Source organism: Talpa europaea (genome assembly GCF_964194135.1).
Source record: "Talpa europaea genome assembly, chromosome: 15".
In the NCBI taxonomy this organism is placed as follows: domain Eukaryota; kingdom Metazoa; phylum Chordata; class Mammalia; order Eulipotyphla; family Talpidae; genus Talpa; species Talpa europaea.
Window position 1 is genome coordinate 79,262,075 of NC_140083.1, and position 71,056 is coordinate 79,333,130.

At 51.8% G+C, this 71,056-nt stretch overlaps 2 protein-coding genes and 1 pseudogene across 3 annotated transcripts; 2 read left to right on the plus strand and 1 right to left on the minus strand.

The window, feature by feature from the left end:
* Positions 1-23,112: 23,112 nt before the first annotated feature.
* Positions 23,113-30,233, minus strand: KRT8 (keratin 8; the record flags this gene model as incomplete). The annotated part of the gene is made up of 9 exons (XM_084256139.1): positions 23,113-23,338; positions 23,635-23,690; positions 23,823-24,043; positions 24,579-24,704; positions 24,992-25,156; positions 25,724-25,819; positions 26,321-26,381; positions 27,038-27,246; positions 29,883-30,233. The coding sequence occupies 9 exons, from the start codon at positions 30,231-30,233 to the stop codon at positions 23,157-23,159; spliced, it is 1,467 nt and encodes a 488-aa protein (XP_084112265.1). The 3' UTR covers positions 23,113-23,156.
* Positions 30,234-47,067: 16,834 nt separating this feature from the next.
* On the plus strand, positions 47,068-47,505 carry LOC311184631 (ubiquitin-like FUBI-ribosomal protein eS30 fusion protein; annotated as a pseudogene). The gene has a single exon. The product of its transcript is annotated as a ubiquitin-like FUBI-ribosomal protein eS30 fusion protein (transcript).
* A 7,848-nt stretch (positions 47,506-55,353) lies between these two features.
* KRT18 (keratin 18) lies at positions 55,354-59,275 on the plus strand (the record flags this gene model as incomplete). The annotated part of the gene is made up of 7 exons (XM_084255394.1): positions 55,354-55,767; positions 56,473-56,555; positions 56,846-57,002; positions 57,556-57,720; positions 57,822-57,947; positions 58,241-58,464; positions 59,111-59,275. 7 exons carry the CDS (start codon positions 55,354-55,356, stop codon positions 59,226-59,228), a joined length of 1,287 nt encoding a protein of 428 aa, XP_084111520.1. The 3' UTR covers positions 59,229-59,275.
* Positions 59,276-71,056: the final 11,781 nt, after the last annotated feature.

The window sequence follows — 71,056 nt, forward strand, 5'->3', positions numbered from 1 at the left end:
CTTCTGGCACTACTCTAAGTTGGTCGCTGGAGGAAACCTGGCTTAGGGCGACCTCTGCAGGGTGTTCCCAGAATGGAGGGGGAGGCCCAGGTAGTGAGGGCTCCTCCCCGGATGTGTGGGTGCTTAGTGGCCCAGCCCCTCCCTGTGCCTCCTTGTGCCCTACTGCTGCTCCCACCCCCCTCCAGCTGCTCTCAGAATCTAGAAACACATCCCGCCCGCCAATCACCCGAAGCCAAGGGGGGTCAGGTGGGTTGTAGCAACCACCAAAGCAGGAATGTTGGGGAGCTGGGAGGGGCCAGCAACACCTCTCTAGATACCCCGGATCTGCCCCAGCGCCCACCTGGGAAACCACACCCCCACCCTGAGCCCAGCCACAGAAGGAAAAGATGGGGCCTGTAAGGACAAGACCTTATTTTTGGAAGAAGTTAGGGAATGAAAAGGGTTAAGAAGACATGGGCAGAACCTCCCCCGCACTGTGCTAAAGGTAGCCCAGCTAAGGTCTCCCCCGCCGCTGCGGCGGCCTCTGCCCACAGGGCTGCCTGAGCCCAGCCGGATTGAGGTCAGACCAGAGGAGAATTTCCCACAGTCGTGGAGCGACCTGGGGACCCTGGGAAACACCTCGCTCCTTCCCTTCCGCATCGGGTGTGCCTGCCCGCTCAGCCGGAGGGAAACAGCAGGGGAAATGCAGCGACTGCAACATTTGACTAAGAAAAAAAATGTCAAAAATGCTCTGAGCCTGCAGTTTGCTTGTTGACATCTACCTGTGCTCACCACCCAGGCTTTCCCCATGGGGCTCCCTCCACCCACCACCCCTGCTTGGCTAGGCGTGTGAATGGGGGCAGAGGAGAGGGCAGGGCAGAAGGGTGTGTGTGTGAACAAGTGAAGTCATTCTCTCTGGGTGGCTCCTTTTAATTAGCACCCTGAAAAACTCCCAGCCAGCAAAATTGGGTCTTGCCAACCGGGAGACCCACCCTTCTGGCTCATCCAGGCCTGGGGGCAAAGGGGGGCAGGAAAGGCGAGACCAGGAAAGGAGGGGTGTGTTTGAGAAGAATTTCTGTCCTCTGAGAACTCACTGGTAGGACACAGTACACTGGGGGGCCAGCAGGCCTCTGGGAAGCTTGCACTGGGCTGTGCTGGAGCAGGTGAGATGAACAGGAGGTAGTGGAGCCAGCCCCTTGTCCCCAGGCCCCCAGGGAGACCAGGCCCTGACGGTGACCTGTGTCCCAGCCCTGGAGTTTACACTCTAAAATGTTACACCAGGCACAGGCCTGGCAAGGGATTCCCCCCACCCCCTGCCCCCTTCGGCCATTTCAGTTGTACCCACCGTTCTAAGCAGAGTCCCCTGGTCCCTTGTAGTTAAGCATGAACCAGTCCCCAGAGTAGGAAGCAAGCTTCACTCTCTTCCTTCAAGATCCTTAGCCCACAGTGTGGAGGCTACCCCCCTAGACCATCCATGCCTCCCGAAAACCCTCCTCCAGGCAACTGCCTGACAGACTCCCAGAGTCCATGAGGCCCTCCCAGTCTGGTATGTTCAAACCCCATCCTTGGCATTTGCGTCTCCGGGCCTGACACCTCCCGTCTCCATCAGGCAGGGGTCTGCCCGCGTGCCCTTGCCTGAGTCCAAGACCAGCTCCGAGGAGCAGATGGCTCATGGGAGGGCACAGGCCTGCTCGCTGTGAGAATGGACACAGGTTGGGGCTAGGGGACACTGAGAAGGGGCTTTTCTGGAGACAAGGTAGGAGGCCCTGGCTCCCTCCCACTGCTGCTTCTACAGAATCGCCACTGTGTGCGTGACTCTGGGCCCTGACAGCTCTGACAGCCTATGGCCCTAGGACTGTCAGTGTCCTAATGTGTCCAGTAGGGAGAAGGAAAATGCCAAGAGGAAGACCGGGCTGGTGTGGCCGTGGCGTCTGAGGAAAGGGCTCTCATCCCGGGAGCTGGGGCCGGCTTCTTCCAGTTTTCCCAGCATCCAAAGAAGCATCAGCAATATCCCCATCTCAGGGAGGGTGGGAAGGGGTCAGGCAACAGCTGGGGATGGAGAGCACTCGGCAAAGTAGGAGGCTGCTCAGTTACACAAGACAAGTAAGTTCCAGAGAGTTCCACAACAGTGTGCCTGTGGCTGCCAGTACTGCACTTCACACGTACACATTTGCTCAGAGGGCAGATCTCGTCCTGCGTTCTCACCACGATAAAAATAAAACAAAAGGCAGAAGGAAGCTGCCTGAAACTCTTCCCCAGCCCAGGGGGACCTGAGTCCAGAGGGCATCCTCCCTGGCCGCTTCCAGGGCCCAGCAGCCAAGTTTCCAGCGCATTCCCCTCCAGATCCCACCGGCCTGGAGAAGCACGGGGACGGGACGGCCACCTCTGTCACCCCAAGCCCTCCCGAGCATGTCAGGCTATCCTGCCCCCCCAAACACATCCTTGGAGGCCCCACGCTGGGGCTCAAGCTGTTGGGAGAGGGTGGGGCCCGATTTCAGGTGACAGTGGAGAAAGGATGGGGTGACTGATCTCGGGGGACAGAGAGGAGCGTGTTGGAGGAATGAAAGCGTCCTCTCCCTGCGGCTGAGTGGAGGCAGAGCCTGGCGGGCACCGCCCGACGCCGAGGCCTCCGCCCCTCGCCAGCTGGGCCGGCTGTTCCCATCACACCCTGGGCAGTAAAACTTGCTTTTATGGTTATTGCGGGGGTTGCTGCTTTCTGGGGGGTGCTGTTTGTGTCTGTTTATCTGTGTGCAAACACACCTGGTCCTTGCATATGTATCCATGTCTGCGGCTTGGGGGGCGGTGTGTGTGTGTGTGTGAGTGTGTGTGTGTGTGTGTCCATGAGAGCTTGTGCGGATGTGTCCAGGTGGGCCTGGGCATTCAGAGTTGCCACTTCTTGAGTTATCAGAACACACAGGCACTTCCCAGGTGTTGCTCCCTTCAATCTTCACGACAACGCTAGAAGCAAGGTATTCTAGTTCTTCCCATGTTACAGGGAGAAAAACAATGGGGGAGACTCAATAATCAGCCCAAAGGCAGATAAGTAAGAAGGCACAGTGCGGGGCCGCTGCCTCTCAGGGGACCCTGCTCTGTGGGTGCTGGCAGCGGGAGAGTCTGGGCGTCACACCCGCGTGTCCGAGGGTCTGCCTGGCCTCCACCCGCTGGGCTGTGAGCACCTCTGTGTGTCCAGGCCAAGGCCTTGGCCAGGCCAGGCCCAGCAGCCGGGGTCCCCGGAGGCATATGATCCTCCTGGGAATAGCGACCTTATTTCCTGAAGCAGAAAACAGAGTGTGTGTGCAGCTGACTCTGCACAGACAACTTTTGTCACCAAGACAGGAAATGCCAGAGCGAGGCCAGGGCCGCCCTGCGCCCCGGGAGGAAGGCAGCCTGGCCCCCTGAGGAGGGTCCGGTGTCCTCTGCAGAGGCCACCTGGGATGCGCTCAGGGGCAGCAAGGGGGGACCAGAGCAGGCTACGCCCCAGTCTCAGGGGCACCCCGACCCTCCCGGCAGGGCATGGCAGGCAGGCCCTGGAGAGGATCTGACGCCCAGGCCCGGAGATCTCCCTAGAGAGCCCCGTGCTCGCCTCCCGCCGCTCCCTCCGGAGCAGGGACCCTGCGCTTGTGGGGGCGCGGGTCAGGGGTCGCGGGGCTTGTTGGGCCCTGGGAACCCGAGCCCGGGGCGCGGGCGGGGGCGGGGCCGGGGAGCCCGCGGGGTGGCGGCCGCCGATTGGCCGGGCCGCGCTCCCACGGGCTCCCGGGCCGGGTGGCTCGCCCCGTGACTCACCCGCGCCGCCCTGGCCGCTGGCCCCGCGCCCGCTGCCCACCCGCCCCGCCCCGCTAAGCCGGGCTGGCCTGACTCAGCAGGGAGCCGCCCTTCATGGGCCTCCGGGAGTGGGGGAGCGCGACTGTCTGTCCCCTGGGAGAGCAGCCCTGCGTAGGGGGGAGCAGGCCCGGGTCCGTGCTTTTGGGGGTGCTCTGCCTCCCCCCTGAGCTTCGGGGATCCTGCTGATGGTCCTCAGTCCTCTGGGGTCTCCATATTGTTCCCTTGAGGGTGTCACTCCGTGACCGCCATTTCCAGATGTCTCAGCACCCCACCCTCCCGCCCCTGAGTGCCCCCACGGCGGCTCAGAGATGGACCCGAGGCCTGGGGCTCGGAGAGACGGGCCAGCCTGCAGGGCTTCATGTGGGGAGTTCTGCTTGGGCACCTCCACGCTGCCGGGTGCTGAAGGTCAGGGGAGCTGCCCCGCAGGCTCCTAACCCCCACCTCCGGCGGCCCTTTCTCCAGAGATCTCACAGTGAACTCGGGGTGATCCCTCCGCAGTCCCCCAAAGTGGAAAAGCCCGGTGTCCTGCAGAGGCTCTGCTTGGCAGCCCGACGCCAGCAGCTCGAGGTCACCCCTCATCCACGGCTTCTCACAGAGAACCTGGGGACCGAGGAGTCCAGGGGCGCGCAGGTGTGTGCAAGAGGCTGGATGCGAACACCGGCCTGTCTGACTCTAGAACATCACTCTTGCACCCGGGTGCTGCTCCCTAAGCCCCTGAGCCCTGAGTAGCCCCACAATGCGGACGCCACAGGGAGCCCTTGCTCTCAACTTTACCCAGGGGCTCCATCCCAAGGGGGAGACCAGGGAGGGGAACAGAAGGAAGCGGAGTGTCAGCACACGCGGGCTTGGGCGGAGGCCACAGGGTACGGTGCCAGGCCCTGTGGGAAGAGGACAGGGGAGAGACACTCCATCCCCACGGCGGGGGGCGCGCACGTGCACACACAGCGGCTGGGGCTCCCACACGCACGCACACAAGCCCAGTGTTCTGTGGGAGTCTTAGCACAGAGACTACACACAGTGTGTGTCACACTTACACATACGTGTCTCATGGGCTAGACACATGGTTTATAGGATTGCTGCCAACACAGGCACCAGGGACCGTGGAGTCACGACACACGGACTCACCGTGTTTGTAGATCATCGCAAAGCCACACGGTCAACACCACCGAGGACAGCTGGTGGGGCCTGGGACGAACGTGGGAGTTTGTCTCAGGAACAAACTAGCCCCAGGGCCTGGCCAGTCCCCAACCCGGGAAATCCAACGGTCCCCTCCCCAGACCCACTCACCCTGGGCAACCACAGCCGGCCATTGGCCCTCTGCTCTCATGGCAGTGAGCTGCTCGTGCGTGCACACACACACACACACGCAAACACACAGTCTTGTAACAAGAGAGTTCAACTCACATCAGTGTGTTCCATAAACACGACACTCACACAGGCACACTGACTTCCCACAAACACCGTCCACACGAGAACTTCACATAAACTGGCCCAGGTGCCAGTCACTCACACAAAACCACACAGGCCCCCACATGGGCCAGGGACACGAGCCTGCAACAGTCGGGGAACGCAAGTGCACCTGCAGATCAAACACGTACAAAACAGGGGTAGGTGCACAGACACGCCCCCTCCCCAAGAGGAATCCCCCAGCACAGACTGCTGCCCCTCAACTCGACCAGACAAGGCCCAGGCTTGCCCCATCGGCTCCATCCCTCCCCTGGCTCGAGACAGACCCTGCCCGGCCTGCCCCGGCCTGCCTGGGTGTGGCCCCACCCGCTCCCAGCTCCAGCTGCCAGCTCAGCACAGGGCAGGGCGCCGCTCCAGCATGTCGCCAGCCCCACCCCCTCCTCCCAGGCCTGCCACCTCAGCATCTGGGCCCCAGCCTAGGCTCCACCTAGCCCATTTCTGCAGGCAGTGGGCAGGGTGCCTGATTCCCAGAGAGGGAGCAGGGAGACCCCATTGGTCAGACCCTCGGGAGAAGGGGCAGCCAGCCCAGAGGCACCACCCCTGCCCCTTCTCGCCCCTTCTCCTTCAGATGCACCCCTCCTCTCAAGCAGTGGTGCCCCCCAGAAACAGTGACCTCCTGAACAGAGTCAGCAAACACCCTGAGCTCCAGCTCTGTCGTGTACAGGGCATCTCGCCCACCGGCCCTGGCCCAGACATCTGTCCCTCCACACACGATGGCCCTCCTCGCAGTCCCTCAGTCATCCACACCCAGCCTCTCACCTCACATCCCAGCCCTGCTGGTCACACCAAACCCCACCAGCTCCAGCTTCAGGCGGGCTCCATAAAACATGCGCAGTGGAGACCAGCGCCCCTGCGCGCGTCCAGTCACACAGACTCACACAGCACCTCTAGGTGCTCACAATCGTCCGGTACAGTCAGGCCAGCTGTGCCTGGGACAGCTGGTTGTCGGGGGCAGGTCTTTGTACCTGCTTGTGCTTGCAGTTCCCAGACATGGAGGTGGCCTTTGTTTTATCCTTTTCTGTCCCTATTCTGAAGCTATGATAAGCCTGGCTGGGGCAGGGGCTGGGAGATGTCACCCCAGACACCAGGAACCATAACCTCACGGACCAACCCCCGACTCAGGGACAGAAGCAGACACTGGCCAATAGATGGTCTGAGCACAGGGCCAGGGACTGTGGCCCACGAGGTGGGCTAGGGGAGGGGTGCAGGTCTGGGCCTGCTTTCTGAGGTTGCAAGGGACAATGACAAAATGGTGGCAGTAAAGTTCCCAGAGGCCCAGGCCCTGGAGGGGAGACGGGCAGGTCTGAGGGCCCCCAGACTCTCCTCCCGGGTACCTCTCTCTCTTCCTCTGTTGGCTTAAGAGTCAAGCAAAAGGCATTTTAAAAGCCCCCACTGTGTGCTTGGGGGCAGGTCCTGTTCTGCTCCTTGGGCGGGGGACTGGAGCTGGGGTGAGCTGGCAGGCCCTCCTCCTTATGGATGTTACACTTCTAGGAAAAAAATGTTTTTAACTCCCACACGGGTGCAGAGCCGTGCCTCTCAGGGGCACGCGGATGGCCTCCCTGCCTGTCTGAGCCTGTGCACACACAGCTCCCCACGTGAGCAGCTCCTTGTCTGCCCCTGGGGCCATCTGTGCATGCACTCACCGCACACACCTGCACACGCGCACCCATGGCAGAGCCCACTCAGGCACACCCACTCCCTGCCTGTCCCCCCTCTGTGCTGCCGAGGCTGCAGCTGCCAGGGGTGCGGGTGGTCAGGCCTGCAGCTCATTTCAGCAACAGCTATTTACAGTCGCCTGCTCTGTGCTAGGCTTGGGAAGCCTTCCAGGCAGACTTGGCCCTGGCCGAGCTCACCATCTGCTGGGGAGACTGCAGTGCAATGAAAAAGGCCATGGGGGAGTCCCGGTGGTGCGGGGGGTGCCTCAGAGGGGACACGGACTCCAGGAGACAGAGCATCCTAACTAAGTTAGAAAGATGAAATGTTTACCATGGGCCGGTAAGGAGATGCAGTGCAGGGGGGGAGGGGAGAAAGCACGTGAAGACTGAGGGGTGTGGGGGTGTTCAGCTCCCCCAAGAACCTGCAAGGTGCAGGGGGGTGGTGGGAATTGTGGCTGCACAGATCTTCAGCAGGACAGGCAGGGCCTTGAACACCAAGCTGGACGGCTTGGGTGTCTCCAGGAAGGACTTTGAGCCCGTCTGTGACTTGACCAGAATCAAACTGAGGGAGCACCAGGGAGGCAGGCACACTGCCTGGACACCTAAGTCCCCGCCCTGGCTCTGCCAGCAGCTTATGGACTCCCCTTTCTGAGCCTCCAAAACAGCAGGCCTCTGTGCTGCTGACCCTGGGGCAGCTGCGCTCAGATGGGGCAGGAGTCCCCGCCTCCAGAGCCAGGAACCCCTGGACATCCGCGTGCACAGCTCCAGGGCCCTGCCCACAGCCATGCCCCTCCCCAGGATCCCCTCCCTGTCTTCCTCAGCTGTGGGAGTCCAGAGCCTGCCACCTACCGGAAGGCAGGAGCCAGCAACCAGGCGCCCGACATGTGGCGCCCTCTAGGGGAACCCCTGCCACCTCTCACCTGGTACTCAAACCTCCAGTGCCCCAGCAGAGGACACACACCTGCAGGAGCAGGACTGCCCCCTGCTCCTCAGTGCCCGCAGCCCACACTCCTTACACCCCCTACATATGACAATGACCCAGGGGTGCCAGGCCTGCAGGGCATAGGTGGATGGAACTGCAATGCACCCAGGCTCCACTCGCCAAGCCATAGCCTGACCCCAGGCGGCATCCCCCACGAGGATGGAGCTGCCTCCGATTTGCACAAAAGCACCCTGGGGCTAGTGGAGGAGCAGTCCTGGAGCCTGCCGGGGCTGCTCTGGAAATGGGGAGGAAGCTGGGGCCTGCCGGCTCTGCTCCTAGGAGTGGCTAACGCAGCTTCTTCCCTGCTCCTCTGCTGCCCCCAAGTGGACTCGGCTTGTACTCTCACTCGAGGCCGCGTCACTGGGGACCGCGGGCCAGACAGTGGGCTCTCAGCGGCCCAGACTGGCTGAGCAGCAGGTCACCCCGAAAGAGGAACACTCAGGGCTCACTGTGTCCCGCAGGTCCCCACCACAGCACTGCTCCCGGGGGCCAATGACCGAACTCTCAAATTCTGGCAAATAGAGGCAGGAACTAGTATTGGAAATGTTGCCACCTCTGTCACCTGCCTCCCTCTACCCCCTCCACGCAGGCCTGATGCTGATGTGCAAAGCCAGACCAGCCCGTCTCTCTACTTTGAACCAGAACCCAAAGATATTTTTCCTTTTATTTTTTTTTAATTGTATCAATTTGCCAATCATTTGTATAACTATATTTTGGGGGGTACAATTCACACCCCCATCTGTGCACATGCTTCATTCACCCTCTACCAACACCAGTGCCAATGCCCTCCCCTCCCCTCGCTGCCTCTCCTACCCTCTCATGCCCCCTCCCACCCATGCCCTTTGGTAACCAGTATATTTTCATAGTCTAAGAATTATTTCTGCTGTTTTGCCAGTTTGTTTTCTTAAGCTGTTTATGTTCTACAACTGAATGAGACCGTCCAGTAACTGTCTTTCACTTTCTGATTTCACTAAGATAATCACTTCAATTCTATCCGTTTTGTTCCAAATGCATTATTTCCTCTTTTTCTATAGCTGAGTAGTATTCCACTGAGTATATATTCCACAATTTCTTCATCCACGGGCACTTAGGCCGGTTCCATAACTTGGCTATTGTTGTTAACGCTGCTGTGAACATGGGCATGCAGACACCTTTCCTATTAGAGTTTGCATGTCCTTTGGGTAAGTCCCTGCAGTTGATTGCTGGATCATATGGGATTTCTATTGTATTTTTTAAAAGATTTATTTATTTATGCATACAAGAGCTGGGGTTCAGGCCAGAGGTGCAGGAGTGAGAAGATTCACGGAAGAGAGTGGGGAACAGAACAGGCAGATTGACTGAAAAACACTGTTGAGGGGCGCAGTGGGCGAGACAGGAGAGGTCTGCTCACATGTGGGTTGCTCCCTGGCCAACCGGGGATCGAAATCGTGTTACAATGGCTGTTAGTACTGTCTTTAACCCCTGCGCCACCCAGGAGACCCTCTATTTGTATTTTTTTTTTAAAAATCTCCATACCATTTTCCATGGAGGCCACACCAAGTTACATTCCCCCAATAGTGCTTTTTCTCCACATCCTTGCCAACATTTGTTATTTCCAATCTTTTTGAGATGGGCCATTCTCACAGGGCTGAGGTAGTATCTTATTGTGGTTTTCCCTGAATTCCCCTTATTATGAGTGATGCTGAGTATTTTCTCACATGCCTGTTACCATCTGAATGTTGTCTTTAGAGAAATGTCTACTTAGATCTTTTGCCCATTTTTTTAATTTGGTTGGTTGTTTGTTGCTACTGGGTTGCGTGAGGTCTTTATATATTTTAGAAATGAAACCGTTGTAGGTTATATGATATGCAAATATTTTCCCCCAGGCTGGAGGTTACCTTTTTGTTTTGTGGTGATTTTTTTCAGTACAAAGGCTTTTCAGTTTGATGTATTCCCATTTATTGTTCCTTTTGTTTGCCTTGCTATTAGAGTTGCTTCTCCAAATACATCTGTGATTGATGTCCAGAGTGCATCATCTATGTTTTCTTTTATATGTTTTATGGTTTCAGGTCTCACATCCAAGTTTTTAAACCATTTTGAATTAATTTTTGTGTGTGGAGTTAAATATGGATGTAGTGTCTTTGTTGTTGTTGTTGTTGTTGTGGGACAGCCGGGGAACAAACCAGCGATCGACCCGCTGCGCCACCAGGGGAGGCCCATAGTGTCTTTTTTTTTAATTTGCATGAGGCTATCCAAATTTCCCAACATCATTTGTTAAAGAGACTTTCTCTTTTTGCATTGTGTGTTCATGGCAACCTTGTCAAAGATTCACTGTCTATATTTGTGTAGGTTTATTTCTGGACTCTACTCCATAGGCACTGAGGCCGGTTCCATAACTAGGCTGTTGTTTATAACACTGCTGTGAACATAGGAGTGCAAACACCTTTCGTATCAGAGTTTTAATATCCTTTGGGTAAATCCTATTTCAATTACTTCTGCTCTAATTTGTATTAGTTCCCTCCTTCTGTTGATTTTTTGGTTTCATTTGTCTTTTTCCAGTTCCTCCAAAGATATGTTTGGCTTGGTGATCTGGTTAAGATGGTGTATTTTTTAAACATTTTAACTACCAACATTTAAAAATCAGGAATTCCAGGGCCTCCCCGGTGGCGCAGCGGTTGAGCGCTGGGTTGCGAAGCTGCCCGCGGCCTCTGCGGTGCCGGTTCGATCCCCGGCTGCTCCCCGGCCACCAGAGGAGGGTCCCACATGGCGCGCAGACCTCTCCTGCCGCCCGCCCGCTGCTCCCCTCAGCAGTGTACTTGGGTCCTTCTGCCTGCTCTGCTCCCCGCTCTGACTCTAGTGAATTCTCTCACCCTCCCGCGCTTCTGACTGTACCCAGTGCTTGTATAAACAAAACAAACAAACCAGCAAACAAATAAATAAAAGCATGCCTCTATTAAAAAAAAAAAATTATAAAAAAAAAATAAAAAAATAAAAATCAGGAATTCCAGACTTCAGGTTTCTGTCGCACACATAAGTTCTGAACACTCTGGGACCACATCCTTGCATGTCTTCAGCAGGTAAGTAAAGGGACTGCTGAGGCGGGGCCCCAACATTTGGGGAAGCAGAAAATGGTACGAAAGGACACTCCCAGCTCCCCTGTTCTTCTGACCCCAACTCCACAGCCAATCCATCCCATATTTCCAGGGACCTCCCACATACAAGCCTGTGGACATCCTTACAGCTCTTCCAAGGCTTGTCTATATTAATCCAAAAGATATACAATGTGAGCTACAGATGCAGTTTTTTTTATTTTAAATTTTCTAGTATCCACACTCACAAAGTAAAAAGAAACATATAGGCTTAATGTTTAATGTACATTTATTTAACCCAATACAACGAACCCTTGAACAACACAAGTGGAAATGGTGAAATGATGAGTCAACTTATCAGCAGCTTTTTTTTTTTTTTTTTTTTTTTTTTGGCTATACCCAGGTTTCACACTCATGGATTCAACCAACCACAGTGTTGTAGATACGGAGGGCTGACTATAAGTTATACTGGATTTTCACCTGGAGGGGCTGGGGGGATCAGCCCCTCATTGTTCAAGGACCAGCTATATACCCAAAATATTATTTTAACATAAAATCAATATTTAAAATTTTGATATTTTACATTCTTTTTTCTCATACAGTCTTCAAGTCCCAGTGTCTACTTTATACTTACAGCACACGGCAATTCAGCCACATTTCAAGTCCTCAATAGCTACATGTAGCTAGCAGTTGCCTGGAAGGACAATGCAATTCTAGACATTCCCCAAACAGCCAAATCAACCATCCCCCCAACACACATCCACATGCCCACAGTCAGGACCAGTAGTGCACAGTAGGCGGGACCTGGGGAATCAGCTCGAACAGTTCCTGAAAGCAAGTTCAGGGGTCTGGACAGAACCCAGGAGACACAGGCTCTGCTGGAGAGGCTGGACCTCTTTGGCTCCTTGGACTCCGCACCAGGGTAGAGGAGTATAGTCAGAGGGAATCAGAGTAGGGCCTGCTAAAACAAGAGCCTGTCCTTTAACTGTCAAAAGATTAACAATGGTGCTTCATTTAAAGTGATAATAATAGAATAAATAAAATAAAATAAAGCAAGAGCCCTATGTCAGGAATGCCTCTGGTCCAGGTATTATACAAGTAATTCTAGTTTGCCATACTCCTCACCATGCCCTTTTACTGACCCACAATGAAGGCCTTGTCAGATGCCATTTTCATGCTTGTATGATCTTATGTTAGCAGTTAAATGAAAATTAAACCATCTGTGTGCCCATATTCCAATCTACAGTAGAACAAAGGTCAGCTTGTTTCAAAAGAATGCAGAAAGCGGGCCTCCCCGGTGGCGCAGCGGTTGAGTGCTGCGCGCCCTCTGCGGCACCGGTTCGATCCCCGGCTGCTCCCCGGCCACCAGAGGAGGGTCCCACATGGCGCGCAGACCTCTCCTGCCGCCTGCTGCTCCCCTCAGCAGTGTACTTCTGTCCTGCTGCCTGTTCTGCTCCCCGCTCTGGCTCTGGTGAATTCTCTCACCCTCCCGCGCTTCTGACTGTACCCAGTGCATGTATAAACAAAAAGCAAATAAATAAATAAATAAATAAATAACATGCCTCTATATAAAAAAAAAAAGAATGCAGAAAGCATCATTCTTTGTGAATATGAACATTTTTCATGTGTTTATCCACTTTTTTTACCCTTACTATCTTTTTCCTTAGCTGTCTGGCCCCTTGTAAGGGCAGGAAGGACACAGTGCAGGTTTTCTATCATTCCAGCAGACGGGGTAAGGAGAAGAGAGAGTCCTGGAGACCTCAGTGGCTTTTCAGGCTTTTATTGGGATTTACCAGGTACACGGCTGGCAAAGGGTGCCAGGGGGCCGGGAGACTGGCAGGCCTCCCAGCCCCCAGCAAGTCTTCACTCTGTCTGGGCTCTCTGGCATTCTCTGGCAGTCTCTGCTTCTCTGCTCCTCCATTTGTTCTTCTGGTTCTGCTGGCGTCCCCGTGACGCCACCCTTATAAGCGCAGTATGAGCCCAGGTGAATCCCATCTCCATATGCCCACACCCTACTCCAGGTGCCCGCCATCAGCCATGCATTCAGGACCACAAGGATCCATCATCCATCCTAATGGCGGGAGGGCAGAAAAGCCTGATATCACTACTTACCCTACACCCCTGTTGGCATTTGAATTCTGACCTCCTAAGTCTTCAGTCGCCTGTGTTCTCACCATTCCAACAGGCCAATAGAAGACCAGTAGCTGGATGAAGAGGTGTCAGGGGAAGCTTCCAGGATCAGAGTCCCTGCCCTGGAGAAGGCTTTTGGCAGAGCCTGCCCAGAAAGGCCGCCAGGGGGCACTTGAAGCCCAGAGAAAGTGACCTCTGACCCCAAGGTAAGGAAGTGCTCCTCCCCCCACCCCACCTGCCCACCAGGTGGCCGGCTCCCAGGTTCTCTTCTAGTCCCACAAGTTTCCCTTATGTCCAAAGGAGGGAGGGGCGGGGGGGGGGGGTGCCGGTTGTGAGACAATTGGGGAAAACTCCAAATGTAGAGCCCTTTGTTCAGACCCAAGGCCTGCAGCTGTGAGGGACTGGCTTTCTCCCCAGCCCCAGGCCATGCCCTCACCTGCACAATGAGAACTGAACTTCCTCCCAGGGAACAGCTGAGAATCTCACCAGAGAAGCCTTTGTAAGAACTTTGAAAACTGCGAAACCCTGGGGGGCCTCCCTGGTGGTGCAAGGGGTGGGCAATCCACAGCCTCTGCAGCACAGTTTGATCCCCAGCCAGCCAAGGAGAAACCCACATGGCACAGCAGACCTCTCCTGTCTCGCCCGCTGCTCCCCATCAGCAGGGTACTTCGGTCAGTCTGCCTGTTCTGTCCCTGCTCTGTCTCTGGTGAATCCTCTCATCCCCCTGCATCTCTGGCCTGTGCCCCAGCTCTTGTATGCATAAATAAATAAATCTTAAAAAAGAAAAAAAAAAAGCCTGCAAAACCCTGGACACAAGTGAGGCGTGAAAAAGCTGAGCAGAGGAAAGGAGGGCCACGGGCAGCTGCTTGGGCCCTTTCCAGACTCTTGCTGCTTCCACCTGGGCCTCTAGGGTGTGGTGGGGGAGACTCACGGAAGGGAGTCGGAGAAGAAAAAAGCCTCTATTTACAGTTCACAGGAAACGCTCACACACAATGTCCACCCAAGCTCACAGCCCCTGGGGTGGGGATAAGATGTCCCTACTTCGGGGCCTCCCCGGTGGCGCAGCGGTAGAGCGCTGGGTTGCGAAGCTGCCCGCGGCCTCTGCGGAGCCGGTTCGATCCCCGGCTGCTCCCCGGCCACCAGAGGAGGGTCCCACATGGCGCGCAGACCTCTCCTGCCGCCCGCTGCTCCCCTCAGCAGTGTCCTTCGGTCCTTCTGCCTGCTCTGCTCCCCGCTCTGGCTCTGGTGAATCCTCTCACCCTCCCGCGCCTCTGACTGTACCCAGTGCTTGTATAAACAAAACAAAACAAAACAAAAAACAAACAAACAAGCAAAACAAATAAAGAAAAAAAAAAAAAGATGTCCCCACTTCACTGGCAGCAAACTGAAGTTCAAAGAGGAAAGGCAATGCCCAAGATCACAGGCCTACCAGGGGCAGCACCTGCATGTCCACCCAGGAATTCTGACCTTTACCCAGCGCCCTTCCCATATGACTAACTCTAAGTCACCTGTCCCCATCGGGAGATGCCAGCTTCCTCTTCCCAGAGCACCACTTCGATCAGTCACTTCCTTAACCTCAACCCAAACAATCTCCAGGGGCCTCCCTGGTGGTGCAAGCGGTTAAGACGAAGCACTATGAAGCTACGCGCAGCTACTGCAGCAGAGTTCAATCCCCAGCCAGGGAGGTGACCCATATGATGCAGCAGACCTCTCCTGTCTCGCCCGCTGCTCCCCTCAGCAGTGTGTTTCAGTCAGTCAGTCTGCCTGTTCTGTTCCCTGCTCTGCCTCTGGTGATTCCTCTCATCTCCCCCAACCTCTGGCCTGTACCCCAGTTCTTTATGCATAAATAAATAAATCTTTAAAAAAAAAAAAAACAATAACAACAACAATCTCCAGTGATACCCAGTGCTTCTGAGACCCAGAACAAATTTCTCATATCTGCATTCCAGGCCTCCATGACTCACCAAAATGTCCAAAATATAACATGGCACAGCTAGAAGACATATCAGCAACAACACTGTCCAGCCCTGCTTTGTTCAAGAAGAGGCAGCTGGGGCCTAGAGAGGGGAGGGGTTTCCCTGACACCTCAGAGCAGGTCAAGTGCAGACACAGGACAACGCTTGGAAGCCAGTTTGTTTACCAGCGTCAGTCACTGCTCGTTCCTCCAGCTCATCCGGCAGCTACAGCCCTGAGACACGCTGATGTGGTCACTACATTTGAATCAGCTTTGGTTGCAAGTAACCGAAAAACCCAAAATAAAAGTGGCTCAATTCAGACAGATATTTTTCTTTTCTTTTTTTTTTTTTTAGATTTATTTATTTATGCACACAAGAACTGGAGTGTAAACCAGAGGTGCAGGAGGTGAGAATGTTCACCAGAGGCACAGTGGGGAGCAGAACAAGCAGACTGACTGAAACACACTGCTGAGGGGAGCAGCGGGCGAGACAGGAGAGGTCTGCTGCACCATGTAGGGATTCTGTGTTCAAACCTAAGCCTCTGCTAGGTTCTGAAGAATCAGTAGAGAACCAGGCAGATGTGTCCTTGTCCCCAAGGACCAGATGTAGGACAGTCTAGGGGACTTATAGGCTGACTTTCATAAAATCCCACTGCAGCTAAGGGAATGACTACAGGATACTTACAGAAAACCCCACCTAGCCTATGGCATCTAGAAGGTTTTCCTGGGAAAGCCACATTAAGGCCACACTCTGAAGAATGACCAGAAAGCTTCCAAGTATGCACAGAAAAGGCAGCGTGTTCCAAGCAGAGAGAACAGCGTGTGCACTGGTGCTGCTCCTCGGAAACCGTGAGGTAAGCCAAGCACTGGGAAGCCAGCTCCAGTGAGTCAGAGAGAGAGGAGAGTGAGGCCAGAGCAGGCCCAGCCTGTGGGCCCAGCCAGGACCCAAGGCTTTATCCAAGGGTCAACATTAAGGGAGAGTCAAGCACTCTCACTGAACCTGATTTGTATTTTTTGTTTTTTTTGTTTTTTTGTTTTTAATAGAGGCATGTTTTATTTATTTGTTTGTTTGTTTTTTGTTTATACATGCACTGGGTACAGTCAGAAGCGCGGGAGGGTGAGAGAATTCACCAGAGCCAGAGCTGGGAGCAGAGCAGGCAGAAGGACCGAAGTACACTGCTGAGGGGAGCAGCGGGCGGCAGGAGAGGTCTGCGCGCCATGTGGGACCCTCCTCCAGTGGCCGGGGAGCAGCCGGGGATCGAACCAGCGCCGCAGAGGTCGCCGGCAGCTTCGCAACCCAGCGTTCAACCACTGCGCCACCGGGGAGGCCCCCTGATTTGTATTTTTAAAGGACACTCTGATCCAAGGGAATATCATTATTTGCAGATGATATACCCTTAAAGATCCATGGAAAAATAAATTTAAATAATAAGCCAGTTCAGTAAAGTAGCAGGATACAAAAGTGTCCTGGACACAAAAGCAATACACGAAAGTCAGTTGCCTTCCTATATGCAAACAATTGTTCTGAAGAGGAAGAAATTGAGAGAATCATCCCATTTACAATTGTACCCAAAAAATTAAATACCTGACAGTAAACCTAACAAAGGAAGTGAAGGACCTATACAAGGAAAATTATAAAACATTTTTAAAAGAAATAGAAGACACAAGGAAATAGGAAGATACTCCCTGCTCATGGATTGGAAGAGTCAACATTATCAAAATGGCCATCCTACCCAAAGCAATTTACGGATTCAACGCAATTCCCAAAAAAAAAAAAAAAAAAAAAAAAAAACCTCAGTGGTGTTCTTCAAAACAATGGAGCAAATATTACTGAAATTCATATGGAATCCCAAACCTCTCCTAACTAGAAGGTAGCATAATAGAGGTACTACACTTCCAGACTTCAAACTCTACTACAAAGTCACAATAGTAAAAAATCATGGTACTGGAACAAAAACAGACACACATACCAATGTAATAGAAAGTCCAGAAATAAAATCGCACATACATGGTCAATTAATCTATGACAAAGGAGCAAAGAATATACACTGGAGCCAGACAAGTCTCTTCAACAAATGAGGCTTGGAAACGTGGATTGCCACATACGAAAGAATGAAACTAGACTACTATCTTACATCATGAACAAAAGTCAACTCAAAATGGATAAAAACTTGGATGTAAGACCCAAAACCAAAAAATACATAGAAGAAAACACAGGTAAAACACCCCGTGACATAAACTTCAGAAACACCTTTGAGAACTTGTCTCTAAGAAGCAGGGGAAACAAAGGAGAGTTTGAACAGCGAGCACTGTATCAAACTAAAAAGCCTCTGCACAGCAGAAGAGATAGTAACCAAAATGAAAAGACACCCTACTAAATGAGAGAAAATAGTTGCAGACCCATACATCTGAGAAGGGGCTGATATCGAACATCTACAGAGCTCACACAACTCAACAAAAACAAATCAGAGACCTGATCAAAAAATGGGCAGAAGAGTAAATAGATACTTCTTCAAAGAAGGAATGTACATGTTCAACAGGTAAATGAAAAAAATTTCATCATCACTTTTTATCAGGGAAATGCAAGTCAAAACCACAATGAGGGGCCTCCCTGGTGGCGCAAGGGGTTAAGCACCACACTATGAAGCAATCCGCAGCTTCTGCAGCACGAGTTCAATCCCCGGCCAGCCAAAGAGTACCCCACATGGCGAAGCAGACCTTTCCTGTCTCACCCACTGCTCCCCTCAGCAGAGTATTTCAGTCAGTCTGCCTGTTCTGTTCCCTGCTTTGTCTCTGGTGAATCCTCTCACCCCCTGCATCTCTGGCCTGTACCCCAGCTCTTGTATGCATAAATAAATAAATCTTTTTTTAAAAAATTAAAAAAAAAACACAATGAGACACCACCTTCCACCAGCGAAAATGGCCCACATTTAAAAAGCCAGAAATAACAGGTGCTGGTAAGGATGTGGAGAAAAAGGAACCTCTTACACAGCTGGTGTGGATGTAAACTAGTCAGCCACTAGAGAACAACCTGTGGAGTTTCCTCAAAACACTAGAAATGGATCTGCCATACAACCCAGCTATTCCACTCCAAAGAATCTAACCAAAGAACACAAAACACTAATTCAAAAGGAAACCTGTAACCCTATGTTTATTACAGCACCATTTACAATAGCCAAGATATAGAAACAACCTAAGGGCTCCAAAACAGATGAATGGATCAAGAAGATGCAGCATATATACACAATGGAATACTACACCGTCATCAAAAAAGATAAACTCACACCATTTAGGGCAACATGAATGGAGCTGAAAGGGTTGATACTAAGCAAAATAAGTCAGAAGGGAAAAGATAAACATAGGATGGTATGGTCAATATGTTCAACTGAGCCCCACCCGCTCCTCCCTGAAGTTACTATTCTATCAGATCCTGCACCCAGCTGGTGGGGCAGGGGTGGGGTGCCGCCAAGGGTCACATGAATAGTCTCAAGTCTCCACACCCGGGGTGTTTGCTCAGGGAAGGGCAGGGAACCTCCAAGGAAAATTGCCTTTCTCCCAGCCTTCTTCCTTCCTTTTGAGGTTGGGATGGAATGGTGTAGAAAAACCAACACAGGGTCAGACACAGACCAGCCTTGAAAGCTAACCAGAGATAGGCGCCATCCAGGAGGGGAGTGCGAGAGGGAAGAGGTAGGGAGGAGAAAAAAGTAGGGTGAAGGGGGTGGAGAGCACGGGGAATATGATGAGGGACTATGGGTGCTTTGGTGGTGGGAAAACTACAGTGACCACACCTGAGGGGAGAAATCACATATTATCCAAAAATTAACATCAATGTAAAACAAGGTATTATACTTAAAATGTTTCATTTTCATTTTAATTTAAAAACAATTGTAGGGGGTCTCCCTTGTGGTTCAAGGGGTGAAATATCAGCACTATGAAGCTATCTGCAGCCACTGCAGCACAAAAGTTTGATCCTCGGCCAGGGAGCTACCCACATGGTGCAGCAGACCTCTCCTGATTCGCCTGCTACTCCCCTCAGCAGTGTATTTCAGTAGATTCACCTGTTCTGCTCCCCACTCTGTCTCTGGTGAATCCTCTCACTTCCCACACCTATGGCCTGTACCCCAGCTCTTATATGCATAAATAAATAAATGAAATAAATCTTTAAAAAAATAAAACTGTAACGAAACATTAAAACATAAATAAATACATACACACATACATAAATCAGTGGTGGCCATTGGTGGAGTGGACTCATTTTGCAGATGCAAAAAATGGTGAGGCAGCAACTAACATACATGCTATGGAAGGAACAGATGTTGAGTGAAGGTCAAAGCCAGATACATAACACGATCTACAGCATCATACCCCACTGCCTAGCATTTGCGTATGTGTCACACACGCATGTACAAACTTCCTTAATGCTGGGGATGCATTCTGAGCAATGGGTCCTTAGGCCATTCCATCATTGTGCAGATGCCAGGGTGTCATTACACAGACCTGGAGGGCAGGGCTTGCTGCACCCCTGGCTTTGGGGCCACTGTCATGTGTGCAGTCCACCCCCGACACCACATCTTTTTTTTTTAAAGAATCATTTATTTATGCATACAAGAGCTGGGGTACAGGCCAGAGATATGGGGGGTAAAAGAATTCACCAGAGACAGAGTGGGAAGTAGAAAAGGCAGATTGACCGAAGTGCACTGCTGAGGGGAGCAGCAGGCGAGACAGGAGAGGTCTGCTGCGCCTTGTGGGTAGTTCCCTGGCCGTCAGGGGATCGAACTCGTGCTGCAGAGGCTGCGGGCAGCTTCATGGGTTGCTCTTAACCCCCTGCGCCACCAGGGAGGCCACCCTGACAGCACATCTTTAAACAATACATGTTGGCATGTAAACTCTGCTTGGAATGATTTACAAAAAACAGTTAACGTGGTTTCCTGTGGGAAAGAAGTTGAGTGACAGGTTATACACAACAGTCCCCAAACATAAGAGGTGCACGCTAAAATGGGGTCCTGCCATCCACCGTGTAAAGACAAAGGAAGCAGACTCTTAGTGTGACCGATCTTTGAAAGAATTAGTGTGTACAGAGAGACGAGAAGAAAGGATATTCCTAATAAAACTCTGAAAAGTACCCATCCCCTCATGGGCTAATGCCTAGCCAGAGTTGGCCAGAGGCGGGGCACCGAGGTCTGGAAGCTTGTCACAAGTCTAGAGCACCTTCTGATGGGGAACATGAGGGGTTCATGAAGCAGACCCCAAAGAGCTGGGACAGAAGGAGATATCAGCAAGATAACCGCTGCCCTTGTCAGCCTCCCCACATGCCTCTCACTCACATGACTCTTCCAAGTATCTCTACATCTCCATGAGTCTCCTTCAAAATCCCCCCAAGTCCTTGGGTACAAGTGAGAGCTGGAGAAGCAAGAGCCCCGGAGCCCGCCCACCTTCCCTGTTGTATGTCTTCGCCTGGCTGCTCAGCTCCGCCGCAGGGCCCAGGTGGCTGCGTGTGGGTGGGGCAGGGAACGTGTGAGGAGGGACGACGCCCTTTTGCAATTTAGAATCATATGCAGGATATTTACTACCTACTCAAAAACAAAAACAAGGTTAAAATTCCTTGCGCTCCCTCTCACACGTGTGTAAGATGCAGTCTTGTCAGAGACCTGGCCCAGGGTCAGCTGCCGCTGATGCGGTCCCCTCAGGCATGCGTCACTTATGGGGGGTCTTATGGGGGGGCTCTGCCTGCCTCCCAGCATCTCAGAGGTTGAAATGTCATGAGGCAGATGATGTGCCAGCAAACACAGGCATTTCAGAAAACTTAATTCCCATCCTTCTGTTTCCTCATCTAAATGAGCAGTGGCCGTCCAGCTGTTCTGTTTGTCTAAACACTGAATCATGAAAGGCGTGCGTTTTCTAAATCTGACTGTCCTTGAACACAAAAGAAAAGGCAGAAAGAGAGGCAATTCTCCCTGGACCTGGAGACCTGGAGGTTGCTGCCTTTCCCTGAACAAACACCCAGGGCATGGAAACGTGAAACCACCTGACCTGTGTAGTCCCAGGCTACACACACACACACACACACACACACACACACACACACACAAGCTGGGGCAGGATCTGATAAGAGCATGGCGCCTTCAGGGAGCAGCTGGTGGGGCTCAACTGAAAATACTGACTTGGAGCCTCAATGAACGGGAGGTCCCACCAGGCGCTGCACCTACCTCAGGCTCTAGCACCCCCTCCCCTCCCCTCCCCCCCCACTCCTGGGAACCTGCCACATGTCAACAGAAGGCAGAAGGTTGGTATTTGTTCTATAAAATTTTTGTCTCAGTTATATATACAAATGCTGCAGCTTATAATAAAAATGAATTTCTGACTACGAGCCATCGCCAAAGAGAGCCGCTGAGAAATGGCATTTTTTTTTTTTTTAGATTTATTTATTTATTTATACAAGCACTGGGGACAGTCAGAAGCGCGGGAGGGCGAGAGAATTCACCAGAGCCAGAGCGGGGAGCAGAGCAGGCAGAAGGACCGAAGTACACTGCTGAGGGGAGCAGCGGGCGGCAGGAGAGGTCTGCGCGCCATGTGGGACCCTCCTCCGGTGGCCGGGGAGCAGCAGGGGATCGAACCGGAGCTGAGGAGGCTGCAGGCAGCTTCGCAACCCAGCGCTCAACCGCTGCGCCACCAGGGAGGCCCAGAAATGGCATTTTTAACTTTGTGCTAGAAAAGTGAAGTCCTTCATTGTGAACAGGGGGACGTGGGGTGTGGGGGACGTGGGGTGGCTGCCCGGGCAGTCTAGGAGCAGCTCCGTTGCTGTGGGCGGCGAGGGAGGCAGTGAGAGGTGACCTGGGATGGGTGCCAGGGCCTGGGGCCCCAAGGACCAGGGGCCAAGGAGCCCCGGGAGGCCCCAGCAAGCCATGAGCCTGACCCTCCTGTCCCGGGCTGTCCCCACTGTTGTCCCCTCTGCATGTTTTATTCTCCCTCGGTGTTTCAGAGAGTCTGCAAAAGCCCCACGTCAGTCACGACAAGTAAGGCTTTGTCCACACTCAGTGTTAATCGGCCAGCGTGTCAGCTGGGACTCCGCGGTGGTGGCAGGGGGCTGACGGCACTGACCGCTCCTGCCCTAAACCCTGGAGACAGCGTTTCCCCAAACACGGGCAGATCCCTTTCACACTTCACAGAGCCTGCACACGGCATATACACACAGACACCCTCCATGCGCAAACACAACACACACCCTTCACACACACGCAAACTGCATGCAAGAGGGGAGAAAGAAGTGATGAGAAGCGATGAGGGTGGGTGAGACTGAGTGGAGCAGGGGAGAGAGCACTTATCAGAACCAAAGCCCATGCTACCTTGGCTTCTAGAAGTTGGTGTGTGGCACACCCTAATTCCTGAGAATGAACTCTGGGCCTCGGAAGTGATGGGAAAGCCAGGACGCCTCAGTCCCTGGTTGCAAAGGAATGAAGCTGGTAAAGACGCCCCCGGCACAAGGAAACACTACGCGCCTGGCTGAGAAGGAATGCAGGCCTGAGAACTGGATATTCCTGGGTTCAAATCCCAGATGGGGCACTTTCTAGTTAAGTCAATTACTTGGTCTGCCCAGGCCCAGCTACCCTTACCTGCAAGTAGTCTTGATGCCAACTTCCTGTGAGGCCAATGGGAACTGCCTCCTGATAAAACCGTCTAAAATCTGCTCTGCTTACCTCTTGGAGTTTATTGCCCAGATAAAATGGAACAGGATATCTGAGGGCTCATTAACCAGCATCCATCAGCTGGGAACGGCCTGGAAGAGGCCAGACTTTTCCCCCTAGTGCCCCTACTTCCAGGCCCCCCTTGTTCTGATTCCAGGAAGAAGCCTCCAGACCACCATTCTCCCGCCCCTGGAACAAAGGCTGCACACAGCAAGGTTGGCAGACAGAGCGAGCTGAAATTTTATTTTGGCAAAAAAACTTGGCCAACAATTTTTAGTGGGGAGCATGGGCATGAGGGGGGTACCCCAGACTTCCCAAGGGTGAGCCAACACATCTCCTGTTCCCAACGCTCCCTTCACACATCTTAGACGGCACTGGGGTGAGGCTGGGCGGGCTGGGCGGGCTGGCGGTGGCTGTTCACTTGGACAGAATATCAGATGACTCGGACACCAGCCTTCCATCTCGGGTCTCGGTCGTCTTCACAACCACAGCCTTGGAGGAGCCGATTGTGACGGCCCCCCCAGAGCCAAAGCCGTGCTGGATGGCGTTATAGCCGAAGCCAGGGCTCACGAGGCCCCCATAGGCCACGTTCATCCCACCTGGTCAAGACAGAAGCAGCCACTTGAGCAACAGAATCCATGCACACATCAGGCCCCAGGGCCCGTACTCCCGGCCACTCCCGGCAGGGAAGTGCTCTGGTCACTACTCCAGGATTGTCAAAGAAAACCAGGAGCAGGATGGGACAAAACTTCATTATCAGCAATGTGGACTGGACACTTAATCGGGCACAGTTTCCTCAGCTACATGGGAGGGAAATGAATAGGAGCTATGTAGCAAAGATCCTGCCCTTCTGCCCTCCTGCGCCCTGCCCAGCGCTCCAGGCCAGGACACTCACCTGAGTAGCCGCTGGTCTTGGTATGGATACTCAAGTTCTGCATCGAAGACTCCAGCCTGCACCCAGAGGACACATGCAACATCAGGACCCACTCCTGGCCCTGGTCCCAAGATAATAGGACTCAAGTCGCCCCCCACCCAGGTTACAGGAATGGGGCGGCAGGGCCAATGGGAGACCCCCACACCCACCGGTTCTCCTCGCCCTCCAGCAGCTTGCGGTAGGTGGCGATCTCGATGTCCAGGGCCAGCTTCACGCTCATGAGCTCCTGGTACTCGCGCAGCTGCTGCGCCATGTCCTGCTTGGCCTTCTGCAGGGCCTCCTCCAGCTGCGCCAGCTTGATATTGGCGTCCTTGATGGCCATCTCCCCGCGCTGCTCGGCGTCAGTGATGGCGGTCTCCAGAGAAGCTCTCTGTCGGGGGAGGGAAACAGATAAGTGGACAGAGCAGAGTCTGGTTGCCTTCTCCCCCACACCCACCCTCCCTGTCTAGACCCCCTCCCTGACCCTGACGAACCAACTCCACCAGCTCAAAGAAAACGGTCCCAGTGAGATTCAGAGCAGGGTGGGGAACATGAGCACCTTCCAGGGAGGTGCCCACACAAGCTTCTCACCTGGGACACTAATGGGTCTAGATCTTTGCTTTCTAGACGTCCTTGAAGGGTACAGCCCAAACTGACCCTAACATATGACAAAATAACGCAGACTGGGGAGACCCATCCTGAACCCCAGCCTACTTGCCCCTTGGACCTGTTTCATGGCTCCAGAGGCCTCCTCAGCACCCCTCAACTCCCAGGAGTCTGAGAAGCTGGACAGTAGCTGCCCCTCCAACTCCCCAACTCCGGTCTAGATTTCTTCTCTGACCCTCCGACCCTTCATTCCTTCCTGCATTACCCCCTCTCACCCAAAAGTGCCCCAGGAGCCTCTCCCATCCCGGTGCAGCCCATACCTGGGCTTTGTAGGCCTCAATCTCATTCTGGATTCTGCTGATGCTCCGGTTCATTTCAGTTATCTCTGTCTTCGTGACACGGAGGTCATCCCCGTGCTTCCCGGCCAGAATCTGCAGCTCCTGGTACTGCAGTGCAAAATGAGGAGCAAGGCTTGAGAAAAGACCCCCTGAAATGCCAGTGCCCTCCATCCAAAGGAGGGTGCTCACTGAGCCAGGCCACTAGAACCCACCCCACACACACCGCTGAAGGCCTTCCAGACCCCTGGGCACGGGACATCCAGTCTCCCCAAGCCCCCTGGGAGGACCAGTTCACAGCGGGCGGAGGAGAGTTTGGAACACTGCTTGCCACAATGGACTAGGGCACAGAACTGGCGAGAAAGGGGAGGGGACAGTCTAGTGACCCTGCTCTTCACCTTTCTCTCGTACGTAGCCTCGGCCTCGGCCTTGCTCCTCTGGGCGATGGCCTCATACTGGGCCTGGACATCGGCGATGATGCCATCCAGGTTCAGGGAGCGGTTGTTGTCCATGGACAGCACCACGGACGTGTCCGAGATCTGGGATTGCATCTCACGGATCTCCTGTGTGGGGACAGGGAAGTGGTGAGGAGCCCCCTTTTACAAAAGAGCCTTCCTTAGGGGCCAAGATGGGGGCAAACAATAGAAAGCGGGGGGCGGTTAAGATTGGGGAGAAAGCAAAGTTCCCAAAGAAGGAACACAGGTCAAAGACCTAGAACAAGGAGGGAAGTAAAAATGAAATGAAGCAAAGATAAAAAGGAACTTGGCTTTGGGAGCAGAGCCAGGGGGACAGACCCTTCCACGCTCGGCTACCAGCACTAAGTCCACAGAGGGCTCCGAAGGGACCCAAAAATAGAAACAAAGGCTCTGGGGACAAAGGGGGCCTGAGTTACAGCTGGGCCAGCCCTGTGTCCTCAGTCCTGGACAGGTTATTTCAGTTCTGGGTGCATGTATCATGTGTGAAATGGATGGAAAACACCCCTCATGCAGGGCCAGAACATATAGAATAGTCACACTGAGTTAATATTGGTAGCTGCGATCATTCAGCTACCGGAGGACTCTGATCAGTTGGGTGCTGGGGGCTGGGAGGAGTCACTGGGTCATCTTCTTGCTCCAGCCCCAGGAACTTACTTCTTCATACAGCTGCCTGTAGAAGTTGATCTCATCGGTCAGCCCTTCCAGGCGGGACTCCAGCTCAATCTTGTTCATGTAAGCTTCATCCACATCCTAGGGGTGGAGGATGGGAGAGGATGAGCTGAGTACCCCTACCCAACCCAAACCCACCGAAGTCCACCAGAGTCCCAGAACCTTCTAACTAATCACTTTCCCTACTTCACTCTGGGGTCTGATCCTCCAATCCAGCTTCTACCTCACTCCACCTTCATCCCCAACCCAAACACCTTTACCCAGCTACCTGCAGCACCTGCACACCTCCCTTTACCTCTCCGTAAAGGGTACTCCCTTTACCTCTCCTCCTCCAGGAAGACTTCCAGGACCAGAACTCCAATTCTGCTGCTTCACTTCTTAACCAACCCCCAGCATCAGTGTCCCAGCATTCTGTTCAAATGCATTTAGCTATCTCTCTGTCTTTGTCTATTTCTCTATGCTTTATACCTAGGAGGCACCCAAATTATTTAGAAACACTTAGGGATATAACCCAGAAATCCTTAGTCCAAGTCTCTAAGATCCAGCCTCCAGTGTCTGCTGGGGGTACAGTACTCTCTTTACCTTCTTGAGGAGGACAAAATTATTCTCCATCTCTGTGCGCTTGTTGATCTCCTCCTCATACCTGGTGAAGAAATGTCTTAGAATCAGAGGATAATGGCAAAGGCAAAGCCACCCTGAGTATTTGGGGTAGTGGGCAAGAACATCTAGAAAAGTTAGTTCATGGAGCTACAGGACATGAGATGACTGGGCTGGTTCTTCTGGTCAACCAGCCACTGTCTCCCCGACTCTACGCCATGCCATCATCAGGCAGCAGGGATGAGTGGAGCATGACATCTCTCTCAAAATCTACAAATACACATTGGATTAGGCATATCAGGAGGGTGAGCAGCCAGGAATGACGTGCTACCTCAGGCAGAACACACAGGAGTACACTGGACATCAGGAATAAGGAATAAACAGCCGCCAGGTCTGCAAGAACGCACCAGAGGTCTGGTGGCTGTCTCGCCCATCTTAAGTTTGCTGCATAAACACTGACATATAGTCTGTTGTCCAAATCTGGACAGTTCTGAACTTGAAAGCGGGTGGGTGCTATTAACAACCACACCAGGACAGTGGGCATACACTTAGGCCATCCGAGAAAACCTGGGCAGATGGTCTCACTAACTGCATAGAACTGCTCTGCCCAACAAGCAAATGGCCCTGGGGTCTTGGGCTTTTGGTGCCAAGAGGTGGGGCAGGGCAGGATGAGTGGCTGAGTAGGGAGGGGGGGCCACTCACTTAGCCTTGAAGTCCTCCACCAGCACCTGCATGTTGCCATACTCCGCCTCCAGCTTGACCTTCTCCTGGTCCAGTGTGGCCAGCTGCCGCCGAAGGTTGTTGATGTAGCTCTCAAACATTTGGTCCATGTTGCTCCGGGATGTCTTCTTCTGCTTCAGGAGATTCCATTTGGTCTCCAGCACCTTGTTCTGCTGCTCCAGGGTCTGCACCTACATGAAGGAAGACGGAGCACAAGGGTCAACTCGGGTCAGAGCTCAGAGTCTGAGGAAAGAAAGCCCTGTCTTCCCCTAATCCACTCCCCAACCAGTGGGGTCTCCAGAAACAGGGGCCTGGTTAGCTGCTCTGGGAGCATCCCCTATCACCTGAGAGAGAGGACACAGTGAGTGGGGTAGGGAACCACGTCCCTCTAGTGCTGGGGCTACATGGGGGTGCACAGTTAGTAGGGGATAGATAGGAGAGATATGTTTCCTAAACAAATAGGTCCTATTTATTTAGATTGTACACTGATGATTTTTAATAAGTTTTGATTAACACTTTAATAAGACTGAAAAAGAAAATGTAGATTGTTCGTGTCAAGTCATACTGTCGGGAATTGGAAAGGCTTGAGACTCACACCGTGCAGAGAGAAACTAGTTGTATGGCCTGGAGCGCACTGGCCAGAAGCCCTAGATTTCAAGCGAACACAGCTGCTGCCCTGCGCTGCATAACCTGGAGTTGCTCTCCCTCTCTGAGTCTGGGTCTCCTCAACCCTGTAAAGCTCTAGGGGAGCATGAACGGGCCCTTTCAGGAGCCCCATCTCTGTGTGGAAGTCACTTTTAGCAGGGAAGTGTCTGCAAAGCCACTCACGCTCCCCTGATCTCACCCCAGAATCCACAACCCTGTCCTCCTGAAACACAGAGGTACTGGGTCCCTTAAACTCAAGAAGCCCAGATTTTCGGTTGAAATAAGGCATGTTAGAGGGGAATTTTCAGAAAGACTGATAGACTGGTTCCAAGAAGGGAAATGTCCTTTAACCCCAAAGTTGTAACTTTATTTTCTTTAAATATTTATTTATTTATTTATTTACACATACACGAACTGGGGTGAAGGGGAGGATTCACCAGAGACAGAGCGGGGAGCAGGACAGGCAGACTGATGAAACACACTGCTGAGGGGAGCAGGGGAGAGTCAGGAGAGGTCTGCTGCGCCATGTGGGTAGCTCCTGGCCTTCCAGCTGCAGAGGCTGCAGATAGATTAACCCCTTGCACCACCAGGGAGGCCCCAGCTGTAACTTTTTTTAAACTGGGGGAAGATGGATGATTGTCTTAAGGGTCCACTCTAGATCCCTTTGTTCCCCAAGTCCTTCTGCCCAAAAATTATTTTAACAAATAAGTGATAACGACATTGTGCTTTAATAAACTGCTCAACGGGGCCAAGCACTGCTGGACTCCGCAGGCAAAACCTCTGATTGAGGAATTATCTATCGAGCCCAGTTTACAGCTGCAGGGCTCAGATTTGGCGAGGCAGCCCTTCGGAGGGCGGGCAGAGCCCTGGCCCCGGCAGTTCACCCTCAGAGCCTGTGCGCAGCGGCGGGGTGAGGCCCCAGGCCCACCTCGTCACGCGGAGGGTGCTCAGAAGCCAGCGAGCACCATGAGTCCCCCCCAAACTGGGGAGTGCGATCTCCTGGGAATTCCAAATCCTCAGGGCGCCGATCTGCCCCAGGATTTCTCTCCCTCCTCCCGCGGGAGGCCTCCCCGAGCGGGTCAGCGGGCGGGGCCGCCCTCGCCCGGCCTCCCGGCCGCCGGCCCCCCGAGGCTGTAAAACCCGGCGGGGACACCTCCCCGGAGAGTGAAGCCTGGCGCTTGGGTGGAGCCGGGGAGGGAACGCGGAGAGGGGCCAAGGGCCGCGAGGAGGGGCGTGGGCGGACGGCCGGGTTATCTGAGGCTGTAAACCCGGGGCTCCACGGGACACGCACCCCGGGCGGGGCGTCCACGCCCGCAGACTTTGAATCCTGACGCCCCTGCACCCCCCCGCAGGACCCCACCCCGACACACACCCCCAGCCCCAGCGCCCGGGGCCCCGCACCCCGCGCACCCCGCGGCTCCCCGGGCTGGGCCAAGTCATGACTCATCGCGGCGCCCACACTCCGGCCCCGACGCCACAGGCCGCGATCAATATGTGCCTGTTTGAGTCAAGACACCCGCTTCCCTCCAGAGTCTGATCAAACCCCTCATGTAAAAAGTAAATAAATAAAAATTTAAAAAGGGCCTCCCCGGTGGCGCAGCTGTACGCAGCCTCCGCAGCGCAGGTTCGATCCCCCGCCGGCCAGGGAGAACCCCACATGGCGCGGCAGACCTCTCGGGTCTCGCCCGCTGCTCCCCACTCTGCCTGTTCTGTTCCCCGCTCTGTCTCTGGTGAATCCTCTCACCCTCCCGCGCCTCTGGCCTGTACCCCAGCTCTTGCATAAATAAAAATAAATCTAAAAAAAAAAGGCAGGGCACTCTTGAGGCCTTCGGGGCCGGGCTGGGGGAGAAGGGAGAACCTGGAGGGGGCGCGCCAGCCCCTCCCTACCCCGTGCACCGCTGAGCAGTAGCGACTCCCTAGACCCCGCGCGGGGCAGAGAGGCTCAGGCTGGGGCAGGAGGGAGGGAGGGAGGGAGCCCCTCAGATAGAGAGTGAGAAGTAGCCCAGACCCTCTCCTCACCCCAGCGCCCGCCCAAACCAAAGTGCAGGGAAGGAGAGAGTCACAGGTTGGAAGGGGGAGTGTTGCCAGCCTGGGTGGGGTCCAGGCCCCTGGGGGCTGGAGATGTGCTGGCAAGAGAGGGTCCAGCCTGCCCGGACACAGCCAGGCCCCGGGAAGCCCTCACCTTGTTGATGAAGGACGCAAACTTGTTGTTGAGGGTCTTGATCTGCTCCTTCTCCTGGATGCGAACGGCCTGGATCTCGGGGTCCAGCCCGTGCGGAGCGGGGGTCAGCAGGTTCTGGTTCACCTTGACAGAGGTGATGTCCCCTACAACACCACCGTAGCCGACCAGACCCATGTTGGCGCCCAGCATGTTCCCCCGACCTAAAATGGGGCTGATGAGAGGCCCGTTGGCGAAGCCGCGGCTGCTGTGGCTGCTGTAGCTGCTGTGGCTGCTGAAGCCCCGGGAGGAGCCAATGGCTGGGGTGCCAGTGGTGGACACCGCGTAGGTCTTCTTGATCACCCTGTGGGACATGGTGGAGGCTGAAGTGGGAGTGAATAGGCCGAGCAGACAGAGATTCAAGAAGGAGCCAAGAGCTGCCTCTAATGGGGTACAGCCCCCCAGGGTTGGGCCTTTATAGAGAACCCAGCCCTCCCAAGAGGAGGATGATAGGACTCTTACCTGAGTGGCTAGGTCTCCAGGGGGCAGGGCCCAACCCGACACCTGCCACCTATAGGCGGCATTCTGATGGGGGCAGCAGAGAGCTGCTCCTACCCCGGAGCCCGCTCTACCACCTCCCCAGGAACGGGGCAAGAGCTCCTCAGCAAATGTGAAAGTGGAAAGAGTCCAGCCAGCCCAGCACAGCTGCCTCCAACAAAGAGAGTTGCCAGGGGTCACCCAGCCACTTCAGTCCCGACTCCTGGGTCTTTTCTCCTTCCCTTCTGTGGGAAATAAACTCAAGGACTAGGAAACAGCAGGAGAAATGATCCCTGGTATTTGGGTCTCCTCTGAGCAGTGACACCCCCAAAGCTACCACCACATGTGTTTCTCTCCATGTTATTGCCCAACGGGGCTCTGAGCCTGAAGTCAGCGATGTTGCCTCGTCTCTCTGCAGTCACTGCTGTACCTCAGCACCAACTGGGCGGTGCCTCGAGGGGCTGGGTAAATATTTGTAGACTGGACAAACAGATGCCCTCGGCTGCACACACTGGCCCTCGTCCCTTTGGGTCTGCAGGTGCAAAATAGAGCGAAATCTAACGCGGCACTTTTCCTGGACACCACCTAGTGGCCTCCTCTGCTTGCAGGACACAGGATTGCCCTCCCCATCCCACCCCCAGACTGAACGCTGGCCCTGTTGGAGGCCACAGAGAATGAAGAGCCAGGGCTAAAGACAATGGGGGTGGGGGCTCAGGTACCGGGAACTGCATCAGGACTCTTCATGGTTCTCATTGCTCATTGGGGGAGCTGTTCTCAGAGCTCCCCTCCCCATGTGGGGTGGGGTAGAGTGGGGGGCACAGCTGGTGAGTCAGTCTGTAGCCACCTGGACCCACCTCTCTTCCCAGGCCCCCAACTGGCCAAAGGAGATGGAAGATGGGTGCCTGCACCTGTCTTTCTGAACCCATTATGAGAATGAGTCAGGATAGCAGGTTGGGACACAGCAGGCACCTGCAGAAGGCTGGAGAACGGGGAGCTCAGCAAGGCACCCCAGGCATGGGTGGGGCGAGGTGAGGCAGGCTGTGGGTGGAAGGCAGGAGGCTCAGGTCCTGGAGGCAGGGATTCCAGCCGCAATTAAGGTCGGCTGGGTTGGATTCTCTGCAAGATCCTGCAGGGCACGAGTGCAGACTGGTGGGCTCCTAACTAAAGAGACCGGCGCATGCCTTGGGGAGAGCAGGCAGCCCAAAGCCCTCCTCCCAGGCAAAGGTGGTGACTATGACGCACTCTACCAGGAGGGCAGATACAGAGCCTACCCCTCCGGGAGACACCCAGGCTCCCTGCACAGACACTTAGATCTAGAAGCCCCTTCCTTAAAAGACAGACATGAATCCAGAGACACAGATAAGCTCCCTTCACCACACACGCACACGCACATGCACGCGCACACACAAGTATATGTGCACGTATGTGTGCACAGGGACACAATTTGAAAGACTAATTCAGAGAACCCCCCCCACCCCAGAGGACACGATGACCACAACCCTTTCTCTCTTCCCTCTCCTCTCCTTTCCACCCTCCCCCAGGCTCTGGCCTCCAGACCTGTTAGACCAGGCAGAGGGAAACCCAGCGAATACCTGTTTGTACTAGGCCCTCTCCCAGCCCCTTCAAACAATGCTCAATTTCCAGAGCGATTTGAAGGTAAGCCACCCCCTCCCCAAGAAACACCCACTTCTCACAGTGCTGAGAGACTCCTCCTCCCAGAGACCAAAGGAAGGGGGTATGGACCGGTGCCAAACCGGGCACTGGGAAGGCGGAAGGACACCGGGAGAGGCTGGTCAGACAGGTATAGCAACCCTGAGATGGGATGAAGAGCTCCCACCTCTGCCCTCCCCCACGCTGCTGCAGGGTATACCTGGGCAGGCTCAGAGGGAGGGACCATACCAGAAGTGGGAACACGACATTGCCACGCAGAGCCCTCCCTGAAATCCCAGCTCCTCCACACCCCATGCCCCAACCTGGTTCCCCAATTTCAAGAGTGTCTTTTGTTTCAGAAAGGACAAAGTGGGCTATAAGGTTGGCTGGCCTAGTTCTCATTCAGGGGCAGCCCCTCTTTGCTGGGGCAACCCCCAACAATCCAGGGCCAGACGTGTATGCATCTCACTTGTCAGCTTCCTATTGCCCACACCACTCAGCCCAGATGCCCCAAGTCCAGCCTCAGTGCAGAAGAGACCAGAGCTATTCTTTCCAATGGCCCCTGCTTGGGATTCCAGATGGGGGCAGAAGGGAAAGGCCCTTGGTCAAAGGCCAAGAGGTGAGACCGGGGTGGCCCATAGGTGCAACTCTGTAAGGTTGTCCCCCACCCCCACCCCACCCCCGCCGCGATGTCCTGCTCCCGCCCCCTGCAGTCTGCACACTGTTACCTGCTCAACAAAAGGCAAAGTGTTTGCAGTGACCACGCCCCACCTGCCTTTCCTGGAGAACACAAGGGGGAAAGAGGAGACGTTGTTCCCTTCCCACCCCATGGCGATGCTGCAGATGAGCCAGGGAGGCCCTGAGTGGCTGTGTCCAGGCTGGGGGCAGAGGTGGGTGGGCAGGCAGCCATTATCGGTATCTCATACCCTGTCATCGGAAAAGATGGTCTGAACGGGGTTTCTCAGTGACCAGGACTGATAACACAGAGACATCATGGTCTTTACAAAGTCAAAACGGAGCCAACCCAAAGGTCCAATCGACAGATGAATAAACAAAATGTGGTACGTACAGTCATACATTATTTGCACTACAATGGAATGAGGATGGACCTTGCAAACATTATGCTAAGTGAAGGAAAACAAGCACAGGTGTCACATGTGCACAATTCCATGTATATGAAATGTCCAAAATAGGCAAATCTGTAGAAACAGAAAATAGATTTGTGGGTGCCCAGGGTTGAAAGAAATGGAGGCGATCACTAAAGAGCATGGGATTTTTGGGGGGAATGGATGAAAATATTTCAAATTCCACTGTGGTGATGGTTGCACAGTTCTGTGAAAATACTGAAAACCACTACATTGTATACTTCAGATCGTTGAATTGTATGATATGTGAATTATCGCTCAATAAAGCTATTACCCAAAAAATTCCACAAAAGCAAAATTAGTCTCATATATAAAGCAGAGACTTTTTGAGCCAGCACAACGGTCAGAGGATAGAAGGGAAGATTTTGTTAAGATGCAGAAGGTGAAAAGATGCCTGTGTCTAGGTACAATGTCACCAAAGCACGGACCTCACTCTAAAAGATGGACAATTTGAAATCTTACTTAGAGAAAGAACTGAGGTTAGCACCAGGGCAACAAGATCAGTTAAAGTTGGCAGCCACAGAGGTGGGGACACCCATCAGTAAGCCATATCATGAATAATAAAGTTGATTTGATTGTTGATTTTTGTGCTGTGTGCCTCAAGGCACACATTGTTGAGTCAGTGCTCTGTAAATGGTGACTGTTTTTCTTCATGACAATGGCAGCTCTGTTGATTAAAACCAGACTGAACTGGCATGGGCTGGAAGGCAGCAAGCGCCTATGGCTGCAAGCCCTAAGATCAAAGCCTGCTGATCAACTTTCCACTGAGTTCACTGGTGGAGGATTTTTGGGCCCTGCAGGGGTTTGAACTAGAATTTCCATATCCTCCCACTCTGTGAGCTTTGATCCATGTGTGATCACCATAGAGCTTTACACAAAGAATAGACATCCATGAATATTCTCTGAATTGGAATTTTGATTTTGACAAAGACATGGTTAAAAGTAATTAGAACAAGTGTGGGCAGAATGGTGGCAAGATAAGCTTTGCTGTGGAGAAAAGTATGTAAGCCCAACAGCTGGAATGAGGCTGTTCACTCCCACTTCATAGCCCACAACCTCATCTCCACTGATACCAAACTGGAAGAGACATCCATGAGCTGGGCAATCAAGTCAAGTGGCAGGGATCCATCTTGGACTCCTTCCCCTTGGTTTGCTGTCTGGAGCAAGCACATCGAAGAAAAGAGAGTTTACCACCCCAAAATATGCCTCTTTGGCATAAGAGTTATTTTGAGCTGGTTATTTTATTTTTAAGATTTATTTATTTTATTTCTACAAGCAGTATAAATTTATACAAGCTTCTGGGTACAGTCAGAAGTGCGGGAGGGTGAGAAAATTCACCAGAGCCAGAGTGGGGAACAGGACATGCAGACTGACGAAAAGGGGAGCAGCGGGCGCGGCAGGAGAGGTCTGCTAGCCACGTTGGACCCTCGCCGGTGGCTGAGAATCGAACCAGCACTACAGAGGCTGAGGGCAGCTTTGCAGCCCAACGCTCAACCGTGCGCCACCAGGGGAGGCCCTGAGCTGGTTATTTTTAAGTGACAGCAGACAAAGAAGAAATTCTAAAAGAAGACACAGAGAAATGGAAAAGTATTTCTTGCTCATGAATTGGAAGAATTAACATCGTTAATTCTCTGTGTGATGCAAATGGCCATCTTACTCAAAGCAATATATAGGTTAGGGCCTCCCCGGTGGCGCAGCGGTTGAGCGCTGGGTTGCAAAGCTGCCCGCAGCCTCTGCAGCGCCGGTTCAACCCCCAGCTGCTCCCCGGTCACCGGAGGAGGGTCCCGCATGGCGCGCAGACCTCTCCTGCCGCCCGCTGCTCCCCTCAGCAGTGTACTTCGGTCCTTCTGCCTGCTCTGCTCCCCGCTCTGGCTCTGGTGAATTCTCTCACCCTCCCGCGCTTCTGACTGTACCCAGTGCATGTATAAACAAAACAAACAAATAAATAAATAAAACATGCCTCTATTAAAAAAAAAAATCTTTAAAAAAAAAAAAAGGCAATATATAGGTTCAATGCAATCCCTATCAAAGTTTCAGTATAATTCTTCTCTCCCAAAAGAGCAAACATTTCTGGAATTTATATGGTACCACAAAAGACCTTGGATAGCCAAAGCAATCTTGACAAAAAAGAACGGAGGTGTCTGACTCCAAATATACCACAAGCCTATAATAAGAAAACAGTATGGCATTGGAACAAAAGTACACACAGAGGTGAATGAAACAGAATTGAAATTCCAGCAATAAACTTACATGGACATTTCATCTATAACAAAAAAGCCAAGAGTATACTCTAAAGAAGAAATTCTCTTCAACAAGTGATGTTGGGAAAACTGAATAACTACATGCCAAAAAAAAGTCAAAGTAGAACACTCTCTCACACTGTACACAAAAATTAACTTAAAATGTATTAACTTTATATGTCATGACCAGAAACCATGAAATGCATAGAAGAATATACAGAAAATCACTCCACAACATTGGCTTCAGTGATGTCTTTGAGGTAAGGCAAATAAAAGCAAAAATAAACAAATTGAACCAGATCAAACTAAAAGCTTCTGCACAGTGAAAGAAACTATCGTTAAAATGAAAACACATCATACTGAATGGGAATGAACTATTTATATGACGTATTGATATATGGTGCATTTATATATCATATATCCAACAAAGGGCGAAAATCCAAGATCTACAAAGAATGCATACAAATCAACAGTAAGAAAACAAAGAACCCAATCAAAATATGGCAGAAGAGCTAAATAGACACTTCTTCAAAGAAGATATACAAATGGCCAACAGCACATGAAAAAATGTTTGATATTACTTATCACCAGGGAAATGTAAATCAAAACCACAACAAGATGCTATCTCATACCTGAGAGAATGGCCCACGTCAAAAAATAAAAACAGAAACAACAAATGCTGGTGAGGGTGTGGAGAAAAAAGAGCCCTCGTACACTGTTGGTAGGAATGTAGATTGGCCCAATGACTGTGGAAGACAATACGGAGGTTCCTGAAAATGTATAGATCTGCCATTTGATCCAGGAATTCCACTCCTTAGTATTTATCCAGAGAATGCAAGAACATCTGTTGTTGGACACTTAGATTGTTCCCAATAACTTGATAATTGTAAACAGTGCTGCAGTGAACATAGTTGTTCATATAGCCCTTCAAATGAGTGTTTTTGCAGTCTCCAAAATGCAGCTTGAAAAGATATATGAACAACTATAGCAACCCACATGGCGCAGCAGATCTCTTCTGTCTCGCCCGCTGCTCCCCTCAACAGTGTACTTCAGTCAATCCGCCTGTTCTGTTCCCCACTCTGTCTGCATTTTGGAGACTGCAAAAACACTCATTTGAAGGGCTATGTGAACAACTATGTTCACTGCAGCACTGTTTACAATTATCAAGTTATGGGAACAATCTAAGTGTCCAACAACAGATGTTCTTGCGTTCTCTGGATAAATACTAAGGAGTGGAATTCCTGGATCATATGGCAGATCTATACATTTTAAGGAACCTCCGTATTGTCTTCCACAGTCATTGGGCCAATCTACATTCCTACCAACATTGTACGAGGGCTCTTTTTTCTCCACATCGTCACCAGCATTTGTTGTTTCTGTTTCTGTTTTTATTTTTTGATGTGGGCCATTCTCTCAGTTGTCTCTGGGGAATCCTCTCACCTCCCCACCTCTGGCCTGTACCCCAGTTCTTGTATGCATAAATAAATAAATCTTCAAAAAAAAAAATGAAAGGAGTATAAAAATTCTGTTATTAAAAAAATTTTGGAATAATTATAATCATGTGAAATGTAAAGAAACACAGGAACAGACAAAACAAAACCAAAACAAATCCTAGAAATACTGGAGGGGAAGGGAAGAGGTTGAGGAACAAAGTAGGGAGGGAGCCCAATGGTCTATGGTAAAGACCTAGGGGTGCTTTGGTGGTGGGTGTGGCGACACACATCTGAATCATGTACAGTGTTGTAAACCAGTATTTCCTCAATAAAATAATAAATAAAATAAAAGCCCTGAAAACTGGGAAGTTACCTTTTTGCAAGGAATATTTGTTGCATGTGTAAGGGAATGTCTCCACTTAGCGGGGTGTCCCTCCCTGTTCAGGAAGAAAGACTGGGCTGCCAGTGAGGTCTGCAGACTGTGAGCAGAATGTGCTAGACTGGGGGCGCCTAGCACTGCTAGGTTTAAATTCCTCCGTGTCCCATAGTTTCTGCCCAGTTAACAAACATCTCCTTACCAAATATTTGCGTTTCCCATCTTCCTGTGATTTGCCTTTCTTCCCTCCTAGCTCAGACCTCAAGTCCCAACATTCCTCTTTTGTCTTTAACTGAAGATGGTATTTAATGTGATGGCGGGAAAACCAGGTCTCTCCCGTGTGTACTGCTTATTTTATTAAACTTTTGTTTTTCTACCATGAATCTGTCTTTATGACTGGGGTGTGTCAGCCAAGAACTGAAGGGTAAAGGCAAAGTGATTCCTGACACACACTCTCACAGCATCAAAAAGCATCTGGGTTGTGCTTTTTTTTTTTTTTTTTTAAAGATTTATTTATTTATTTATACAAGCACTGGGTACAGTCAGAAGTGCAGGAGGGTGAGAGGATTCACCAGAGCCAGAGCGGGGAGCAGAGCAGGCAGAGTGACAAAATACACTGCTGAGGGGAGCAGCGGGCAGCTGGAGAGGTCTGTGCACCACGTGGGATCCTCCTCCGGTGGCCGGGAGCAGCCGGGGATGGAACTGGCACCGCAGAGGTTTCAGGCAGCTTCTCAACCCAGCGCTCAACCGCTGCGCCACCGGGGAGGCCCTGGGTTGTGCTTTTTGAAAGTGTCCCCTGTACAGGCAGGGTTGAGCACCAGACTCAGGCTCCATCCACCACCAAGACCTGGAAGCACACTCTCCTCACCCCAAAGCGCAGGCCAGAGTGAAGGCAGAGCCCTGCAGGCTACTGGCTGCCCTGCAGGGAGCAAAACAGCTTGGCTGCTCCTGACACCCCACCGACACCCCACCGCTCCCTGAGACAGGGTCCCACTCAAGGTGAGGACAGCATTTGGGCGACCTTAGTGAGGGAAGTGCAGGGTAGGGACTCACTGGGGAAGGCTGTGGGGGTGGGGGGAGGCTCCCTGGAGGAGCCTGGGAAAGAGTGGAGGCCTCCCCTCAGCGACACTGCAGACAGAAAGAAATGTCCCAAGGCGTGTGGTGTTCAGGTCGCCTGGTGCAGGAGGGAGAAAGGACCAGGGGCCAGCTGCAGTCCTCTGCCCAGCCCCACTCTCAGCCCAGAGAAGTTCTGAGGCCTGAGCTGCTCGGTGAGGGGAGCTATTGATCTGAATTTCCTGCCAGCACCCCGAGGCTGAAGGAGGGGAGTAGGGCAGGAACCCCAGGTGTTTGTTACTTCCTGGTTTTATTCGCCCATTCATTCATCCTGCCACTCATTTGCTTAGCAGGGACTAGCGAAAGAGAGTTTGGGGAAATAGTTATTTGTTTCCTTTCACACCTGTTAGGTGCAGGTAGGCTCTCCTTCCTTCGGTCGCTGTTGAAAAGTGACCAGTAAGTGTCTTTAGTCACCAGCGTGGTGTAGGGGGGACTTGCCGCGTCCCGGGTGCATGCTGGGAGGGCGCTGAGCCGGGTCCCTAAGAGCTTTCACTGCGTAGCCTCTGTCTTCTCAAAAGGTCAGGTAGCTTTTGAGTAGACCTTTTCTAGTAAGTGTCTCCCAGGTATGGGGAACTGAGGTTAATTGAGGGAGGTGCTGTAGACGGAGGGAGAAACTATTACCATCACTTTAAAAATGCAGTTTACCTAGATTTAGGGCTATCTCCGGAAACAAGTTTTTAATCAGCGAGACCTATCTTAAGGCAGGGCCGACATCCAGAGGCAAGGGCTCGTGACATGAAGTCACCCCCTTGTGATGTGACATCTCCCCTCCTCTCTCCTTGACACCCTGTCCCCCTCAGCACAGGACCCTGGGCTAGCCCTGATTTGTTCCATTTTACTTTAAAATTTGTGACCATGTAAAAATCCTCCATTACGTATGCTATTCAATTGATTTTCCCTTTGCAACCCATCTGAAATGATTTTGATTACTCATCCAGCCCAAGAAGAATCCAGAGCAGTGGGAGCATTTTCCCCTAGGCCCGGAAAATTATCTATTGAGGAAGACAGAATAATAATGCCATGTTTTCTAATTCTGTAATGACAACACTTACATAGTGCCAAAAATGCCTTACAAATATTAACTCATTCAGTCTTCGCAAGAACCCTGTGCAGTAGGGGCCATAATTGCTGTTTTTACCAGATAGAGCAACTGGGACGAGCAGGACCAGGGCCTGCGAAAAGGAACGGAGCACAGGAACATTCTAATGGCAACAGCAGGGTCAGCTTCGGGTCCCAGGGTCCCTCCAGGAGGTCCTGAGGACTCACGGGTGGGCAGGATGCTGAGGCTGCTTCCTCGCCTCCTTGCCTCAAGTCAGTTTCATCTGGGATGAAGACTTCTGAGTCTCTGCTTTTCTTTTTTTCCCAAAGAGTTATTTTATTTATTTATGCATACAAGAACTGGGGTGTAAGCCAGAGGTGTGGGGGGGGGGGGTGAAAGGATTCACCAGAGACAGAGTGGGAAGCAGAACCGAAGAGTCTACTGAAATCCACCGCTGAGGGGAGCAGCGGGCGAGACAGGAGAGGTCTGTTGTGCCATGTGGGTCACCTCCCTGGCCGGGGATCAAACTTGTGCTGCAGTGACCGGTGATAGCTTCATAGTGCTGCATCTCCACTTTTCAACCCCCCCTCCCCAGTCCAGTGCCCAGAGAAATCTAGGGCTCTGAGTCCTTTGTGATCTGAAAAACATTCCTCCAGGGGCCCCCTTAAAAGTCAGTGACATGGGGTTGGAATAAGAACCTTTGAATGCCTGAACCTGTGGGAGTCCCAGCCTAGAGCCCACTCCAACACAGAGCCCAGCCCCCAGTGAAGGCCAGGGTGCCTTTTGCTCATACCCAAAAGGGGTACAGAAGAGGAAGTCACCCTGCCCTGAGGGGCTGGCATGGTCCTCTTGGTTTCCATATTTATTCTACCTCGGATATGGCCACCACGGAGCCTTCCTCGGTCTTCCCATAGTCATTGTCAGGGCCTAGGGGGAATGATGGTTGGGATGGGCAGGTCGGGGTACATGAAAGGACAGATACAGCCAGGCCCCCTGGTATGGCCGCCCCCAGCCTCAGTCAGACAATTGCAGAGCTGGTGACCCAAGCACACCACACAGCCCACTCTCGACACCACCCAGGTGACCAGGTATACTAGCTGGGAAGCTCTGCCTTGGGACGACCAGTCTACTCTGGTGACGCGAAAGAAGCGAAAGAAGAATAATAAGGAATGGGGTACAAACTGGGCCCCAGCTCATCTGGGAGAGAAGTCTCAGGGTTCAAGGGCACCTCTCAGAGCTGGAAGTCATAAACACCCAGGATCCAGGCCCATCCTGAGTTTAATCACCCACCATAAACTCAGTCACCTCCATGAACAGGCAGGGCTGAGGGGGTTTCCTCAAAAGGGTGCCGCCCCAAGGCCAGCCCTGCCCACCTATGTCCCCACTTGCTGGAGTGGGTGGAAGCAAACGTGCTGATGTGACTGAAATATGACTGCATGATCCTTGAAGCCATCTCAGCTTCCTCTTCTGATACCAGCTAACAGCCCACACAGCCCCTGGGTCCTCGGACTCCACCAGCAGTATTAACAAAGTTTTATGGTTTTATATCACTCGAGGATTCCAGGAATGTGTCTTCATTCTGAAAAGAATGCGATTTTCTCCAAAGGGCAGAAGCTAATGAGAATGAGTAGGTATTTTCTGAGCTCCTGCTGAGTTCAGACACATAAAAATACAAAGCTCAGCCCTGGCCCCGGGACACACAGGAGTCAGGTGCTCTGATAGAACAACAGCCCCTCTCACATGCCACTTGCCCTCTGCACCCACAAGTGCCCTCACAGCTGGTGGGTCACGTCCCCCACCTCTCCCTCTCTCTCCCTCCATCCCCCCCACCACCACACACACACATACACCACCCCTTACCTCGCCTACCCACCCTAGTTACGAACACACCGCCCTTCCACGCACAGCACGCATGCACTGCACATCCAAAGCCAAACCCAAATGCACATTGTCCCTGGGACTTTTGATTGCAAGGTCAGACCCAACTCAGACTGGCTTCAACATGAGAGAGCATTTATTTGCTCACATGGCTGGGCAGTGAATTCAGCTGTGAATTTGGCTTTTAGCAGTCACATGAGGCTCAGTGATGGCATGAGAGTCCCGTCTTTCTCTGCTTCTCTTGACTGTTTTCCAGTGTTAGTTTCCTCCTCAGATGTCTGTCTCCACGCGCTCGCAAACACGGCCATCAAGAGCGTGCCTCTTGCCCGATCCTTCCAGCTAAAAGTCCCATGGCTGATTCTCACTGGGTCGATTTAGGTCTGTGTGGGTACAAAGCCTGTGGCCAGGGGACTGTGAATCTGTCATTTTGAATATACCCAATCATGTGTCTGGCCCCCCAGGAGGGGTGGTCAACCTCACCTAAGTTGTTGATTCACCAAAAAAGGGAAGAGAAGGTGGACAGGTTAAAAAAAAAAGGAGGGGTCCTCTCCTGGGCAGTGCAAGGGGTTAAGCAGCCACTGCAGCATGAGTTCGATCCCCGCCCAGGGAGCTCCCCACATGGCGCAGCAGACCTCTCCTGACTCACCCGCTGCTCCCCTCAGCAGTGTATTTCAGTAGCTCCACTGTTCTGCTCCCCACTCTGTCTCTGGCGAATCCTCTCACCCACCACACCTCTGGCCTGTACCCCTGTTCTTGTATGCATAAATAAATGAAATAAATCTTTAAAACAGAAAAATGCTACCCACACTAACTCAAATGTACACAAAGAAGACATGGATGCAAAGAGAAGGGCAGGAATATAAAGATACTGAGCCCCTGTGTAAATACTTCAGATGAGTGATTCAGACATATATTATGAGACTTCCGAGGAAGGAATAACTGTGTGAAGTGGATTTGGATTTGATCGAGTTACCCCCCAGAAAGTAAATACAGATAGAATGCTTTGGAAATGCTATGAGTCACCGGACAGGAACACATTTCTGTGGAAAATGGCAGAAAGGGCAGGCGGTGAGGCGGGAGTGGCTGAGGCTTCAAGGCCAGACAGAGTTTGTCCTGTAAGTTGCAGGAGCCACCAAGGTGTGAGGGCAGCAGGGTGACTCAGGGAGAGCAGGAAGGGAAAGTGTGCCAAGACATGTAGGTTAGACGGTTGGGAAAAAAGCAACAGGACAGGTAACTAGACTAGAAAAGAGGCTTCTGCTGACTGCCTGTAGGAAGCGCAAGGTGTGGTGGGATGGTTGGCGGGGAGGGAGAAGGGGTTCAGAGGCACTTCTGCCCAGTCCACAGTGGGGTGAGAGCACTGGCTCAGAAGAGCTGAAGGTGACTAGAAGGTGGTGACAACTGAGGCTATATGGATACGTTCATAGCACAGTAATTAAGGGACACCATGCAAAAGCCCACCATCATGCAAAACAGAAGCTGGCAAATCCAATTCTTAGGGCCCAAGCCATGCAAACTGAGCCCTGCCTATTGACACCTCATTCCCTTCCCTCCCCAACTTCTTTTTTTTTAAAGATTTATTTATGCATGCATGCAAGAACTGGGGTACAGGCCAGAGGTGTGGGGGGTGAGAGGATTCACCAGAGACAGAGCGGGGAACAGAACAGGCAGACTGACTGAAATACACTGCTGAGGGGAGCAGCGGGCGAGACAGGAGAGGTCTGCTGCGCCATGTGGGTAGCTCCCTGGACGGGGATCAAACCTGTGCTGCAGAGGCTGCGGATAGCTTCATAGGTTGCACCTCAACCCCTTGCACCACCACCTCCCCCACATCTTAAACCAGGATTTTTCTCCTCCCAAGGAAGATGGCTGTGCTGAGGGTGTGGTGGTGCTGGTGCTGGTGCTGGTGGAGGTGGTGACGGTGGAGGACGTGGACACCGTGACATCTGCTGACTTGGAAGGCAGGAATGGGCTGGGCTTGGGACAGTGGGGGCAGTTTAACCCTGCGAAGTGTTAGGCCAGCCCCGTGGCAACACGATTCAGTGTGTGTTTCTGTGCCCCCAACGGACTTCCAGGCCACGGGTATCCACCCCTCAAGCTGTGCCCTGCTCCCTCTCACCTTCCCTCCTTTCTCATTTCCCCAGGTCTCCCAGGGGATCATCTTAGAGAAGCTTGAGCAACAGCAGCAGCGTCCAGAACATGGGAGACAGAGGAGAAAAAGTCTTCCCTGGGGAGAAGATCATTTCCCTCCCAGAGCTTCTGACTAAGCAGGATCCAGCCTCTCCTAGTCCCTCTGGTTCCCTCTCACCCTCCACACCCAGGTCCGCCCTCCCTGTAATGACCTGTTCCAGCGGCGTCCAGCGCCTGCAGAAAGTCTCTCCACCTATGCAGTTTATGGAAACAGGGACCCTCCCCCTCTTTCTCTGCCCCTTCAGTCTGGCTCCATCCCGAGCAACATCAGCAAGACCTCCCAGGCTTCTCCCCCATCTTCCTCCTTAGAATCTGTGATTAGATATCCGGAATTGGATCCGGGCTCAGGCAATCCAGTAGCTAGGAGTTCCTTTAAGGGGGTAACAACAGCTTTAATTCTTACAGAAGCTATGAAATAAGCACCATCTCTATTTAGGAGCTGAGGAAACTGAGCCTCAAGGTTAAGAAGAGCTTATATGCTAGAGAACAAATAAATGGGAGAGGCAGAACTGGAGCCTGCCTGTCTCCAACGCCATGTCTCCCCTCCCTGCCTCACACCACCCTCTCCCTTTCCTTGCCCAAGAGCGTACCATATGCCAGGCACTCCCCAAACCATAGACTTTTATAGCCTCATTTAATCCTCACAATTACCTCTATGAGAAAAGTACAAATAGCCACATTACAGGATACGGAAGCTTAGAAACTTGTAACATATTTCCTAAGGTCTCACAGCACTTAAAGGCCATGATCAGAATCTGACCCAACTCTGCTAGCTCTGAAACCCAAAGTTAGGTCTCCCCGTCCTCTGGCTCTAGCCAGAGATCTCTAAACTGAGAGATGCAGGAGAAAGGACTGCAGCTGTTCCAGGCTGGGAGGAAAGCTCTGAGGAGCCAGCACCTCTGATAAAAGCTGCTGTGGGGGGAGGCTCAGGAATCCCAGGACAGCTCTCCACCTTCCACGCATCTGTGAGCAGGCACACCTGCCAGCCTTCTCAGTTCTGCAAATTCCTACTACCGCACCCAAATTGCTCTGGGAATTGTCATGAAAATGAAATCATTTTCCTTTTGAGAATTGTCTAAAATAGCATTGGGAGTAATGTGGAGTAGCAAGAAAACATAAATCAAAAACTCAGATAAATATTCTAGTTTCCAAATGGCTGTGTGCCATTGGACAAGTTACTTCTTTCTATGAGCCTCACCTACAAAGAAAGAGCAACGTGATTTATTTTTAAAACTTCCTCAAGTTATGTTTTATTATTAATGATCTTTAAATTAATTTGGTTTTGAGAACTTCAAATATCCCAAAGTGATTGAATGTAGTGGAGAAAGCCTTAAACTTGAAATCATACTTGATTTGATCTCTTAACATCTCTCATATAAAAAATAAATTGTGGGCCTCCCCAGTGGCGCAGCAGGTTGAGCGCAGCACTGTGAAGCTGTCTGCAGCCACTGCAGCGTGGGTTCGATCCCCGACCAGCCAGAGAGATACCCACATGGCGCGGCAGGCCTCTCCCGTCTCGCCCGCTGCTCCCCTCAGCAGTGTATTTCGGTCCGTCTGCCTGTTCTGCTCCCCACTCTGTCTCTGGTGAATCCTCTCACTCTCCCGCGCCTCTGACCTGTACGCTAGTTCTTGTATTAAAAAAAAAAATACATCTTTAATAAAATAAAATAAACTGTATGACGATAATGGTGATAAGAGAATTTCTTTGCCCTGGGTGGGCCTCTACTCTGATGGCAGAAATGACAAGCTCTCCTCCATGAGCTCACCCTTCCTCCTGTCTTTCCTCCATCCACCCCGCCCCAGGCAAGGCTCTCCTTTCCAAAGCACTGAAAGGGAGCACAAGGGATATACTAAAGGAAGGACTGACGAGTCCAGTAGTAGAAATGAGTGCCTAGGGAGAGGGTCTTTTCTCTCTCTGACCCAGATCCCATCAGGCTTGCACAGAAACCACGCACAGATGAGCTTGGGAGCCACAGGCCAAGCCAGCATGGTGAAGAGATGACCTCGTGGGAGTGGAGGAGGAGCTGAGCCAGTTTTTGGAAATGGCACTCTCAGAAGTCTGCAATTGGGGGGGGGGGGGGGTTAGACTGAGCAAGCAAGGCCGGGGCTGGGAGGAATGCATCCGAGGTATGCACACGCAGGCAGACTGACCACCTCACCAGAAGGAGCCATAAACCTTATCTTCCACCACTGGAGCCAGGAGAGCTATCTCTGGAGGCTGCGTCAGGGCTGTCGGGGGTAGTGGGCCCCGACAATAAGTGAGTCACCACTGGGTGTGTGATCCATCCGGAAATGAGATTGGAGCAAAGAGAAGGAGAGATGGATCGGGATCTAGTGGAAGGTAAGTGCCTCAGAGGCCTACCAGCCAGCCCCAGGCCGAAACTTTCCCTGGGGGAAGTTAGGTCCCAGGCTGGACCTCACTGTCATTCCACAAGCCCTCAGTTCCTGAGCTCTGGGTTGATGCACCGTTCTCCCTGGGGCCTAACAGCTCTCACTCTCTGTGCCATCTTTAACTCCTTCTTTAAAAACCATAGCTGACTCCCTTCTCTCTGGGAGGACAGGAGAAGGACCCAGAAAGTCAAGGGACCCATGTCCAGATACCAGCGCTGCCTCCCTCGCCCTCCCCTTCCCCCCACCATGAGTCAGACCTGGGTCCTGGGTCCCCTGGAGGGAGGGGGAGAAAGGAGGCAGTGTTCCTCTGATCTCAGCGTTCCTGAGAAATTTTCCACTTCCCTGTAATGTTCCCTCCTCCTTGCAGGCAGGTGAGAGGGGCCCCCCCTGCTAGGAGAGGTGACATCACTGCCAGCCCCAGGCTCTTAGACACGTACACACACTCTCTCTCTCTGTCCCAACTCTCTGTCCCCATGTCCCTCCACCTCCCCCACTCTCTTTGGTGCAAAATGTCCTCTCCCAGTGTGGAGCCAGACTGATCCTCTATAAACACCAATTTGATCCCATCACTCCCCGGCTCAGAGCTTCCCATTCCTTTAGCTTAAAGGTCAAACTCTTTGGAGCCCTCCCCTCCTGGCACCGGCTGCCTCACTGCCCAGCCCAGGTCTGTGCCTTCCTGCACATAGCTCCTCCCTGTCACCTGCACCTGCTGAAATCTTACCCTCCCCGCAAGCCCTGGCTCCAGTGCTCACCATTCATTCTGCAAACATTTACTGAATGAAAATCACACGCTAGGCATGCAGCCTACTCTGGTCTCCAAGGCCGCTGGAAGCAGCCACTTCCAGAGACCCCAAGAACAAGCCTTTGTTACACCCCTGGGCTGGGTAAAAACTGCCTGAGCTCCCCTTCCTGATTGTAAACATGGTCCACAGGCATTGAGGATCTGCCAACCAGGTAGGCTCCATCGTTGTTTCATACGCGCCTCACACCGACCTTGGGAGTTCTGTATTATTATCCTTATTTTCAGATGAGGATTGCGAAGTAAGTTAGTCAGAACAGTAACTGTCCGGGGTCCCCACACCAGCACCAAGCCACCTCCCTCAAAGGCAAGGTCACATCTTACACATGTTCCCCCTACGCACCCAGCACAAAGAACTTCTTTGATTCCTTTCCTGACTCCATCTTCGCGGCAGCGGCAGCTGTGACCGCGCTCAGTTGCCAACATGCGGCTCTTTGTCCGCACCCAGGACCTCCACACCCTCGAGGTGACCGGCCGGGAGACGGTCCCCCAGATCAAGGCTCAGGTAGCCTCGCTGGAGGGCATCACCCTGGAAGACCAAGTCGTGCTCCTGGCAGGCACGCCCCTTGAGGCAACCTTAGGCCAGTGCAGGTAGAGGCCCTGACCACTCTGGAAGTAGCGGGCCGCATGCTAGGAGGTAAAGTCCATGGTTCTCTGGCCCGTGCTGGGAAACTAAGAGGTCAGACTCCCAAGGTGGCCAAACAGGAGAAGAAGAAGAAGACTGGGCGGGCCAAGCGGCGGATGCAACACAATCAGTGCTTTGTCAATGTCGTGCCCACCTTTGGCAAGAAGAAGGGCCCCAATGCCAACTCTTAAGTTTTTGTAACCTTGGCTTCTCTAATAAAGCCATTCCATCCAGTCAAAATAAAAAAAAAACTTGTTTGATTCATGGAGTGAATGAATGAATGGGCCTATGAGTCATTGCTACCCCACGGAACGCTTCTGCACTCTGATCCCTGCGTCCTCTCCCCACGTTCATTTTATCCTGACTTCTCTGTTCCCTCAGCATGCACTCCAAGGCTCTGGAAATCAACAGAGGAAAAAGCTGTGATTATTGTCATTGATTCCAGCGACTGGCGTTGGGGCTCAGGAAGAACTCTCCAAGGCCGGAAACAGTCCAAAAGAGGTATTTCAGGACAGGAAGTTTCCTCCCTCTACCCCCGCTATACCCACAGTCCACTGTGAGTCTCAGCCCTTCTCTCTACCCACTCCAGTTCCAGGAAGGCTTGAGTGAGGTAAGAAGGAGAAACAAGACCAGCCACAGTGAGGAGGCAAGAAGGGGCCTAAATTCAGTGACTCATCATTCTGTGTCTCCCCAAGTGAAGAGGGGGCACCTGGTCACTTGAAATTCTAGCCAGTCCCTGCAGAGATCTTCTGTAAACTGAACAAGCGGAGGAGGAAGAGCTCTGTTTATCCCCAAACTAAGAGGCAGCCGTGGCAACAGAGGCAGGGCCTGCAGGGCAAGGAGCAAAGGTCCTTGCCAAGGTGAGGGACCTGATGCCAGCCTGCCAACTGACTGCTCAGATCATGCCAGCCTGGCGTTCCTTCTCTGCTAAGCACCCCCTTGTGGGGAGAGCCTGTCCTGAGAGCTGGGGAGAGTGTCCTGAAGGAACAAGCACCATTTTACAGATCCACCTATGTGCCCGTTTCCTGCAGAGACAGACATCCAACCAGAGGGAACGATTTCCACTGATTCTCCCTCAGTTCAGACCTTCATTCTCACCCGACTAGAGGAGCACAATCATTTGCCGTCTTCTCCTTTTGCAACTTTCCAAAACATCCAGCTGGAACAGTCTTGCCAAAATGCAATTCTGATCACTTTGTGTGTCCTTGCAGCCCCTGAAACAGGAGCCCTCCGTCTTCGGTGCATCCCCAGGGAGGCCCAGACTTCAATCCCAAAGAGTATTAGCCTGCAGGTGGGGGTGTTAAACGAGCACCTGCGTTCAAAACACGTCTCTCAGCAGCTATGGCACAAAGCAGAGTTGAGAAGCGGGGAAGTGCAAACTCTTCGAGGCTTGCAAGGTCCCCCTCTCATCAACCTTTCCCACTTCATCTCCTGCCTCTTCTTTTTATCTACTGTCCATTGACTCTCCATAGAGTCAACAAATGTTCACTGAGCACCATAAGGGCAGGCCTCGGAACACACCGGTGTACAAAACAGACATGGTCCCCGGAACTTACAATCCAGTTGGAGAGCAAGAGAGCAGGCTGATAATCACACAGTGAAGATGTACATACAAACTGAACGGTTTAGATATGGGATGATAGAGGGAGTTCGTGTAGAAAGGTCTCGGGTCGCAGGAGGGCACCATTTTCCAGAAACAGAAAAAAAGTCAGTGTAGCCATATCAAAAGGAAGAAATGGTCTAGAGGGAGGGAGACCACTATTCAGGGTCTAGTCAGCCACTTTAGGGTTTGGGTCTTTACCATAAGAATAAGAATAATATATATCAATAACAACTGATATATATACAATTTTATCCAACAATAGAAGAAGATGTATGTTTCTCAAGTTCACAATGAGCATCCACCAAGAGAGACCATATTCTGTATCAGTAAAACAAATCTAAACAAATTTAGAAAAATAAAATCATACAATCTATGTTGTCTGACCATAAGAAGCTTATGCGAGATGTCAATAACAATATCTGAAAAGTCTCCAAATATTTGGGAATTAAACCACATACTTCCAAATAACCCAAGGAAAAAAGAAATCACAAGGTAATATTGGCAATATTTTGAAATTAATTAAACACTTGTGACACAGATAAAGCAACGCAGATGAGAAAATTTATAGCATTAAATACTTATTTATTAAAAAAAAAAGAAAGCCTTTAAATAAAAACCTAACTTTCCAAGTTAAGCAACTGGGGGAAAAAAAGGGCAAATTATTTTTTTAAGATTTATTTTATTTATTTATACATATAAAAGCTGGGGTGTAGGCCAGAGTTGGGGGGGGAAGGGTGTGTGAGGATTCACCAGAGCCAGAGTGGGGAGCAGAACAGGTGGATTCACTGAAATACACTGCTGAGGGGAGCAGTGGGCAATACAGGAGAGGTCTGCTGCACCATGTGGATAACTCCCTGGTGGGGGATCAAACTTGTGCTGCAGTGGCGGCTGATAGCTTCTTAGTGCTGAGAATTAACCCCTTGAGCCACCGGGGAGGACCAAGAAGGGCAAACTAAAGCCAAAGTAGGCAGCTTTCTTCCCTGCCTGCCTGTGACTATGCAGGTATCTCTCTTTTCCTTTATCTTTTTCCTAGTAAACCAGTCCTTTTAAAATGTAAAAAAATATAATCCAGACAAAAAAGTGGGCAGAAGAGCTAAAAAGACACTTCTCCAAAGAGGAAATGCAAATGGCCAACAGGCATATGAAAAAATGTTCAACATCGCTTGTAATCAGGGAAATGCAAAGTAAAACTACCATGAGATACCATCTTACACCAGTGAGAATGGCACATATTAAAGAAACTAGCAACAACAAACGGTTGGCAAGGATGTGGAGAAAAAGGAACTCTCCTGCACTGCTGGTGGGAGTGCAAAATGGTCCAACCACTATGGAGAGCTGTGTGGAGATTTCTTGACCTACTAAAGATAGAGCTTCCATATGATCCAGCAACTCCACTCCTAGGTATTTGCCCAAAGGACACAGAAACATCAATTCAAAAGGGCACCTGCACCCCTATGTTTATAGCAGCACTGTTTACAATAGCTAAGCTATGGAAACAACCCAAATGCCCCAAAATAGATGACTGGATCAAGAAGATGTCATACATATACACAATGGAATATTACTCAGCAATCAAAAAAGATAAACTCATGCAATTTGCAGCAACGTGGATGGCGCTGAAAGGGATCATGCTCAGCGAAATAAGCCAGAAAGAAAAAGAAAAATACCAGATGGTCTCACTCATAGCAGGAATCTAGAAAACCTAAATAAGGGACCAGGAAAAAGACTAATTATAATAAAGTAAAAATCAAAATCAACAAGCAACTATAAACCAGAGACACACTGCAGGGATAAGGGGGGAGCAGGGATTAGGGTCAAAATAAGGGGGTGGGGGTGGGAATTATATGGGGACTATAACCAAAATGAAAATGCATACATTGTGCAAAAATGAAAAATGATGTAAGAATAATATAAAATAAAATAATTCATAAAAAATAATAAAATAAAATATAAATAAATAAATAAAATGGAGGGGACAAAACAACAAGCAAGAAAAAGACAGGAAATAATCAGCTAAAAAGCAGAAATCAATGACCTTAAAAACAGAAAAACAGTAGAAGAAAGCAATGAAACCAAAAGATGATTTTTTTGAAAAGATCAAAACTATTGATAAACCTCACACTGGGAAAGACAGTGGGAACAAACTGTGGTGAGAGAGGGGATACCCGTATGAACCCCACAGACATTAAAAGGTTAATAAGGAAATATTTTGAACAAACTTGGTAGCTATAAATTTAACAACTTGGATGAAATGGACAAATTCCTTAAAAAATGCAAACTGAGGGGGCCTATGAAGGTGGCACAAGGGGTTAAGATGAAGCCTATGAAACTATTCGCGGTGGCAGCACAAGCTTGATCCCCTGTCAGGGAGCTACCCACATGGCGCAGCAGACCTCTCCTGACTCGTCCGCTGCTCCCCTCAGCAGTGTATTTCAGTCAGTCTGCCTGTTCTGTTCCCCGCTCTGTCTCTGGCGAATCCTCTCACCCCCCACACCTCTGGCCTGTACCCCAGTTCTTGGATGCATAAATAAATAAATCTTTAAAAAAACAAAAAAAAATAGCACATCATTAAAAAGAAAAATGCAAACTGAGATCACAGGAAGATGCAGCAAAGAGGCAGGGCTCCCCTCCTCCAAACACACACAACAGAACTCATGTGAAACAAAGCCAGAAAACCCTGCGGGAAAAGCTGACTACCACCTTACAAAATAGGAGCAGGAACACAATGGAAAGTATCGGAAAAACTTTAAGTGAACTCTGTTCAGATGATAACAGGGCAGCACGACCCAGAGAGGGAGGGACAGCTGCCATGCAGGGCCCCCTGCAGCTATTGACTCCCAAACACACCAACACCTGGTCTCCTAACACCTTGAACTTCGCTTTTTTGGTTTTTTTTTTTAAGATTTATCTATTTATGCATATAAGAACTGGGGTGCAGGCCAGAGGTGTGGGGGGTGAGAGGATTCAGCAGAGACAGAGTGGGGAGCAGAACAGGCAGATTGACCGAAGTACACTGATGAGGGGAGCAGTGGGCGAGTCAGGAGAGGTCTGCTGCGCCATGTGGGTAGTTTCCTGGCTGGCCAGGGGATCGAACTCATGCTGCAGAGGCTGCGGACAGCTTCATAGGTTGCATCTTCACCCCCTGCGCCACCAGGGAGGCCCTCATTCATTTTTTAAATCAAAATAATTTTCAGAGCTCCCCCATATGCCAGTTTCAGGGCTCAGCACATTCCTACTCTGCCGCAGATGCCTTTCCCTCTGTCTTTCCCTTCCTCTATGGTTCTGCTCCCAACTGGGCAGCCCCCCCACCCCAGTCCCCTAACAGCGCCCCCAGGATTGCTGAGAGGAGTCATCCTCTGGCCACCTCCTGCCTCCAGCCCTTCCCAGCCTCAGGCCTTCTCACTTTCCCAACATACCCCTACACTTTGTGGAAGTCCTTTCAGGGATCACTCTTAACAAGTATGGGAATCAGCTAAAGACACCCCCACACACACACCTCAGTTGTTGATCTAAGCACCTCCCTCTTCAGGGTTGAGTCAGAAATTTCCAGCGAAAATGATAACACAAAACCTGAAGGATTTCAGGCCCTCCTAATCTTCCCTGAAGGCCTAATCTCCCACTATCTGGTTTCCCCGGAGCTGTGGGCTGCAGCCTGCCTTGGGAGAAGGTGGGGAGATGGAGAAAAGGGCTGACCCACCTTATCAGGGTCATCTCTGAGTTGACTCAGGCGTTAAACCTGCCTCTCAGGTTCGGGCTCTGGTCAGCAGGACAGGACAAGGGACTCCAGGGCAGTTGGGGGTGGGGGAGGGAGCCATTTCCCCTGCTCAGGACTCCCCACTGCTGAGTCCCTTTATTCTACAACACCTCTGTTGTCTTTGTCCCCCGAAAACCTCTCGCCAAGGACCCTCCAGCTCCGACCTCTCCCAGCACCGACCTCACATTCATTCCCCTTCCCCGTCTCCCACCCCACTCCACGTCCCAGTGCTGGGAATCTAGGGGTGGAAATTCCTACTTCTCGCCTCTTCCCCAGCTCAGCCAGAGTCTCAGACTGAATGAAGGTCCCCAACACTGAGGAATCTGGAAGCGGTGTTACAGAGCAGGCTGGGGCTGGAAGCCCGCGGTTGGTATTTGCCCTGTGCTGCAAGAGGTCAGGAATGCGGCCTCCGACATCAGCTGGGGGAGATAAGACCCCTTGGCAGCTCCCCCTCCCGCCCCAGACTGAACCTCCACAGGCCCCTGAAGTTCCAAGCAATTGGGGGTGGGATAGGATCATAGAAGGATCTGGAAAGGAGCTTTGTTAAGAATCCTGGGATCTGGGCCTGATCCTTAGTGGAATTCAAAGTCCCCTGGAGGTCTTAAGTGACTTGGAGAAAGACCTAACACCCCTGAGTCATCTTTACAATTAAACTGACCCCCCTCACCTTTGCCCTCCTGGATGTGTTGGGGTCTTACTCTACATTAATTCGTATTCATTCAATGAGTAATTGAGTGATAATTCACACTCATTGGCACACAAGGAGATAGACTGGACGGGCCTTATTATTCTCCCTTTACAAATGAAGAGACTGAAGTTCAGTTACCGACTTCCCTAAAGTACTCAAGTTAGCTAACTCCAAGCTTGGCAAAAACAGCGAAGACAACACATCACATGTTTAATCTACATTCTTTATTGTGCAATTCTACACAACATGACAATTTTGGAAGCCAATGGGGAGGAGGGAAAGAGGAGGAATCTCTTTGATTGGCTGGCACCTCTCATCTCCCAGAAACTTCCATGCAAAATGAGTGGCATTCATTTGTATATTATTTTGTATCCCATTTGCCTTTTGGCCTTCAGGCCAGCTCCTGCCCCTGGCCAGCTCCCACCCTGACCTTCCCCTGGCCAGCTTCCATTAAGCATAGAGAGGCTGCCCCTCCAGAGAGTGGCAGGCCTGGGATAATCTAGGTAGGACCAAATCCTCCCACCTCCCATCTGAGCTGCACCTCCTAACTGGCTGGTCCACTGGCCCAGGTCCCTTCCCCACCCAGCCCTACTCTCCTGTCTCCCCCCATGGCCTCAGTTCAGCTGGCAGCTCAGTAAGAATCAATAGGTTCACTCCAGAGCAAAGAGCACGGATGCAAGTTAGGTCAGACCTGCTGGACAGACCAGAGCTGGGAGCTGCTGGTAATGACAGACTTGACTTCCTGGTGCCTTCCCAATTCTCCCATTCATTTAGCATGGGTGGTGGTCATCCAGCTTCTGGGGTGCAGGGAGTACTGGGAACCTCCCTACCTCCATCCTTCTTAACCATATCCTGACATGAGCTTCCTGGAGGAGGCAGCCTCCTGGGGATAGGCTTGGGATGGAAAGAGCCTTATGAGGTGATGCAGGGGAGTGAGGGAGCCCAGAGAAATGTCCTAGTGGGGGGGGGGGGGGCGGGGCTGGCACCGGGGCTGGATCTTGGGTAAATGGTTTCTCCGTGTGCTTGTCTGTCCTCTTAGGCCCCAGACCACATGGGACACATTACAATCTCCAGGAGGGATTTTGTTCTCTTTCATTCACTGATGTCCTGCCAGCAACTAGTACAGGACCTGACACACAGCAGTTACCCAAAAAATAGATATTGAATTGTATGTGCTCGGGGAGGAGGGAGGTAAGGGCGATATAAGATAAGCGAGGGTGTGTCATGTTTTCAAACAGCAAAGTGTTCTCCAAGGCCAGGCACCCTGGGAGTGAGATGCGAGGGGGTGGGGAATGGGTGGGAAGGGGGTTCAGTGAGAGTTTGTTTTTCAAGAGTCTGATCACACTTGGTACATGACTCTGTGTGTGTTCCACATGCATCCTCTGACAAGGTGGGGACTCCAGGAGTCACGTGCCTGCCTGCCGAGTGTGGGGCACCAAGTGTGGTGGGGTCAAGTGTGTAAAAGAGCAGATTTGGGGTTCAAGATTGAGTTTCTCACCCTCTTCTCCAGTACTCAACTATTCCCCCCCAGGACTCTTGGGGTTCCCAGGTCCCCTCTGCAGGTGGAGAATGTGGGTAGCAGACTGCGGCCGGCTGTGGAGGCTAACTCCCTTTCCATTTGCTCATTCCCCCAAGGCCTCAGATTCTCCACCTGCCAGCACCTCCTCTGCCTAGGGGAGCAGGGACTATTCACGTCACTTCCTGCCCTGAAACCACAGCCACATGTGCCAACAGCCCCCCTCCTTGCCCTCACTTGGTCCAGGCTAACCAGCCCCGCTCTAGGGGACAGAGGGTGGTCTGGGCAGGACCGTGCAGGGGTAGGGGGAGAGGGGCTGGGAGGGCCGGGATCCGGAGGCAGCGATCCCCACCTGCCCGCCTCCGCGGTGCACCTGTAGCCCAGCTCGAGCCTGTTTGAGGGCGGGGCCGGGCTGGCCGTCCTGCCACTCCCCTCCCAGATAAAACTTGAGCCGCGCCGCCGACCGGACACGACCGCAGCCCCAGCCTGACTCCCGCCTCTCGCCTTCCCGCCGCAGCAGCATGAGCTTCACCGCCAGCTCCAGCTTCACCAGCTACCGGTCCCTGGGCTCCGCGCGGGCGCCCAGCCTCCGGGCCCGGCCGGCCAGCAGCGCGGCCAGCGTCTATGCAGGCGCCGGCGGCTCCGGCTCCCGGATCTCCCGGTCCAGCGTCAGCAGGTACCGGAGCAGCTGGGGGTCCGGAGGCCTGGCCTCGGGCATGGCCGGGACTCTGGCGGGCATGGGGAGCATCCAGAACGAGAAGGAGACCATGCAGGAGCTGAACGACCGCCTGGCCTCCTACCTGGAGAAGGTGAGGAGCCTGGAGGCGGAAAACCAGAGACTGGAGAGCAAAATCCGGGAACACCTGGACAAGCAGGGGCCCCAGGACAGAGACTGGAGCCGTTACTTCAACACCATCGAGGAGCTGAAGGCTCAGGTAAGGGGGGCTGGGCGAGCAGCCCCTGCTCCCAGCCATGCGCCCTTATCGCTTCCCTGGCCCTTAGGAATTCCTGCTCCAAGGCTGGAAGTTTCGTGGGGTGGGGTGGGGTGGGGTGGGGTGGGGTGGGCTTCCGGTCCCAGTTCCCCAGAAGGGGGTTAGGAATGGCCTGGATTTCACCCCAAGGAGCTGACTGAACGCGGGAGGCTTTCCCAGCAGTCAGTGGGGAGGGAGGGGGCACAGAAACAAAGCCCGAGGCCTGGCTTGGTGGGGACAGTTGGAGGGACAGTTGGAGGGTTAAGCGGATGTGCCTAAGGCTGAGTCATCTAGGATAAACAGGAGGCCTACCTGTGGGAGGGGCCAGTTTGGGGGGGGCAGCCAGAGAGGGTGAGCAGGTGGCTTAGAAGAACCGCCAGTAGCAGGCCAGGGAGAAAACTTGTTAGCAGTGGCTCATTTCCGGCCAGGCTGGCCAGCCCTGGGAGACCAGAGGAACAAGAGGACTGAGGCCCAGGAAAGAAACGGCCAGTGTTGGGGGGCAGGAGGGAGGGAAGGGAACAGTACACAGGAGACTTCAGCGTTTCCAGGACCCAGAAGGCTTCATTGAGATGCATGGTAGCTTCCACTTAGCCCGCCCCATCATCAGCTTCTCAAGTAACCAAGTAACCATCAACTTTCCCCAAGTAACCTCTCTCCACAAACCCCCAGATCTTCAAAAGTTCTGTGAACAACGCCCGCATCGTTCTGCAGATTGACAATGCCCGACTGGCTGCTGATGACTTCAGAGTCAAGTAAGGGGGCAGGGGCTAGGAAGCTGGGGTGAAACCAAGGTCAGAGGAGGGCTGGGGCAGGCCAGAGCTCATAGTGGGATGTTTGCAGCTGCGGGTGGATGAGTTGGGCACCATCACTTTATTCGCTCATGTAGCTCAGGTGAGGAACACTGTCCTCGGGGTACCACGGTGCTCAGGTTTCCACCTGATCCCTGACTCGGGTTGCTGGTTTACAGTGGGCACAGGGCTGCTCTCAGGAGGTGGTGTGGGTTGAGAAGGCGGGGCCCCTCTGATGATCTCGATCCCCACAGGTATGAGACGGAGCTGGCCATGCGCCAGTCAGTGGAGAGTGACATCCATGGGCTCCGCAAGGTGATTGATGACACCAACGTCATGCGCCTGCAGCTAGAGACGGAGATCGAGACTCTTAAGGAGGAGCTGCTCTTCATGAAGAAGAACCACGAGGAGGCAAGCAGAGGCTACTGGCCAGGCAGCGGCCACCAGACAAATCTGGGTGGGGGCAGACAGGGGCAGGCAGGTGTCCCCACAAGTAGCCCAGCAGGGAAGCTTAGACCAGCCTGGTTGCTTCTCAGGCAGACAGTCAGCCTGCTCAGGGAATCACCTGAGTCACAGTGTGATGAGGCCGAGAAGACAGGGGTGAGACATGAGATGGGGACAGAGGCAGACGCAGCCAGCACGAGCGGTGAGGAATGATGGAGGACTGAGGCCGTGGGAAAGGCAGGGCCTCCTGGAAGAGGGTATAACATGGAACAGGTTCGTGGATGCAGAGTGGAAAAAGGGCCAGGGCAGGGTGAGGGGAGAAACCACCTGTGAGTGGCTGGCATAGGCAGTGAGCAGGTGGCATTTTACCCTCCCGGAGTAGAAAGCCCAGAACTGGCACTGCCCAGAGTGAAAAGCTGTTTTCCAGCTGATCCTGGAGGCCTCCCAGGAGGAGGGAGTCCCAGTGCCTTCCTGCAGCTCCCACCTAAGCCCCCCTCACCTTTATGCTTCTCTCCTGCAGGAAGTAAAGGGTCTGCAAGTCCAGATCGCCAACTCTGGGTTGACTGTGGAGGTAGATGCCCCCAAATCTCAGGACCTAGGCAAGATCATGGCAGATATCCGGGCCCAGTATGACGAGCTGGCTCAGAAGAACCGAGAGGAGCTGGACAAGTACTGGTCCCATCAGGTGCATGAGGGGAAGGGATGGATGCCAGCTGGGCACAGAGGCCCACAGGTGTGGGATGGAGGCAAATGGAGAAAGGGCCTAATGACAACCCCTCTCTACAGATTGAGGAGAGCACCACAGTGGTCACTATGCAGAGCACTGAGGTAGGAAAGGCTCAGGCGACCCTCACGGAGCTAAGACGCACGGTCCAGTCCTTGGAGATCGAGCTGGAATCCATGAGAAACCAGGTTAGAGCCCTCACTTCACCCCAACTCCTTTGGCCCCTGACCCCTGCCGGTCTCAGAACCAGTGCTCAGCCCAAGTCTACCCCTTCCACCATCAATTCCTTCCGCTCTGTTTCTCTTTGCAATTCCCACGGCTCCTGCTCCCTACCCTATTACCCGGAGCACAGTAGGTGCTCAAAAAAGTTTCCAAGAGTGCAGGATTGAGTAGGTGTGGGTTCTGGATGCTCTCCTAAAAGTTGCAGACTCCCTCTGCTCTATCTCAAGGCTCACCAACCCTCTTCCCTGTGTCCCCACAGAAGGCCAACTTGGAGGACAATCTGAGGGAGGTGCAGGCCCACTACGCCCTTCGCATGGAGCAACTCAACGGGGAACTGCTGCACCTGGAGTCAGAGCTGACCCAGATCCGGGCAGAGGTGCAGCGCCAGACCCAGGAGTATGAGTCGCTGCTGAACATCAAGGTCAAGCTGGAGGCTGAGATCAACCACTACCGCCGCCTGCTAGAAGACGGGGAAGACTTCAAGTAAGTGACCCTCCTACCAACACACGTGGTAGGCAGGATATCACTTCTCCCCAACGCCTGGGTTTTGGGGAGCGCCTCCCACTATGGGCCTTTTCTTTGGTACGTGCTGAGCTGTGAACTAGTGTTCTATCACACCCCTGCTTCTCCAAGAAGGGAGTAACATTTACAGAAGTTACCTCCTAGAGAAAAGAATGCATTAAATATAAGTATGACCTTGAGCCCTTGGAGTGCAAATGGAGTTTCTTTTATGGGCAAAGCAACCAAGGGGAATTTAAACATAAAGATAGGAATTGGGGCCTCCCTGGTGGTGCAAGGGGTTAAGCACCGCACTCTGAAGCAATCCACAGCCTCTGCAGCACCATTTCGATCCCTGGCTGGCCAGAGAGCAACCCATAAAATGGCGCAGCAGACCTGTCCTGTCTCTCCCGCTGCTCCCCTCAGCAGTGGATTTCAACAGATCCACCTGTTCTGTTCCCCACTCTGTCTCTCACCACCCCCTGCACCTCTGGCCTGCACCCCAGCTCCTGTATGCATAAATAAATAAATCTTAAAAAAAAAAAGGTAGGAATGGGGGGCCTTTTTTGCTCTTTGTCTCCCTTCTGCTCTGAGGGGCTGTTTATAACTGAGGCTTGGTCTTCTGTTACAGACTCAGTGATGCTTTGGACTACAGCAACTCCGTGCAAACCATCCATAAGACCTCCCGCAGGATTGTGGATGGCAAAGTGGTGTCTGAGATCAGTGATACCAAAGTTCTGAAGCACTGAGTCAGCAGAAGTGGGACACCCTTTGGGGAGCAGGTCAATAAAAAGTTCTGAGGTCATTGCACATCAGTTTGTGTCTCCTTGGCTGTTTCCATACTCGTGTGAATGCACTGACTCAGGAGTCCTACCTCTGATCAGGCAGAAACCATCTCAGTCCCAGGGGGGTTCATGAGGTGGGGGATGGGCAGAGGAAGGATATAGGCTCTTGGAACACCTCAGTGAAAGAGGAGGGAAAGATACATGGGTTGAGCCAATGGCAGCGAGGAAACTACAGCAGCATTGGGGAATCTTAGCTTTGAAGAGAGCCGGTAATGGGTGATCCTAACGCCCCTTCCTGACAGGTGCTCCTTACCAGAAATCTGAGCCCCAGAAGGAAGTGAGGCCAGGACAGAGGGCAAAGGAGGAGGAGGAAGCAGGACCCAGGGCACACATCTGGCCTTCCCCATCCCTGCCACTCCACATCCTGACCCACTACCCAGCTCTCTCCCCATCCTGTCCCACATTCAGCCCCCGAATGTATGGACCCCTATGCCACGCTCATTCGCTCTATCAGGATACGTGTTTAGAGAGCTAGAGGTGTGATGGGAAACAGTAAACGCAGTCATCGCAGGTGAAGGAATAGCCTCTAGCAGCTCTGACCAGGTAAGTGGTACCTCATGTAAGCACCTACTTAACTAGTAACGAGCCCGATGGTGCCAACTGAAATGGCCTACCCCCCAGCTCTTGTATGCATAAATAAAATAAATCTTTTTTTAAAAAAGTGTCAAAGTAACGTCACAAAATCCAAAAGGAGAGAAGGAAATATTTCCCATCTCACTCCCCCGAGGTAACCATTATAAAACAGTTTTTTAGTTTGTTTTTTTTTTTTTATAGAGGCATGTTTTTTATTTATTTATTTGTTTGTTTGTTTATACATGCACTGGGTACAGTCAGAAGCGCGGGAGGGTGAGAGAATTCACCAGAGCCAGAGCGGGGAGCAGAGCAGGCAGAAGAACTGAGGTACACTGCTGAGGGGAGCAGCGGCAGGGGAGGTCTGCGCGCCATGTGGGACCCTCCTCTGGTGGCCGGGGAGCAGCTGGGGATCGAACCGGCGCCACAGAGGCCACGGGTAGCTTCACAACCCAGCGCTCAACCACTGCGCCACAGGGGAGGCCCTATAAAACAGTTTCTTAAACAAGACATATACAAACACCTTTCATTTTATTTTGTACAAATATTGTAAAATATTTATTTTGCACTGTTATTCACCTGGTGTTCTTAAGCTGCTTTCTTCATTTCACAATGTATCTTGGATACCTTTCTGAATCTGCATAGGTATACTCTCTCCTGTTTTTTTCTTTTTACCCAGATGAGTGGACTGGGATCTATACTACTTTTGTTTGGAATCAATACATATATTCCATCCACCGAAAGAAAACTGCCAGTTCAATATTGGGGGGGGGGGCACAGAATTGCAGTAATGATGCGTTCTGTCACCATTCCTGTTTTGGTGACATTTTTCTGCCTATTCTCCAATCAAACCTTTATATCACACAAATCTGCCTGTAATCTGCAATAAAGAATTACTACACTCCACATTGTTTCAAAAAATCAGAACTTTTGTGTAATGTCCAATCATGGTCAACAGATCAATATGAGAAGACACCTCGGACCCTGTCCACCCTTGCCTTATTGATTTGTTACCCAGCTAGACTGAGATGATACAAAGTATCACAAAAGTTCTTATTATATCTGTGTGGGAATGATGTGAGGATCAGTATTTGACAAGGACCCTCTCAGTTCTCAGCAACCAAAAACAGTTCCATTTGGTGGGGAAGAGACTACTCGATTAAACCTGTTTATGTACGTTATTCTTTTTTTTTTAAAGATTTATTTATACAAGACCTGGGGTACAGTCAGAGGCGTGGGAGGGTGAGAGAATAGGGAGACAGAGCAGGGAGCAGAACAGGCAGATGGACTGAAGACACAGCTGAGGGGAGCAGCAGGCAAGACAGGAGAAGTCTGCTGAGCCATGTGGGAATCTCCCCCACCGGCCAGGATCGAACCCGCACTGCAGAGGCTGTGGACAGCTTCACAGCGCACCACTCAACCCGCTGCGCCACCAGGGAGGCCCCTGCACTTTATTCTTTTTAATAGCTGCCTAGTATTCCAATGTATGGACTAAGAATTTACTTAACTTGGACAGCTTAGCCTTCAGTAGTTTTATTTATTTTTTTAATCTTTTTTTTTAAGATTTATTTATTTATTATTTATACAAGCACTGGGTACAGTCAGAAGCGCAGGAGGGTGAGAGAATTCACCAGCGCCAGAACAGGGAGCAGAGCAGGCAGAAGGACCAAAGCACACTGCTGAGGGGAGCAGCGGGTGACAGGAAAGGTCTGCGAGCCATGTGGGACCCTCCTCCCATGGCCAGGCAGCAGCTGGGGATCAAACAGGCGCTGCAGAGGCTGCGGGCAGCTTCGCAACCCAGCGCTCAACCGCTGCGCCACTGGGGAGGCCCCTTCAGTAGTTTTAGTTTTTGCAGCAATGCTGCAATTAATGCTAATTAATATACAGTTAATATCTGATTAATGTGTACCATGTGAGCACATCTATAGAATAAATTCCTAGAGGGGTAAACTGGGTGTATCAATAAGTATTTATGAAGTACCTACTTTATGCAGGCCGTATGTGTGTATCTGTGTGTGTGTATGTGTGTGTGTTTGTGAATGGTGAACAAAATGGTATTGCGGGCCTCCCTTGGTGGCGCAGGCAATTGAACGCCGTGCTGTGAAGCTGTCTGCAGCTTCTGCAGTGCCGGTTCAATCCCGGCCGGCTGGCCGGCCAGCAAGGGTCCCACATGGCGCGGCAGACCTCTCCTGTCTCGCCCGCTGCTCCCCTCAGCAGTGTATTTCGTCAGTCTGCCTGTTCTGTTCCCAGCTTCTCTGGTGAATGCTTTCACCCTCCCGCCCATCTGGCCTGTACCTCGGTTCTTATATAAATAAATAAATAAATCTTAAAAAAAAAATGGGTATTGCCCCTACTTCGTAACCTAATGGTCCAATGCATATGTTTTTTGTTCACTCTTTCAACAAATACTGACACTATTATGTACCAGTCACTCTTCAAGGTACTGACGCATCAGTGAACAAGACAAATAAAATGCCTGTGCGTGTAATACAGCCCTGGATAGAGCAGGCGGGGACCATCATGTGGGGAGAGACAGGAACGTGAAGGGAGATGGTGAGAACACTAAGATAATGGACCTTCAACTAAAATGGAAACCGAGGCTGAGAAAATCATCATGTTTACTCTGCAATCTCTAAAATACGAGGGTGCTCAGTGGACAAAAGTTTAAGACGGCACTGTTCAAGGCCCTTTGTTGCTGGGGGTTCAAAGGACAAGGAAGGACAGGACAGGCAGCCCCTGAGGGTGATGTAGAACACCTGGTCCCCCAGCACCCCTTCCCTATACCCTCTCCCCACCCTCCCACCTCCCCACCCCCCACCGCACCCCCAGGAACAGGATGGAGTCTTGATCACTCACTGCAGAACCAGAGTGACTACGAGTGAATAAACCAAGGACCTGAAGCCACTCTTCCCAAGTGAGGTCTGAGGTTAGTTACACAGAAGCTTAACTGGGAGCCTCTATGGGCAGTGACCCCAGCAGTCTCTGGGATCCTGGGTTCTACTGGGCTCTGGGGCAAAATGGCTGAAGTTTCTGAGATTTGTTTAAGGAAAGCAGTCAGATTCGTGTTTCTGCCCCAGCTGTCCTCACCGTCTTCCAAATGCAATGGCATGATATTGAATGTGCTTTATAACCACACAGGTGCCCCGGAGCTTCCGATGACTCTCCCTAGAGGGGTGCACCACCCTAGTGGCAAGCCCACCGAAGGGAGAGACTGATGAATCAGCAGCCAGGGAGGGTCTGGGAGCAGAGAGAGCCAGAACAGATTGACGCCAGCAAACTTCATGGAATGCGGACCTGCCAAGAGTCCAGCAGAAAGTCCCTGGCAGAGGCCAAGCGGTCCTTGCAGCTGCGTCAAGGCCACTAGAGTAACCCAAGACGTGCACCTGATACAACTCTCCCTCCCATCCCGCAGTTCCCAGGGCGCTTATACACTGGATCCTCAAGGCAATTCTGTGAGGTATGCATAGTACTTATTGGCTCTGACCCAAAGACGTGGGCCCTGGAGCCCACAGAAATCACGTGACTTGTCTTAAGCCACAGAGCTAGAATCTAAAGCAGGAAACCACATTTTCAGAGTCCCCAGCCCAAGCTTTTTCGCCACCTATAACTGAACTCAGTTAAGTTATAAGTTTTACAAATATTATCAAAGCCCAGATCCCATCTCCACAGATTCTGATTTGTTGTTCTGGGGTGAGGCCCCGGCCTCCCAGTAAATGTTAAAAAACACTGTGATTCAGGGGCCTCCCTGGTGGCGCAAGGGGTTAAGATGCAACCTATGAAGCTGTCCGCAGCCACTGCAACATGAGTTCAATCCCCAGCCAGGGAGCTACCCACATGGCACAGCAGACCTCTTCTGTGTCACCCGCTGCTCCCCTCAGCACTGTATTTCAATGGATCTGCCTATTCTGCTCCCCACTCTGTCTCTGGTAAATCCTCTCATCCCCCTCACTTCTGGCCTGTACCCCAGTTCTTTTTTGCATAATTAATAAATCTTAAAAAAAAAACAAAACAACACTGTGATTCTAATAGTCAGGCAAGGTTGGGAATCAGACCCCAGCTATGCCAAGGGTCAGCACCATGGCCTTGCCCCTCATGCATTACTTATTTATGCATAGAAGAACTGGGGTGTAGGCCAGAGGTGAGAGTAGGGGTGAGAGGATTCGCCAGAGACAGAGTGAGGAACAGAACAGGTGGATCAACTGAAATACACTGCTGAGGGGAGCAGTGGGTGAGACAGGAGAGGTTTGCTGCACCATGTGAGTCAGCTCCCTGACCAGGGATCGAACTTGTGCTTCAGTGGCTGCTGATAGCTTGATAGCTCCCTGCCACCAGGGAGGCCCAAGCTGCTTAAGTTTCTAAACCCAAGTTTTCTTTTTTTTTTTTTAAATATTTATAGTGTTTATAAAGATATATAACTGAATATGTTTATTTTTTAAAAAGATTTATTTATTTATTTATACAAGCACTGGGTACAGTCAGAAGCGCGGGAGGGTGAGAGAATTCACCAAGCCAGAGCGGGGAGCAGAACAGGCAGAAGGACCGAAGTACACTGCTGAGGGGAGCAGCGGGCGGCAGGAGAGGTCTCCTCCCGTGGCCGGGGAGCAGCCGGGGTTGGAACCGGTGCCTCAGAGGCCGCGGGCAGCTTCACAACCCAGCGCTCAACCGCTGCGCCACCGGGGAGGCCCTGGGTTGTGCTTTTTGAAAGTGTCCCCTGTACAGGCAGGGTTGAGCACCAGACTCAGGCTCTGTCCATCACCAAGACCTGGAAGCACACTCTCCCCTGGGTGGGGGAATGAGATCAGTTTCCTTGCTTTTTTCCAGCTTCTCAAGGCCACTAGCAGTCCTTGTCTTGTGTGCTCCCCACCATCTGCTATCTGCAGAGGCAGCTGCATAACACCTTCAAAGCTCTCTTTCTGTGACTTCTGCTCCCAATGCCATCACATCTTCTCTGACTAACTTTCCTGCTCTCCTCTTGGAAGAAGGTGCCTTATGATTACATTGGGTGCACCCAAATGATCCAGAATAACCATCCCTTCTCAACATCTTCAACTTCATCATGGCTGCAAAGTCTCTTTTGTCATGTAAGGTAACATATCCACAGGCTCTGGGGATTAGGATGGAGACATTTTGGGGAGAGAAGTGTTTAGCCTACTGTAAGAGAGGAGAGGCCGGGTGCAATTTTAAGCTGGGCAGTCTGTTAGAAGGGGCACTTGAGTTGAAACTGAAAGTGAAGGAATTAGCCTTGCATATCTGAGGAAGCAACAGGGAGGAGGGAACCTGCTTGGCATCCCATGCTCCTGACCCTCACAAATCAATCTCGTCATATGTGGCTGCTTTGACTGCATTGGTGATCTTAAAGAAAGGAAATGGAAAATTCAAAATTTTTAATTCTTGACTCAAGGGAAGCACGCTGTTTCTAAGCCTTCCTAAAGGAACCTCGCAATTGCTGTAGCTGCAGGACTGATGTAGTTGAGCCTGACGCTGCAGGTTGTTGAATTACATCATAGATTGAAATCACAACCTTGCCACGTCTCATGTGAAAGCCAACTGGCAGCGGGGCCTTGGGGTATATATTTGAGGACGCTGAATGCCCAGACCCTTCTAGATCTCACTGGCTGGCGGAGACAGCTCCTCCTTCCCTATCTAATGAGGCAGGCCTTGTCTTGGACACTATGTACCAGCCTCCCCTGAGGCAGTTAATGTGCACTGGATGTCTCAGGCAAATACAAATTTGACCCCAGAGAAGAATATCCAAAAAAAAATTGCAAAAATGTTTCAAATTAATATAGACACAAACTTGGGGGATGATGTACGGTTGGATTCTAAGGGTGCCAAACCAGGGAGAGGAACAGTTTTAGACTGGGCTGAATTTATTTATATGGGTTTATTTATGTGGGGTCCGAGATTCCAAACTCAGTGTGCTATCTCCAGTAACTGGAACTGATTTTATCTCTTTCCAGAGTTGATTAGTTAAAACCTGGACTTAGGGGTGGTGTGCAGTAATGAAGCTGAGATATGAGAAATCCTATTGCATAATGCAACGGAAAGAATTCAAAGACGTAGGGAGAAAGGAATGTTGGAGATGATTTATCAAGCACAATCTATTGACTTGCCCCTGCATAATTCCCCCAAGAGGACCTGGGAAATATTCACTTTGCTGAGGCATGAGAAATATACTGATGAGAGAAGGGCAACATTCTTAAAAAGTGTACTGATTTTTCACGGCATGCACAGAGATGAAAATGGAAGCGTTGGTTTCCCTAGCAAGGATGGGATCTACCCAGGGCAGAAGCCAGCTGGCAGCAGTTGTCCAGCAGAGGTCAGAGTGATAATCAGAATAGTCTCACTCACAGGCATCTTTAGCAGGGTTCTAGTTCTGAAATAAGTGGGCAGTCCAATAAAGTCATCTTTTATTTTTCAATTGATGTTTAACTTACATACAGTAAAACTCACTCCTTTTGGTATGTTCATGTTCCACGAATCATGACACGGGCATAGAGTCATAGAACCATCACCAGAGTCAAGGTACAAAACAGTTCCCTTGCCCTGATGTTTGATAATCAAACCTCCACTTACTCCTATTCCCTGGCCATCGCTGATCTCCATCTCGATCATTTTGTTTTTTTTCCAAAACATCATATAAAAGCAATTCTACAACGTGTAGCCTTTCGAGGCTGGCCTCTCTCGTGTATATTTGAGATTCATCCATGGAGTTGCATGTAACAGTAGTTCCCTCTTTTTTATTGCTGAGTAATATTCTATTGTATGACTACCTCCATTTGTCTGTCAATTCACCAGGTGGAGAACATTTAGATGGTTTCCAGTTTAGGGCATTTATGAATTAAGCAACAACAACTACTCATATATGGGTTATCCGGTTTTCATTTTCCATCTTATATTTCTTTTGGGTTGTTTTCACTTCTCTTAAGTCCCTAGGAATGAGGCTGCTGAGTCATTTGGTAAGTGTATGTTTTTTGACAGACTGTTTTCCAAAGTAGCTGGACTGTTTTATATCCCCACCAGGATACATGGGTGTTTTACTGCTCTGGATCCAAGGAAACCTAAAACACCAGAAAAGAAGAAAGAAAGAGCAAAAATATGGGTAAATGAAACACGTTTTCCTCCTAAGTTTCCTAAATTATGTTTTAAGTTTGCAGGAAACATAACACTGTCTGGTGTGTTTCCAAACAGGGGAGGGCAGAGGGAGGGAGTAAGAGGTAAAGTTTCCTTATTTCCAGAAATTGGTAAAATGATAAGTACCAGCAGACTCTGATAAGATATAGAAACAGATATATAGTAATACCTGAGGGACCTTTTTAAAAGATATGCAAAGAAATAGAACCAAACACACTGTCAATTAATTAAAATGGAGTTTTTAAAAAGTTTGAGCAACCCACAGAAGGAAGACGACAAACAGAAAGCAGCCAATAGAGAACATAAAACTAAAAGGGCAGGCTGAAGCCTGACCATACCAATAATTATATTCGATGGTATAAATACACCAATAAAAGCCAGCCATTGGCAAAATGGCTTAAAAAGCATGACCAGGGGGTCTCCCCGGTGGCGCAGCGGTTGAGCGCTGGGCTGCGAAGCTGCCCGCAGCCCTCTGCAGCGCCGGTTCGATCCCCGGCTGCCGGAGGAGGGTCCCGCATGGCGCGCAGACCTCTCCTGCCGCCCGCTGCTCCCCTCAGCAGTGTACTTCGGTCCTTCTGCCTGCTCTGCTCCCCGCTCTGGCTCTGGTGAATTCTCTCGCCCTCCCGCGCTTCTGACTGTACCCAGTGCTGTATAAATAAATAAATAAATCTTTAAAAAAATAAAAATAAAAATAAAAAGCATGACCAAGCCACACACTACCTACAAGAAACTCACTTCAAATACAATGACAGAAGCCCCGGCCTTGCCTCGGGGTGAGGGTGCTCCCCGGACAGGCTGCAGCTGGAGTTCCCTGGCTAGGGGCCCAGGCACCACAAGATGAGGGGAGAACAGGGCTCCGCTTCCCGGGAGTCTGAGGACAGAAATGTGGCTTCCCCACGCATGCTGCTCAGATAAGGAATCCAGACGGGGCAGCACGGAGCCTGCAGCAGCTTTCCTGGCTCCAAAGAGCTTTTTTAAGGAGAATTTGGGAGATCGGGGGCCCCATTCCCACCCTTCTGGGCTCCAGCAGGCTAGAGCTGAGGCTACCTCACCCTCCCTCAGCTCCCTGGACTCCCCTCCCCCACCGCCTGTTCTCAGCACTTTCTCTTAAGTCCCAGCACCTTGGCTGAGCTTTAAGGGGAATCCCTCCTGACACAAAGCTGCCTTCTGTTCTAGTTGCTCTCACCCCACCCCCCCAGCCCAGGCCCCAGGGAGGGCGACCTTGGATGAGGCCTTCCTTGTGGTCAAGGTCAGTTTCGAGGAGTGAGGTCAGTGCCAGAGCAATAGGTTGGCCAGGTGCCTGCTGAAGGAAATGGCCAATGAAGAGGGAAGCCCGCTCCTGACCCAACAGTGACCAGGCCAGCACCTCTGAGTGGCAGACAAGGAACTTGACTGTGGGCACTCAAATATGGGAGCCACTGACCCCCACCTGTCAGTGCCTGAGTGCCCTCAGTCCTGTGTTAGGGTTAGAAGTGGGGCTGCACTTCTTGGGGTGTTGGGAAGGTTTAAATGAATTAACATGTTAAGTTTTTAGGAAGCTGTCTGACCCAGAGAGTAAGTGCTCTGTGAAGCTGGATACATTGTAAGTGGTTGAACACCAGAATTTCCAGTCCCCTGCACAGGTCCATAACTGGCCCTGCCCTTCCCTCTCTGGAAGGTCTGTCACAGCCTGGTCACCACTGGTCCCCAGAAATGAGAAGGGCAGAGCACAGGCCCCTAGCTCTACCTCCAGCCAGCGCCCTCACCCTGGCCTAGGTGCCTCTCCCCTCTCCCAACCAGGGAACGCCTCTGAGCAACGTGATGAAGAGGGATACTCTGGCCCCACTTGGTCGGGGTCAATGAGAATGAGAAAAGCTGGGAAACTCTAAAATCTGAAGCCTTGTCCCATCCTTCTCATGACCTCTATGACCTTGAGTCAGTCACCTCTGGGCTTCAATTTTTTTCATGAATAAAGCGAAGCACTCCTTTCTTGGACAAGCGTTGATTCACCGGAAGACATTATGTAACATGAGGGTCACTGTAAGAAGCACCTGGAATAACATGGGTGAAAGTGAGCCCGAGAGAACCAACAGCTACCCTGGGCAAATTGCACAGCCCTGGAACTACAGGAGGCCTCCCTGCCTGAGTCCTCTCCTCCCACACTCAGCCCATGTCAGGTCGGGGAGCTTAGGGACTTTTGTCTGCTCTGCCCTGGTGCACCGCACCTACGTGCTGAGTGAACAAATGGTTCAAATTTGATGTCTTAGGGTCGGAACCTATTTACGTACGGCCTTCCTGACAGCTCGCCTGTGTGGAGACTCTGGACTGCAAACGCCCCATTGGGCACTCTCATCACCGGACATTAACATTATTGTTCCTTTTACTAGACTGAAATTTGCCTCCTTCTAGATCCAGCTCTATCTTCCAGAGCCACACAAAACCCCTTATCCACATGCTTTCCAGTGTGAGTGATCACTGTTCTCCTAATCTGGGTAGAGGGAGCCTCAAGGATTTGGCTCCCCTGCTGGCCTCACCCACCTGGCAGGGGCTGAGCTGGGGAAGTGTCTCATGGAATTACAGTGACCCTCACGTCCTGGGAGGCTGTACCTTCCAAAGACCCTGATCACAACATGACGAAGTGACCACTGCTGAGGCAGAACAGATTGAGGGCAAACTCCAGGGATCTGAAGGTATTGTAATGCCCTCGACTTACAGCACTCTCCCTCCCACTCAGGTCCCAGGACTGAGTGAGCCCCCACAAGCTGGCTGACCTTCGTCCATCCCCCGCCCCCTCCCCAGGATCTGCAGACACCCCTTTACAAGGTGAACCTCCCCCAGACCCTTCCCACACACACACCTGCGCTTGAGTCTTGCCTCACGTCCACTACCCCAGCTAATGATTTACACACAAGGCCAAATAGGGAGCCCAAGGTGAAGTGGGTGGGGAAGACGGAGGCCTTGAAGTGACAGTTCCTGTGGCCTGTGCCCTCCTCTGCATGGGCCCCTCGTGTTTCCTCGGCTGGGCTTGCACCACCTGTCCCTCTTCTTCCAAATGGCTGCACTCTCCACCTGGAAGCCCGCCTCACCTGTGCACCCTTCCATGTTCCCTGCCTCCCCCGCCCCACTAAGGGCTACAACAGTGTTTTTCAAACTGAAGCATAGGAGCAGAACAGCTGACAGGGTAGCGGAGAATTAGATCGGTCAGATAATATAACAGGGTAAAATAAACAAAAGCACAGAGTTCTCCCCTTCCCCACCCCCAGGTAGCAGGATTGAGTGAGCATGCTACGTGGTAAAATGAATACTGTCTCACTCTCTCAATAAAAATACTGAGAGAGGGCCTCCCTGGTGGCGCAGGCAGTTGAGCGCTGCACTGTGAAGCTGTCCACAGCCTCTGCAGCCCGGGTTCAATCCCAGTTAGCCAGTGAGAATCCCACACGGCGTGGCAGACCTCTCCTGTCTCGCCCGCTGCTCCCTTCAGCAGTGTGTTTTATCAGTCTGCCTGTTCTGCTCCCCACTCTGTCTCTGGTGAATCCTTTCACCCTTCCGCGATCTGGCCTGTACCCCAGCACCTGTATAAATAAAAATAAATCTTTTGGAAAAAAATACTGAGAGAAACTGTTACATCTATTACTGCAGATTTTAGTTTTAAAAGTCTAAAAACCCCCTGTCCAGAGCACCTGGTCAGACATTGTGATTGTCTTGGCGGACATCTGAACCACCTGCCGTACTCCTCCTCCTCCTCCCCTGCCCCTAGGCAGCATCCGACAGAACTCTCCACCGTCAGGCAGCCACTAGCCACATGTGGCTACTGAGCACTTAAAATATGACTAGTGTCGCTGAGCAAAGAATCTTTTTATTATATTAACTTCAATTAATTTATTTTTTAAAAGATTTATTTATTTATACAAGAACCGGGGTACAGGCCAGATGCGCGGGAGGGTGAGAGGACTCACCAGAGACAAAGCAGGGAGCAGAACAGGCAGACTGACGAAATACACTGCTGAGGGGAGCAGTGGGCAAGACTGGAGAGGTCTGCCGCACCATAT